The 72,089-nt window shown below is 29.6% G+C and overlaps 6 protein-coding genes across 15 annotated transcripts; 5 read left to right on the top strand and 1 right to left on the bottom strand.

Moving 5' to 3' along the window:
• The first annotated feature begins 10,439 nt into the window (after positions 1-10,439).
• On the top strand, positions 10,440-15,475 carry LOC127259679 (uncharacterized). Of its 4 annotated transcripts, XM_051287196.1 has the most exons (9): positions 10,440-10,635; positions 11,823-12,396; positions 12,638-12,841; positions 12,974-13,468; positions 14,006-14,116; positions 14,246-14,428; positions 14,621-14,845; positions 15,079-15,199; positions 15,305-15,475. In XM_051287196.1, exons 2-9 carry the CDS (start codon positions 11,992-11,994, stop codon positions 15,424-15,426), a joined length of 1,866 nt encoding a protein of 621 aa, XP_051143153.1. In that variant the 5' UTR covers positions 10,440-10,635; positions 11,823-11,991; the 3' UTR covers positions 15,427-15,475. The 4 variants fall into 4 exon arrangements, with proteins under 4 accessions (XP_051143153.1, XP_051143152.1, XP_051143154.1 ...); XM_051287195.1 differs by having other exon boundaries at positions 10,440-12,396; XM_051287197.1 differs by having other exon boundaries at positions 10,442-12,396; positions 12,977-13,468.
• A 1,606-nt stretch (positions 15,476-17,081) lies between these two features.
• On the top strand, positions 17,082-26,470 carry LOC127259788 (cytochrome P450 90A1-like). Of its 5 annotated transcripts, none has more exons than XM_051287377.1 (8): positions 17,082-17,692; positions 19,347-19,496; positions 20,296-20,538; positions 24,078-24,164; positions 24,744-24,822; positions 25,199-25,311; positions 25,446-25,579; positions 26,209-26,468. In XM_051287377.1, exons 1-8 carry the CDS (start codon positions 17,150-17,152, stop codon positions 26,309-26,311), a joined length of 1,452 nt encoding a protein of 483 aa, XP_051143334.1. In that variant the 5' UTR covers positions 17,082-17,149; the 3' UTR covers positions 26,312-26,468. The 5 variants fall into 5 exon arrangements, with proteins under 5 accessions (XP_051143334.1, XP_051143335.1, XP_051143336.1 ...); XM_051287378.1 differs by having other exon boundaries at positions 25,202-25,311; positions 26,209-26,466; XM_051287379.1 differs by lacking the exon at positions 24,078-24,164 and having other exon boundaries at positions 26,209-26,470.
• Positions 26,471-37,389: 10,919 nt separating this feature from the next.
• Positions 37,390-39,850, top strand: LOC127259280 (GDSL esterase/lipase CPRD49). The gene is made up of 6 exons (XM_051286493.1): positions 37,390-37,979; positions 38,354-38,431; positions 38,763-38,903; positions 39,007-39,083; positions 39,169-39,318; positions 39,419-39,850. The coding sequence occupies exons 1-6, from the start codon at positions 37,869-37,871 to the stop codon at positions 39,630-39,632; spliced, it is 771 nt and encodes a 256-aa protein (XP_051142450.1). The 5' UTR covers positions 37,390-37,868; the 3' UTR covers positions 39,633-39,850.
• Positions 39,851-42,851: 3,001 nt separating this feature from the next.
• LOC127260184 (phosphoinositide phospholipase C 6-like) lies at positions 42,852-46,966 on the top strand. 3 transcript variants are annotated; one of them, XM_051287886.1, is made up of 9 exons: positions 42,852-43,489; positions 43,854-44,050; positions 44,232-44,367; positions 44,454-44,663; positions 44,744-44,961; positions 45,207-45,324; positions 45,412-45,564; positions 45,649-45,735; positions 46,590-46,767. In XM_051287886.1, the coding sequence occupies exons 1-9, from the start codon at positions 43,094-43,096 to the stop codon at positions 46,623-46,625; spliced, it is 1,551 nt and encodes a 516-aa protein (XP_051143843.1). In that variant the 5' UTR covers positions 42,852-43,093; the 3' UTR covers positions 46,626-46,767. The 3 variants fall into 3 exon arrangements, with proteins under 3 accessions (XP_051143843.1, XP_051143842.1, XP_051143841.1); XM_051287885.1 differs by having other exon boundaries at positions 42,854-43,489; positions 45,442-45,564; positions 46,597-46,966; XM_051287884.1 differs by having other exon boundaries at positions 42,855-43,489; positions 46,597-46,966.
• Positions 46,967-50,600: 3,634 nt separating this feature from the next.
• LOC127259625 (phosphoinositide phospholipase C 2-like) lies at positions 50,601-57,906 on the top strand. The gene is made up of 9 exons (XM_051287067.1): positions 50,601-51,096; positions 51,595-51,791; positions 52,021-52,156; positions 52,466-52,681; positions 52,774-53,006; positions 55,438-55,555; positions 57,111-57,257; positions 57,341-57,427; positions 57,586-57,906. Exons 1-9 carry the CDS (start codon positions 50,788-50,790, stop codon positions 57,877-57,879), a joined length of 1,737 nt encoding a protein of 578 aa, XP_051143024.1. The 5' UTR covers positions 50,601-50,787; the 3' UTR covers positions 57,880-57,906.
• A 3,669-nt stretch (positions 57,907-61,575) lies between these two features.
• On the bottom strand, positions 61,576-66,335 carry LOC127259626 (uncharacterized). Its single transcript, XM_051287070.1, has 7 exons — positions 65,779-66,335; positions 64,013-64,141; positions 63,793-63,913; positions 63,612-63,693; positions 62,193-62,346; positions 61,958-62,112; positions 61,576-61,821 (listed from the first exon to the last, which is right to left on the bottom strand). Exons 1-6 carry the CDS (start codon positions 66,109-66,111, stop codon positions 61,981-61,983), a joined length of 951 nt encoding a protein of 316 aa, XP_051143027.1. The 5' UTR covers positions 66,112-66,335; the 3' UTR covers positions 61,576-61,821; positions 61,958-61,980.
• Positions 66,336-72,089: the final 5,754 nt, after the last annotated feature.

Below are 72,089 nucleotides of genomic sequence, written 5' to 3' on the forward strand. Positions count from 1 at the left end.
AGAAGAAAAAAAAAAGCTTTTGAAATTGGCGAATGCGAGTCTTTTTCTTATTTTTTGAAATCCTATGTCGAATGCATTGTTGGTTTTTTATTTTTGAAATTGTTTTCTTTCAAACGGAGAAAAATTGAGTAGATTGATTCGGCGGAGAAGTGGTTTAATAAGATCGGATACTTGCAGTAGCTCATTTGAGAAATGGTTAGAAAAAATCTCCAAATACTTATTTTGGTTCACTGTTTCATAAAAAATTACACAAAAATGACGAAGGAAGCTTGTTAATTTGTTCGATTGTGATGCAGATCTTGTTCAAGATGGTGGAAATTTCATTTTCACTAATGATGCTCTTTACCGGTGTTGAACTATTTTAGATTTTCGGTTTTTTCTTTCCGACGGAATCTTTTTTCAGATCAATCGCGCCATCTTTGTCTAGCCTGCTTTGCAATCGCATCTTGAACGGAATACACAATCAATCCCGCCGATAACCTTGATTCATATAATCAACGGTGCAACATGATGTTGAATTAGTTTAAATATTCGGTTTTAAATTTAGTAAATTTATATTTAAATTTGATTTTATCTATAGATTAGATTACTTAGATTGGAGTCTATCGAGTCCATTTTGTATTGTCTATATATAGACCCTTTATTTTGATGATCAATAAAACAATTTCATAATTTCCCCAAAAAATTCTAACTGGGATCACCTCGCTACCTCGAGTTAGAAAAGATTTGTTCTCGGTATTCATTTCGGTATTTATACTAGTTTTCATATTACGAATTTTAGGTCAAGATTTTTATTTTATGTGATTATATGTCCGTTCATATTTGTTCTTATTTGTTTGTTTTGTTTTCCGTCTTGATTTTGATCGATCTAGCAACAAATTTGGTTTAAATTCTTCTATACTATATCATAATGGATTGAAAATTATTGTGAATTGATTTACTATTTATATCTACCATATTAAATCACTTATCTTTTGCAAACTAAGCAGGTTGTATTGTTTAGAAAGTAGTACATTTGTTTGTTTAGTTTTGCTGGTAAGTTATTGACCTGTACTACCCTGCACATGCACCTATATTCATACTCATACCAAATAATATATATATGTATGTATGATTTCCGAATTTAGCTCAGAGCTATAAATGATAGGTCGGATTGGTAGAAAGACAACCAATCATATTGTGCAGAAGTTCAGTTTAAATTTATCAAGTGACAGTGTGTGAGGGAATGTGTGTTGATAAATGTGGATATATTAAACACTGATGTTTGGATTGCTATATAAATTCTTGATAGAAATTAGGGGTGTATTAGTGTAGACCTGGTTAACGGTAAGACTACCAAAGTATGTTTTTTTTCTTATTCTTTTTATTTGATATGTTTTTCTCAAAAAAAATTATATTATTGCAATGTATGCTGCACATAAGCATAATTGGCAATAAACAAATATTATTTCTTTCTCCTATATAAACCAGTAAATTGTCTAAAAGAATCACCTAGGAAGATAAAATTCTAAATGAAAAATAGTGTTTCATATAAAAAGACATTAGAATAATTAAATTAATCTGTGGCCTACTATTACTTTATGAAAGTAAGCTTGTCTCTGTGCTCAGTGAACAAATGCTTTGATATAAATTGGAAAGCATACTATTGTGCAACAAATATGGATGTCAAGTTGCTATTAAAAAGTAACCATAAATTTATATATTTCCTTGTTATATCTTTTTCAAGTAGATCATATTTCTATTTGTATCAATCAACCGATTTGCTTTGTTAGCTAGTTAAGAGATTCAATTCATGTATTATTTATGGATAGTCGGAGGGTGCTCAGCTGGTTTCACAGCATCCCAAAATTCTTCGTTTTGCACTAAACAATTGGAATGGTGTTTCTAGTTCACAATTAAGACAATTATGTCACTCAACTGAGATGAATACTAAATTTATATTGAGAATGTATGAACTTCAAACAAAATGCATCAACGGCAAATTGTTTTGTAGGATTGAATAATAACTTATATATGATTTACAATTTTTTTCTTTCCCCGTGAATTAAGGTTGCAAAGAAATTTCATGTCCTTTTTGCTTGTCTTTGGATTAGCAAAGGCTAGTGCCAATAATGAAATTAACCGAAACTTTGTACGTTCTTTTGATTGTGGTACGACCGAATAAATTTAACATCGTATCTGATTTTTAAAGATGTATCTGCTATTGGAATTGATAAACATATTGATTTTGAAGCTTTACATCAAATTTGAAGAAACTTTGGATTGGAAATCCTCTAATATGGGTTGAGTAGTTTAGAATCATTACGTGCAATTTGTTAAATACATTTCTCATTAGTTACCAGTATGGATATTGTAGTTGTTTGTTCTCTCTATTGCAGCGTATGAAATCATCGACATTGATAACCATAAATAGAGTTGATAGATTTGATATTACGGTCAGCTGATTGTGTGAGCTTATCAAGCAATATATAAATATCAAAATTGCTACAAATACAAATGAGGTTTCTTGTACTATGTCTTTTAAAAAAGTAAGTATATTAGAGAACATGATTGTCAGTAAAGCGTTGTTTCTATAATGATTATCTTTATTATACTTTATTTCTACATGCATGTGTTCTATTCAAGTTTTTTTAATGACCATAAGCCAATTTCAAAACTAATTGTTCTAGTTTGTATATATTTTGGGGGAGAATTTGATTAGCTTGAGAGTGTTGTGTTTATTTGACATATGCATATGTTGTTTTTTTTTTTTTTTTTTTTTTTTTGTGATTTTATTCTTACTTGATGGTTAACTTAAAGTTGAAAAAATTCTTAGGAGCTTACAACATTATTCTTCCTTATTTTCAAGTTAATTCAGTTTCTTCATTCATATTTATATTGTCAATTTACATACAATTCCAATGCATTTACATATGAAATAATTTTTAACTATTTTGTTATTTAATTATTGACATGGATGAATATTTTGTAGATTTAATTATCAATTATATTTATCTTTTGGAAACATCCAGGGATAAGGTTAGACCTATATGTGGATTCATACTAGAAGTCACAATTGCATTGAGTATATTAATTTAAAAGCAACAGAAGTAGATGTGAATTGATTTCTATTAATATATATATTTTTATTTTACTCTAAATAAAATTATTTTATTGTTTAAATTATGTTGGGGGTGGATTTGTTATATTGTTAGACAGCTCATTTTATACTTCTTATTGTCATGCATTTTTTACTATGAAGTTACAGATGGATTTCTGTGAGATTTTTATCATGACAAATTTCTTTAGTGTTATTATTATTATTATTATCATTATTGGAATATGTTTATTACTAACTTGGGTAATGGATTCAGTTGTAAATAATTATTAATTAGATTTTCTCACTAACTTAGGAAAATACGTTGTACAATTCAGATAATGAGTTTCTCACAGTAGTGTCATGCGATAATAAAATGCATTTATAAGTTGGGATCAATACCTAAGCCTATCCCTCCTAGACCATCATCCTTCCGCAATGATGGTCATATTTATTTGATTTGTTAGCTATGAATTTATGTATTTTTGTATGACATTTGGTAATATTTACACTTGTCTAGTATTTGGTAATGACTGTACGTACATTAAAAATATTTTTTTATATTATAATGTATGTGGTTCATCAGACTTGTTTAGATTTTAAACTTAGATTTGGTTTTCATTAAGTTTTTGCATGTTTGATGAGAATTATTAATCGAGTTTTAAAATTAGATTGATTGTGGATAATTTAATTAATATTAACTATATAGATTTTTGGAAAAATAATATTGTGATGCAATTAGCAACAAAACTAATACATTGCAATGTTCTTTAATATTGCGATGGAATTAACAACTTAATTACTCCCTTGCAATGTTCTACTCCCTCTGTCCACAAACTAATGTCCTACTTTCTTATTTGGGACGTCCAACAACTATTGTCCTATCTCTTCATTCATTTATTACTTTTAATCTCTACCATACACTTAAGGACAAATTTGTCCATTTATAACAAAAAGACAATCACCTAAAAAACCGTGCAAATATACTTTAGACAATAGAAATTGGACGGAGGAAGTATAATGTTGCGACGAAATTAACAAGAGATCATTTCCTTATGATACTGTGACTAAATTTTTGTTACTTGGCCCGTTACAATTTTATGTTACGGAATCTTAATATAGTCATTTTGGAGTTACAACCATTTATTTGCAATGATCTTTATTTGGATATATAATCCATCACAACATACAGTTGTAACGGAAAAATTTCAAATTGCGACGGAATAATTCTGTCGCAACGGAATATATATAGGGTGTGTTTTTAAAATTTGATTAAAATTTTTTACTATATAACTATTGATTCACTGTAAATAATAATTTTCTTATAAACTATTATGTCAAAACTATAAACAATTAAAGGGAAAAAAAATGCCCACATATAACTCTATTATACATTTCATAAATTTTTCTATAAATAGTACTCTCTCCGTATGCCAAATTTATGCTCACTTTATTTTTTTGTCCGCCTATTAAATTTACCCAATGACTATATTTAGAAAATTTAAAAGTCAATATTTAATTACTACCCTTAATTCAACACTTATTTACAACAAATACTATTGTATGGTTGTGGAAACTGTCTATCCTAAGCAATTTGAGGATCATAGCATCGTTTTAATGCGATTGGTGAGTTCTTGGTTTTTATAGATGTGTATTTGTTGAGGTTTGATTTTGAACTTTTTTTTATTCCTTTATTTTTCATATTTTCTGCTTGTTGGTTTGTTGTTTATGCTAATTCTGCTAGTATAACTTTCTAAGCTTGTATCCATAATCTTGTAGATTACAAATTATTAGCATTTGTGATGACAGAGTAATTATTAATTTTCATTCTCGCATAGTTTTTACCCATTAGGAAAGTGAAAAAAGAAGGCTATAAAGCTTAAAAAATCACTGAAAAAAAAAGAAGTTTTGAATAAGAGTATGTAAAAAAATATACTTGCAATAACTTTCAATCAAGTCGTTTTGCAACATTTTTGGAGTCTTGACCTGACATATTTTAGCTCTGGAAGTGAAAGAAATATAAGTGATACTGAAAATTCAAGAGAGGTAGAATGACATGTATCAGTACTGTACTCATGTTTTTTGCAAGGTCTATAGGGTTTTTTCGTTGTTGTGATATCAAATTATATATTTTTGATCTGCATATGATGAATTATGTTATTCGATTTCTCATTGACATGTATCAGTACTGTTGAACCTCAACTCATTAGATGAAAGAATCGTTTCTGTAGTGACAGAGGTTGTATGCACTCCTGCTTTTGAAAGCACTAAAAGAAAATTCTTTCTTAAGTCGTCTATGAACATGACAAATAGATTCTTTAGTTTGTCTAAAACACATAAACATATCTTATCCAGAGATTCCTCTGTTGTGTTGTATGATCTTATTGAACATGATATTATTGCTAATGCTAGGACATTTCTAAAAAATTTTCCTTGAAAAGGGAGAAACTTAAACTCAGCGAAAGAAAATTGAAAAATAACTTGAGATTGCAAATAATTGGTGGCCATAAATTTTGTTATTTGATAAGTGAATGGGTACCTTCATAAATGTTAGAAATTAATGCCAATATACTTAGTAAGATGAAGTTTGAAAGGTGGAAGAGAACGAAAGAAAATAGATTGAAGATTGTTCCTACACATTCTCAAATGGTAATTTTACTCTCTTTCTAGATGTGATTGCAATCATATGTGTGAACAATTTATATTTCAGTAAATACATTTTATGGCTGAGCATGAATAACATTATAAAAAGAGGTGTTGTTGATTTTTTGAACTTGTTTTTGCTAACATAAACTATATGTATCAGTTGTTATAACCAATGAGAAGAAACAATTTTTGTAATTTGCTTAAGCAATCAAATTATTTTATTCATGGTCATATAAGCAAATGTGTGAGTGTAATTGTATGTCTGGTATCTATAATAACCTGGTGAATAAAATTTTTCTATAGACTATGGTGTTAGATGATTTAAGACTGAGCTGATAATTGGTATGCTAAAACAAAATCATAGAAAAGTATCCAGAATTCATGTATAGTTTCAGATGCTGTAATTTTTTGCTTTGATTTTTGATAAAAATTACTTGGTTAAGGTTTTAGATTTGTACCAACATTAATACATCACATGTATGCAAATATTTTCCCTACACATTTATTTATATATAATTGAAACATTATGGAAATTTAATAATTCTAGTTTTTGTTTCAGGACATTTCTTTGTTAAAGTTCTTGCCACTATATTGATCGATGTTATTATTTATTTTCTTGTTAAAGTTCTTGCCACTATATTGATGGATGTTATTATTTATTTTCCTTACACATGTATTTCTATATAATTGAAACATTATGGAAATTTAATAATTATAGTTTTTTGTTTCAATACTTCTTTTGTTAAAATTCTTTGCAACTGTCATTGCGAGTGATATTTTCCTAGTGACAATCAGTGTTATGAGTAAACTTTACCCATATTTGCCTTTGAGCTTACCCCTTGGACTATGTGGATCCCTCCGAGGTATACTAAAGATGAGGTTTAGTTAAGTAGTTTGTGAGGTTGAGAGTTCTATTGACATTATTACTATGTAAAATATTTACCTGCTTAAATCATTGAGAATTTGAATCTACCTAGAAAAAGGGGAAGTTCGTAAGCTATAGAGTGTTGATGGTTTGCAATACAGTGGTGTAGCTTAGTTTTAAAATTTTCTGTTTTTCTAATTTATCGGTAGTATTTGATTTACATGTAGCTGAACGCATGCTGTTGCGTAGCAATAATTTGAAAATTGAAGGATTCTTATGGTTGTCATTGAGAAATATTCAAAAAATCAGGTGCATGTGTATGGATTGGTGATACTACAAAAAATTTGAAATTTAGCTACAAAATATTTCGTAACAAAAGGTAATGAATCATAGCAAAAAATTTTTTGCAACGAAATTAATTTCGTCGCCTATACCGCATTAGTAAAGGTTTTTTTACGACAAATATGACTTTCATAACAAAAAATAAGTTTTTTACAATTGAAAGTTAATAAAAGAGATATAACTACAAAAATATGATTTCGTAGCTAAAGATTTTTTGCTTTAAAAATAAAATTCATAACAAAAGAGTTTTAGCAACAAAATATGTATGATATTTTTAGCTAAATGATTTTAACTATGAAAAAAAACTTAACCACGAAAATAGATATTTCTTGCCAAAAAATTTTAAAGATGAAATTAATTTTGTAGTATATAATTTATTTTTAGCAATTAAATTAATTTTTGTTGTTAAATGACACATTTTAACTACAAAAATATTTCGTAGTTAAAAATATTGTAGCTAATTAGATAATTTTTTTGTAGTATGAACTTCCCAAATTCTGAGGAAAGTAGATGATAGTAGCTCCATTAGGAATGACATTTTATCAAATTAACCACTAAGAACAAGTCATTAAGAGATGAAAGCTGGTATTGCAAATTATCAAGTATTTTTAAAAAATTTAAAATTTGTACACTAGTAAAGCAAACATGAAATATGATTTGTTTTGACTTAGTCTCTGTATTGCCATGTTCCAAAAGTTCATTAAGCAAAATAAGTTCCGTAGGAATTAAAATTTTATGGGTAAACTATACAACACTCCTTTTGTTTTAGTAAACATGTACAAAACATCCTGTGTTTTATTTATTGCGCGAAACCTGTTAATGTAAAATTTGCACGAAACACTCTTATTGTCCAAAACTAATATTTAGTTCTAAATAAATACCTAAATTAAACAAGTTTTATACAAATAAAAAGCGCAAAATATCTTAAATAACTTTTTTGCATTAAATAAATAAATAAATAATTTATTAATCCTTCATTTTATAGTTTTTGGAGACAAATTGTTGCCTGATTTTTATAAAAATTATAAAAATAAATGATTGATCAATTATTTATTTATTTATTTTTATTCAAAAAAAATATTTAAGATATTTTACGTTTTTTATTTGTATAAAACTTACGTAATTTAGGTCTTTATTTCGAACCAAACATCAGTTTGGGACAAGAAAGGTATTTCATGCAAGCTTTTCACTAACACAAGGAGGTTTTACGCAATAAATAAAATACAGAGTGTTTTGTACATTTTTATTAATATACAAGGATGTGTTATATAATTTACCCAAACTTCATCATAATACACCTAGAAGTATAACAATCTATAATTGCAATGCACATTGATATTAATATGGTCTTATCATCTTATATATGCTTTCTATACCGTGTTGTGTAGGTGGTGGTGTCGGCTGACAAGAAGGCATCAAATCCATTGGCGAGAGAACTATACGGTGGAAAGGAACTTTCTCATTATATATACATATATATATATGTAATTTGTAGCTGGTAATGGATTCATTGGTGGATGTGTACAGTTCAGATATTTGTAAATATGTAGGTATTTGGTATTTGAACCAAATCGAACAAATAACCGAAATCGTGAATCGTATTCGAACCAAAATTTTCAATTAACCGAATTACTAAAAATATTTGCAGTATTTGCAAATAATTTGAATGGAACCGAATTGAAAAATAAATATATTAAAAAAGTAATAAAAATTTCAATTAATTAAAAATATTTGCAAATGTTTTGAACCGAACTGAACCAAAAATCGAACATAAGTTATTTGCAAATGGTCCATCATTTTCTCTTGAATTAAATCAAGGGGAGCAATCTAATCTACCAGTAGCATCCGATAAGTCTGATGACCCGGTGCTACTATGGTTGAAATTGCTAAAGTTATTTATGTACTATTATTTACATTCAAATTTACATTCAAATCATTCAATAGATCATTGTATTTATATTATTATTATTATTATGTATAGAAAATTTCAATTAGCGTAGCAAAGATCCATAAATAAAAATAAAAAGTTAAAACTTTAATTTGAATTTTTTTTTACATAATATATTAATTAAAATAATATATTTTCTTTTATATACTTAATTTATGTTGAAATACTAAAAATTTAATATTTTTTGTGATTGAAATTCAAGTACAAATATTTAGCTAGGTTCGATTTTTAATCACACACAAATCTAAAATTTTAATAATTGATTGGTTTACTATCTAATTTCCTGTTATTTGTTGTTATTTTATTTATTTATTTATTCGTAATTTGTTAAATTCCACGCCAACGCCGTAGAGTAACAGAGAGAAATTTATTGAACATACTGAAATACTGACTTATCATACCGTATTGTGTCAAAAATATCAAAAAAAATTTTGGTACGATATCAGTATGAATTTTTGAAAAGTTCAATATTTCGATATAATATCATATCAATATTATTTTTATTAAATCATTTAATTATTAATATAAATAATAATTATTATTTTTTTTAAAATTATAACAAAAAGATATATATGTAGACTATTGGAAATTTATTGATTTTTTTTATAATATTTTTACGGTGGAGAACAGTGATATTTATTAATTTTTTTAATTATTTTAAAATTTAAAAAAAAAAATTAATTTTCGGTATAAGCGGTACACACTGCTATCGTACCAAAATTAAAATTTTCGATATAAACGGTATATACATGTACCGTACTGAAAGTTTACGGTACCGATATATATTTTCGCCATACCAAAAAATTAGTTACGATATCGCGGTACTGGTATATATTTTCGCCTTACTAGAAAAAAATTCGGTATAACATCGGTATTTTCTGTAACGTGTCCAATCACCGCTTAGACCATCTCCAACCAAGGAGATTTTCCTCTATTTTTGCACGGTGGGGACTAAAAAACTGCTTCAACTGTAAAAAACTGCTTCAACCCACCCTGCAGTTTTGCAGAACATTTCTTTTTTAATATAATTATCTATTTATTTATGTAGTTATTTATTTATTTATTTTTAATATTATCTATTTATTTATGCAGTTATCTATTTCTTTTTTTATATTTATTTATTTAATTTTTATGTTATGTTGTACTAATTATGTTTAATCTAATAATATTGTTTTTTTTAAATTTATATTTATATTTTTAATAATATTAATATTTTTATGCTTTAATTTAAATATACATTAAAATATTAATAAATATAATTTATTGGTATAATATTTAAAATATTAATTAAAAATATTATTATAATTTAAATGTATAAAAATAATTAAATATTAAATTTTATTTGTAATTTTAAAAATATTTTTTAACTTTGTAAAAATAGAAAGTATGATTAACAAGAGACTCTGCAAATAATAGAAAGTATGGTTCTATATGAATTATTATAGCAGACATGAAGAAATGTACTGTAAACTTAAAATAATAATAATAAAAAATAAATAAAATTATGAATCGGAGATGTTCTTACGTCGATTAGGGTTCAGAAAGAGGGCAAATCTGATTAATTAAAGGAATCCCTCCAAAAGATCAGAGAAATTTTGTCTTTTTTCTTCAATCGCCTATTTCGATCAGACACCTACAACGCAGAAGCACTCCAGGAGGCGAGGAGAGAGTCGACTCGAGTCGGTGAGATGGGAAGGGGAAAATTCAAGGGCAAGCCCACTGGGCGCCGCCACTTCTCAACCCCTGAAGATCTAATGTGTACGTTTTTCAATTACGAGTATTTACGTTTGCTTAGGATCTGGTCTTGACTTAGCTTCGGTGTTTGGTATGGTAGCCGATGTTGTGGATACGAAGAATTGATTGTGAATGTTTGGAGTTTTACTTGTGTCCTTTGTTGGGATATTGTCCTTTATTTTGGGGGAAATTGTTAGGATGGAGTTTATTCTTAATGACGTTCATTAGCGCTGACAGCATTTGAAGCCCTTGATTTGATTTGGTTGTTAGCTGTGGTTAGGGTTGTCTTTTGCCTACACCTCGGTAATATTTCCATTTACGATTTTCCTTTGTACAGTGAATTATGAACAGCTGATGGGCTTAATTATCAATATAGGGAATCTTTTTTTATATATTTTTAGGTTTTCCCTTCCAATCGATTCTGTCCACAATTGCATGTGCTTTATTCAGAAAAGACTTGGTTTGGGAATATATATTTTATTCCCAGAATTCTGTAGAAGTGTATAAAACAAACATATTATTCGGAGTCTTACATTTACTGAACCTGTCCCTTAACCATTCTTAATCTTAAGAGTTTCAATCTTTCGATTTTCAAGAATTCAAACAAACAGATGCAGTAATGAATCTTGTAGTCTGGCCTAATCTAATTAATCCACCATCTCCTTTCTTGTTCTTCCAAACATAACACAATACAGTAGTTGCTGCAATTTTATTAGAACAAAAATAAATAAATAAATAAAATATAATTTAGAAAAAGAAACTTTATTAAAACAAAGAGAGGAGGGAGAGGAGCCAGCCCATACTGTGTGCATATTTTTATCTACTTTCTTGGACAACATGCATCAACAGCCTTATGTAACCGCTAGCTGCAACATTTTAATTTGGTAGACGATGACTGAGATGTCTTTTCATTACATTATTATTATTCATTATATATGATTTATATATACTTTTTCTTTTTCAATCTTCTTGTTTGATTAAACAAAAATTGGATCACACATATACAATTTGCGCTTTTCTGGTAGAGGCTTATGCTTGGTCGATTATTCCTCCCACCATAGAGCCTACGTAGATTTAAAGTCTTCAATTCACAGTCCACTAGTTAGATTTTCTGCTTCTTTTATTACAATTCAAGAATGTGCTTGTCAATGTTGGAATTTGATGCTCAATGGGTTCTTGTTGTCTTCTCTCTGTTTACTCAATCTGGATAGGAATGAGATAACCTTGGAACAAAACGCCCGTGTTGACTTTAGCCACAGGAACAACTTCCTTAGACGCGCCCGTGTTGAATTTGAAATGTTTTTCTTATCGTATATATATATATGTAAATAATACTGCGAAGTGCTGGTAAACCTCACTGTGCCCAAATTCACATTACCCATGGCCATGGCTGCTGCACCTCTCTTCAACTTTCTAACTCGTTCACCTTTCACTGAAAAATCTGCTGTGATATCACTCTCCATGAGTGCACAATGTCGCTCAATGCAGCCCCGCTCCTCTTTATCGTCCAATAATCAACCGCTGTCGTCGGAGCAAGCGGTTCTCGAAGCGGTTGCGAATTTCGATGCTAATGAAAAAACTCTGCCGGCCGTGAGGACGTTTGAGAATGATTTGGCAAGGCTAACCGTAGTTGGTGCTGTCGACTTCCAGCAGGCTCTTACTGCTGCTGCTGCAGATGGCGGAGAAGCCGCCGATGAGCATATATCTTCTGGTCTCACTGCCATGGTTGTGGAAATTGTCTATCCCGGCCAATCTGAGGACCGTAGCACTGTTTCAACACGATTGGTGAGTTCTTGGTTTTAATAGATGTGTACTTGTTGTGGTTTGATTTTTAACTTTTTTTATTCCTTTATTTTTCATGTTTCTGCTTGTTGGTTTGCTGTTTACTGTTTATGCTATTTTAATGATATTCATGTTGCAACCTTTTTCCTAGCCCAAACTCCAAGGACTGTATCTATGATTTTGTAGACTCCAAATTATTAGCATTTGTAATGATTGAGTATCATTAATTGTCATTGTTGCATAGTTTTTACCCGCTAGGAAAGTGAAAGAGAAGGCTATAAAGCTTAAGAAATCACTGGAAAAGGAAGTCCTGGACGGGACTATGTCAAAAAATATACTTGCCATGACTTTCAGACAAGTAGTTTTGCAGCATCTTTGGAGTCTTGACCTGACACTTTTTAGCCCCGGAAGTGAAAGAAATATGAATGATCTTGAAAATCCAAGAGAGGTAAGATAACCTGTATTAGTTCTGCACGCATGCTTTTTGCATGGTGTATAGGGCTTTTTCGTTGCTGTGATATTGAATTGTATGATTCTGATCTGCAGGTGCTGAGTTATCTTATTCGATTTTTTCCATCAGCAGGTACCTGAATTGTTGAACCTCAGTTCATCAGATGAAAGGATCGTTTCTGTCGTGGCAGAGGTTGTATGCACTGCTGCCCTTGAAAGCACCGAAAGAAATTTCTTTCCTGGATCGTCTATGAACATGGCAAATAGGTTCTTTAGTTTGTCTAAAGCGTACAAACGGATCTCATCCAGAGATTCCTCTGTTGTGCTGTATAATCTTCTTGAACATGAGATTATTGCTAATGCCGGGACATTGCTAAAAATGTTTTCCTCGGAAAGGGGGAAAGTTAAACTTATGGAAAGAAAATTAAAGAACAGTTGGTGGACATCATCTGCATTCTTGAGATTGCAAAAAATTGGTGGCCCTGAGTTTTGTTCTTGGATAAGTGAATGTGTACCTTCATACATGTTAGAAATTGATGCCAATAAACTCAGTGGTGTGAAGTTTAAAGGGTGGAAGAGAACGAAAGAAAATAGATGGGGAATTGTTCTTACACATTCCCAAATGGTAAGTTTACTCTCTTTCTAGATTTGATTGCAATCATATATGTGACCAACTTCTATGCGAGGATATACATTTGATGATTGAGCATGGATAACATTATAGAAGGAAGTATTGTTGATTTTCTGAACTTGCTTTTGTCAACACAGAGTATATTTGTCGGTTGTTATAACCACAATGAGAACAAGCAATTCTTGTGATTTGTTTGAGCAATCAAACTATTTTATTCATGGTTATCTGAGCAAATGTGTTAGTGTAATTCTATGTCTGGTATCTGTGATAACCTGATGAATAAAACATTTTTATAGACTATGGTGTTAGATAATTTAAGACTGAGCTTACAATTGGTATGCCTAAAACAAGACCATAGAAGAGTATCAAGAATTAATGTCTTGTTTCAGATGTTGTAGTCGTATGCTGGGATTCTTGATAGAAATTACTTGGTTAAGGTTTTAGCATTGTACCAACATTAATACATCATATTTATGTATATTTTATATATGCAGAGTATGCGTGCCGTCACATAACTTCATTGGTTCACAGGTTGGATTGGCTGACATTTTGGATATGTACTATGAGGATTTGTATACGCTACCTAGTAAGAAACTATCATGTTACGCCATGACAAAACCATCCAACCTGACCACGAATAAGGTGGTGCCTAATTGCGTTACTTAAACCTTCCCACTACATTGATGGATGTTGATATTTGTTTTCCCTACACATGTATTTTTAAATAATTGAAGCAATGTGGAAATTTAATAATTCTGGTTTTTGTTTCAGGGCCCTTCTTTGTTAAAGTTGTTTGCAACTGTCCTTGTGAGTGGTATTTTTCTAATGACAATCAGTGTTCTGAGTAAACTTCATCCACATTTGCCTATTGGAAAGAAACATATTCAAGAGAACTCCAAGCAACTATCATCTGACATGAGCTGTACCCCCATGAACTCTGTGGATCCCTCTGAGGTATGGTAGAGATGAGGTATAGTTAAGTGGTTTGTAAGGTTGAGGGTTGTATTGACATTATTACTAAGTAAAATATTTACCTGCACTAAAGCAGTAAAGTAAAGGAGATGGTTGTTTGCAGTCCAGTGATGTAGCTTAGTTTTAGATTTTTCTGTTTTCCTAATTCGTAAGTAACATTTGATTTACATGTAGCTGGAAGCATGCTGCGTCGCAATAATTCATAAATTGAAGGATTCTTATGGTTGGCCCGGAGAAATATTCAAAGACTCTGGGGCATGTGCATGGATTGGTGAACTTCCCAAATTTCTGAGGAAAGTAGATGATAATAGCTCCATTATGAACGACATTTTATCAAATTTACCACCAGGAACAAGTTCTGAAGAGATGAAAGCCTTGGAAGATATCGCAAGTTATCAGGTATTTCTCAAAATTTTAAAATTTGTACTCTAGTAAAGCAAATCTGAAATAAGATTTGTTCCTTGACTTCTCTCTGTATTGCCTATTCCAAAAACTTCATTAAGCAAAGTAAGTTCTCTCGAAACCAATTCCTTGCCATAATACACTTACTAGAACAACCTATAATTGCAATGCACATTGGTACTGATATGGTTTTATAATCTTATATATGATTTCTATACCCTGTTGTGCAGGTTGTGGTGTCCGCTGACTGGAAAATCATTGGATTTCAACCAACCAATCGTATTTCAGTTAATAATTGGGCATCAAACCCATTGGCAAGAGAACTATACGGCGGAAAGAATCTTTCTCCCGGTATGTGTATATATATATAATTTGTAGCCGGTAATGGATTCTATTGGATTCCCTCGTCCCAGGCATAGGCATTTGGTCAGATTTCTAAATGCGTGTTAATTGCAGGGTTGATAGAACCTCGTCTCAACATCAGACATCCCCATGGAGGAGCAGTTGTAGCTTTGGAGCTGTTGATGTCTTTAAATCCCAATTCTTGTTTTGCTTTGGTTAGGTCTTTGGAGCAGTAACACTGTGGGATATTTATATATTTATTTTTAACAATTTAACTGTTATTTATGTTTGGGCATGTTTATTTAAGTTTTTTCTATTTTTTTTTCTATATACTAAAATTTACCTTCAAATATTTCATGAGACCATTATATATTATTATTATTTAAAGAAAATTTCAATTTACCTTAATAAAGAATCATAAATAAAAATAAAAAGTTAAACCTTTCATGTGAATTTTATTTTAAATAATATGTTAATTAAAATAATATATTTTTATCGAGAAATATATTTAATTTATGCTGGAAATAAAAAGAATTTAATGTTTTTGTGATTGGAATTTAAATACAAATATTTAACTAGATAATCACACATTAATCTAAAACTTTAATAATTGATTCGATTACTATCTAATTGGTACTTCTTGTTATTTATTTATTCCTAAATATACAAAAATAATATGAATAAAATAATTAATAATGATAATATAATATGTGATACATATATTAAATATAAAAATTATAAACTATAGCTGTTTTTTTTTATCGTAAAATTATAGCAAATATTGATTAGGTGATTTTCTGAAAACACCTTCAAACAATAAATTAAAAAATAAGATATATAGACCTATATCTGTCACCATAAATAAATAAATAAATAAATAAATAAATAATAATAATAATAATAATAATAAATTGCTCATAAATCTATTGTGATTTCAAAATTCAGTTTAAATTTCTCATTTGCTTTAAAAATGAATTTTATGCAACAATTTTTTAAACAAAGTATAAAAAAAATTTACGCTCAATGTCGAAACCAGAAGAAAGTTATATAAACAATTTTACCTACTAATAATAATAATAATAATAATAATAATAATAATAATAATAATAACAAATCTACAAAATAAAACAAAAAAAAATCAATATAATAATATTAAAATAGAATAGAATCGATATAGATACCCACAAAAATATTGTTAATTTGATATTTATTATCTTTTTGTATTTTATCATCTTTTTGCATCTTCATTTTCTTTTCTTTAAAAGATACTATAAAACAATTTCTTATAAGAAAAAAATATATTAAAAATAAATAAATAATAAATAGGTATAATTAAAAGAGAAACAATTATATATATCAAAATTTTTTATTACTTCAGTATATTTACTACTACTTATTATACTATTATAATTTATAAAATATAATAAAACTATAGAAATAATTTTTCATAAAAAAATAAAAAATCAAAATATGATCTTTATAAAATATAATAAGAATATAAAATAATTTTAAATAAAAAATAAAAAATCAAAATATAATTCCAATTAAATCGCATATTTTTCTCTTTTTTCAGGAAATAGTAAAAATAAATTTTTTAAATCTAAAAAACAATCACTATTTTTAATATATTTACTATATTTTGAATAAATATATTTATAATTTTAAAAGATTCTAAAATTTAGTAACATAAGTTTGTTTGATGCAATTTTAAAAATATAAAAATTTGACAAAAAAAAAAAATAATAATTATGTTTGTGCAATTTACCCTAAAAAGTAAACAAAATCACGAGTACGCAAACCCCAAACCCGACACTCAATAATTCCCTCTTTTCTTTTCTCACTCATACATTATATATATATATATATTCCCACTCGTGTGCACTGAACCTTTCCTCTCCTTTCCTCCTCCTCCATTCACAGCATAATTCACTTCCATCCGTACAGGTTTCTGCAATAAAAATGGAGTATACAGCGGATTCGATTTTCTCCCAATTTCTATGGCTAATTTTGTTCCTCTCGGCGTCCGCCGCCGTCGTGGTCGCACGCGCCGCCGCGTCCCGGCGTCGGCGCCGCCTTCCGCCGGGGAGCCTGGGGCTGCCATTGATCGGAGAAACGCTGCAGCTGATCTCGGCGTACCGGACGGAGAATCCTGAGCCGTTCATCGACGAGAGGGTTGCCAAATGCGGCGCCGTTTTCACGACGCACGTGTTCGGGGAGGCGACGGTTTTCTCGGCCGACCCGGAGACGAACCGGACGGTCCTGCAGAACGAGGGTCGGCTTTTCGAGTCGAGCTATCCCGGTTCGATATCGAACCTCCTCGGCCGGCACTCGCTGCTGCTGATGCGCGGCGGCCACCACAAGCGGATGCACTCGCTCACCGCCGCCACCTTCGCCAACGCCGCGGTCATCCGAGACCACTTGCTGCTCGACGTCGACCGCCTCGTCCGGCTCAACATGGACGCCTGGACCGGCCGGGTCACCCTCATGGACCAGGCCAAGAAGGTACCTTTTGAATTTTTAACATTATTTATTTACAATAACTATTTTTAATATTATATTAAATATTGAGGTTTGATTTTTTAATATTAGTATTATATTAAAAATACTCCCTTCCGATGACGTTTGATTTTTTAATATTAGTATTATATTGAGTTGTAGTAAAAAATATATAAAAGTATCTCTATTAATACTACTGTGTAATATAAAGGTAATAAAATTTGTGTGATATATTGGAAGTTGGAAAAATATTTATTATGTTAGGAGTACAATTACTAAATTAGAAAATTATAACTTTATTTTTAGAGAAACAAAAATGAAAAATAACAACATTTCAATAAAACAGATAGAATATCAAAATATTATTTATACTAACCTACAAATCAAAACCAAATAAACTCTAACTAATTAAGAAAATTGTAAAATACTGTTTTTTCTGTGTTTTAAACCTATTTTACAATAAGGTAATTTAATTTAATTTAATTAAAAAATTTGCTATTATTGCAGTATCTATTTCTTCTGTCTCATTTATCTTTTGCGTTATTATATTTAATATTAAAAATATTTTTATATTTTGTATAATTTTTTGCACAAATGTTATAATATAGTATTATAAGATACTACTATAAATATTTTTGCTAATTTTCTTTTACTTTGTACTATATTTTTATATAATAATTAATATTTAAAGATCAACATGTAAAAACTAAATACAACCTTTGGAACCTTCGAAGTCGGGCAGAGGTAATACTCCCTCCGTCCCGTAACAAAGTATCTATTTTTTCATTTTAGTCCGTCTCATAACAAAGTATTCATTTTTTTTAGTAACTGTACTATCTACCTAACATTACAAATACCCTTACAATTTACAACATATTACACAACTATCATTATCTTTATCATACGTACTAATAAAGTTATTTTAGTCATTTTTATTTTATTTTTACTATGTTCCAATATAATATTAATATTTTTAAAATTATATAAAAAATTAAATGAATATCTATTAAATTGAGTAGAATAATAGTATAATATTATTCAATACTAGTATACTACAAGTGATGGGAATGATGAGTTCATGTTAAGAAAAAGAAGGAAAGAAAGAGTAAAATAAACAAAAAGGATATAACATGACTCAGATTTCCATAGTACTCTGCTCTGCTCTCTCTGTCCCAAAAATTTTTATTCCTTAAATCACTTCAACTACTTTGGAATGATTAACAATTCCCCCACCCCGCAAACACGGCCGTGTGGGTACCCGTGTTCCTTATTCTTTATCCTATTTAAATAAGCAGACAGCATAATGATAAGGAGGGGTGGGTTCACACATGTGCATGCAGATGCAGAAGCAACATTATCATATCATATCATCAAGGATTAAATTAAATTAAATTAAATTGAATAGAATATATATAAATTTCCTTTTAGCTAAGCTAGGGCATTATGGGTTTGTTGTTTCGTGATTGGATGTGTGTGCTTTAGGAAGGTTCTGTATCCCCACACTAATCATTCCTAAGCCACAATGGCTTGTCTTCTTCTTTAATTTAATTTATATATGCATATGGATAGATAGATGGATATATAGATGATGGGTTTCAGAGCTACTTTTTATTTATTTATTTTGTAGTAATTAAAAAATATATATATTTATTTATTTCAGATAACTTTTGAGCTAACAGTGAAGCAGCTGATGAGCATTGATCCATGTGAATGGAGTGAGGATTTAATGAAAGAGTATATGTTGGTTATTGAAGGCTTTTTCACTGTCCCTTTGCCCTTTCTCTCCATTTCTTATACAAGGGCTATCCAAGTAACTCACTCTCTCTCTTATTTATTACTCCTTCCGTTCAGATCCTTCCGTTCAGATACCATGTCCATATTGCCGTTTCTGTCCGTCCCACATACTATGTTATTTTTTTTTTTTAAAAATTATTACACACTTTAATCTCATTTTAAATTTTTTAATTTTATTTTTTTAATTTTAATTAAACTAATTAGTTATTTTAATCTTAATTTATAATTATTTATATTATAGGATAATTATTTTCACTAATACATTCTTAATTATTTAATAATTACATCCTTCCTAAAATACACGATATCCGGGGACGGAGGGAGTATTATTATTATTATTTTTTATTTATTTATTTTTTTTTTTCAAAACAGTATAAAATTCATCCATGATTATGAAAATAGTACGAAATTCCATTTAGGTCAGGATTTCTAATAGTTAAAAAGAATTTTATATTTAATTTATTTTGTCATTAGATAACGGTATTTATTTTAGACGTATTTTAACAGAAAATATTGTAGAATGTTTTGGAATGGGAAAAGTATTTTGAAAATGAATATATTCCTCCATAATAAATATATTTTTCCATTAAAAAAAAAGTAAAATTATTTTTACTTTTTAGAGTTATGTGACAAATTTGAAAATAGATTATGAACACTGTATTTTGCCACACAAAAAAGTATTTCACTACAAATTCTATAATGAAAAATAAAAACAAATGTCCCTCACTGATTATGTATCATTATAGATCAAATTTTTGCAATTTTTTCTAAATATATACCGTTTTTAATTCAATATATATATTAAATAATATTAGGCTCGAAGAAAAGTAGCGGAGGCGTTAGCTACGGTGGTGAGGGAAAGGAGGAAAGGACCGCGGAAGTATGACATGTTGGGGGCGTTATTGGACGAGGAGAACAGCGGCAGAGTGCTAACCGATGAGGAGATTGTGGACTTTATGGTGGCGTTGTTGGTGGCGGGGTATGAGACAACCTCGACCATTATGACACTTGCCGTAAAATACCTCACCGAGACACCTCTTGCCTTGGCTCAACTCAAGGTTAGTTCGATTTTTATTTTTTTTAAAAGTATATCGAGCAATTTCGTATAAATTAGTATTTGGAGCATATTTAGAGTGTGTTTATTTGATAATTTTTGTTTTTTTGTCTTATTAAAGAAAATAATATATTTTTATAGGATTTGAAAAGGATTTTAAAAAGAAAATCCTAAAAATAAAAATTGTCATATTTTGGGAAGAAGTTGCCACTAATCTTTATGTGAGTTTGATTTTGATTTTAAATTAAAGTATATACTATATAATTCCTACAGCTATCAATTAAAATATGATTATTTTTTTATAAAATATCATACTAAAAATATTTAAACAATAAATTCAATCACAAACCAAACAAATCCTACACGTGTTATGTTATACTTTGAATGGAAAAAAAAAGGAAAAAAAAAAAAACACTTTGAAAATTGATTTTGTTTGTTTAATATTTTGATTTGATTTTTTATTTTTATTTTTATTTTTTATTGTGAAGTATAGAAAATTATGTTTATACTATAAAAAAATAATATTTTATATTAAATATTAATTTTTGTAAGATGATAAAATATACATTAGGAATCTTGTAGGGAAAAAATGGTAATTGAACAAAAGTTCCGAGTATTTGTTTTGTGTATGTAAATAATATTTTTCATACGATATCTTATAAAAAAATATATATAAAACTCTATTAATAATAGTATAAAATGAATAATAATAGTTTTTTTTTTTTTATATTTTAAATATATATATATATATATATATATAAAAGAAGACATATCTAGACTTTTTAAAGAATTTTTAGTACTTATGTTGGACAATGTGTCGTGTGACTTTAAAGGTGTCAATTGTGACACGTGGTCCGGCTAAGTTCACCGTACATATTAATTAATACTCCCTCCGTCCCACGTACGATATTCATGTTGTCGTTTTTATCCGTCTCATATACCATATCACTTTCATTTTTTAGAAAATAATTACACACTTTAATCTCATTTTAAATTTTTAAATTTTATTTTTTTAAATTTTAGTTAAACTAATTAGTTATTTTAATCTTAATTTATAATTATTTATATTATAGGATAATTATTTTCACTAATATATTCTTAATTATCTACTAATTACACCACTCTTAAAATATCGTGTCTACAATATAACAGACACGATATCTGAGACGGAGGGAGTATATCGTAATGATATTAGACAGACGTATAGTATGTGAATTGTTATTTACACAAAGTAGGAGGAGTAAAAATGTCAAAAGTTGTGGAAGCCAAGTGTAAAGGCAACTTACTGTAGGCAAGTTGTTTTGAGCGTGCGCGTGCGTACTTTTTGAATCTAATCCTCTTTCTATCGTTCACTTCGTTTGATTGAATACGAATTTTAAAAAAATTAAATAAAATAAAAACTATTATTTTTTTTTTAGTAATGAAAAAACATAGTAAAATAATACTATCTTTGTTCATTTACAATGTTTAGATATTTCTATTTTGGAACGTCCAATTATAAATTAACATTTTATTAAATATCCTACTTTTTCCACAAATATCTTTAATTTACATCACATCGTTACTTTTACAAAAAAGTAATGGCAAAAATATCATTACACTACTTTTAACTACTCATTATAATTAAAATACTATTATTTTTTAACACCGTGCTAAAAGTAAATGTAAACTTTGTAAATGAACGGAAGGAGTATTTTTTTTACTAAAAAAAAAAACGTAAACAAATTTATATGACAATAAAAAAAAAGTGAAAATAAATTTAATGACAGGGAAATTTTTTTATATATATATATATAAAAAATATATTTATATCATATCAAATATCTATATTTGATCTCATTTGTTTATTTATTATTATTAAACCCACAATATTGTAAAACTGGTGTGTTATTTTAGTAAAAAAATTTAATATATATTTTTAAAAATTAAAATATTATACACATTCATTCTTATTAATTACTATTTACCCAATTCTTTATACCGTATCTCCAAAAAATATTTTTTTCAAATTATTTATTAAACAAACATAACACTTTCAAACATCATTCAAATTTCTTCAAATTTCATCTTTATTACGACCTATTTTTTGGAGATTGATTTCAGCTTTTTTTTTTTTTTCCACCATATACCAATTAAAATATTGTTATTTTTTATTTTTATCCGTTCTAAAATAAATTTACAATTTTTTAATTTAGTAATTGTATTACTTACCTAACATAATAAATACTCTTTTAACTTATAATATATTACATAAAATCATTACTTTTATATTACACAACAATAAAAATATAATTTTTTTTTTTTTCACTACCATCTAATATAATACTAATATTAAAAAATTTACGTATAAAAAGTAAATGTCACCTGAGAATATATATTTTTATTTAATTTAAAAAAGAAAAACACCCCTTCGCGCGTATACTAATTTTGTATTTAATTAATTGTTGTCGGACGGACAACACTCGTTCACTTTGTTCCCGGCACGACACAAAGTGGATAGCGACGTGATGCATGCACGCCCTTGTCTCATCTCATAGGGGTAGTTCTGTCATTACACACCACACACCGAGGTTATTTATATTTTAAAAATATTTTAGCTGTTTTTTTTTTACTCAAAATTAATGTAATTTTACTATTTGAATGTTGTACATATATATATATATATTTATAAAATATGTAATTAAATATTAAATTATAACAAAATTTTTAAATAAATTTATCAAAGATATGTGAGTTTAGATTGTGTGTTCTAGTTTTTTTTTTTGGCTTATAATTTTTACTATTTATACTATATCGTATATGCATATGTATATATATTTATATATATATATATATATTTTCTGAAAATATGATATAGAAACTTATTTGAGCATAAAACTCAAATAAAATATACTTCATTCGTCCCGCAAGAATGTTACTACTTGGTTTTTGCGTTATTATACTTAACATTAAAAATATTCTTATGGTTGAATAATTTACTCGAAAAATATCATTGTATTTGTATTGTAAAAAACTAATAAATATATTTTTATCTTTTTCTCTTACTGCGTGTTGATATAAGAATTAGGGCATGGTAACCTTCTTGGGATGGAGAGGGAGTATTTTAAATCAAATTAAAAAAAAATATATATGAAAGCATACATTTTCAAATTTTGATATATAATAGTAAAATTGAATATTTATTATATATGATGTTTGTGAAAAAAATAAATATTTGATATAATAATTTTTTTTAAAAAAAATTAATATTAATGAATAATATTATAATCTTCAAAAGTGCTTATGTAAAGCTTTTGATATTTTATATTATTTTGAAAAATATAAAATTTGGTCAGAAGATGAGTACGTAGATGTTAAGTAAAAGTAAATAAATGTTAAATATGAATTTATAATACTATAAAAATTTTTTAATATAATATATAAAATAAAAATGGTACCGAATATAATACATTGATGAGATTTTTTTTATATATATAAATAATAAAATATTAAAATTAAAAATATAAGTAATATAAAGTTTTAACATTGACTGAAATTGTGCAGAATGAGCAAGATGAAATTATGGCTCGAAAGAGAGAGGACTATTCTCTTCAATGGGAGGATTATAAATCCATGTCTTTTACACAATGTGTAAGTCTAAATGGCACTTTTCATAAATATATTTTTGAAAATTTTAATACTACCTCTGTCCGGCTCTAAGAATTTCATTTACTTTTTGCATATTGATCTTTGAATATTAATTATTATATGTACATATTAAGAAAAAATTACAAAAATATTTCAATTATTGTTTTATAATATTAATAGAAGGACATTTCTACGAAAATTTATACAAATATAAAAATATTTTTAATGTTAAGTATAATGACCCAAAAAGTAAATACGACCTTAGAGCGGAAAAAGTATTATTCATCAATAATAACTATTTTAAAAATATATAATATCAAATATATTTGTTCTTTCACAAATAAAAAACCTAATTTTTTAACACTCATCAATAATAATAATTTTTTTTTTAAAAAAAATATCATATCGAAATATTTATTTCCCTTCATCAAACATCATATCAAATACTCAATTTTTTTTACTATTTTAAACTCTAAAGCTTTCAAAAAATTTCATTCGTGCATATTATACATACATATATAGGTATGTATGTATTTGATTTTTCAACTTGTCTTCTCTTAATTGTTGATTATGTTTTTACAGGTGATAAATGAAACCCTTCGTATGGCAAATATAATTAGCGGTGTATTTAGACGAACAACCACAGATGTTGCTGTCAATGGTGAGTTCTATCTGTGAAATGAATAACATATTAATTTATGTATATATATATATATATATCTTTACAGATCCTATGTTGATCCAACCAAGTTACTATGATGCTGATTTGATCGTGTTAGCATATGTTATATGGGTGATCAACATATGTCTATATATATTTCAGTATATGTTATGTTATAAGATAGTTAATGTTGAGTTATAATATAATATATGCTATATTATAAATATGCTGAAATATGTATAAATATATGATGGTCATCTCTATATCATATGCTGATTCGGTCAAATCAATATTATACTGATTCATACATATATATATATATCTTGATCAATTTAAAATTTTATTAATAACTATAAAAAATTTAATGTTGCGAAAGAAGGCTATACAATTCCTAAAGGAATGAGGGTCTTCGCTTCCTTTCGAGCCGTACACATGAACTATCGTCATTTTAAGGATGCTCGGACTTTTAATCCTTGGAGATGGCCATCGGTGCGCATCTTTGTCTTGACTTATCCAATTGTTCATGTTTTCATATTTTAAGAAATACACATTTCTATATATATGTTTGCCTATAGATTTTCTCACTAATAATAGCTACAATTGTAATATTCTTTGGCTGATAGAATGGTTCGGAAATAACTAATTGCGCGACAAATGTGTTTACGCCGTTTGGTGGTGGACCTCGGCGTTGTCCTGGAGCTGAGCTTGCTAGAGTTGAGCTCTCGGTTTTTCTTCACCGGTTAGTTACCCAATTCAGGTATGTATTAACTACGTATGTATTTTTATTCCGAATCTTTATAAATATAATTTTTCTATATAATAAAGAGTCAAATACATATATATATATTTCTTGTGTGTGTATGAGTTTTTTCATAAATGTGTGAAATAGTTTATAGAAATTTTAGTGCATACTTCACTGATTTATATTAACAAAAAAAAAAAAAAAGACACATTCAAATTCTGTTTGTTTAGATATTTTTTTTAGCTTTGGATACTATTTACTAATAGTATTTTATTAAAAAAATATTATATCAAATAATAATTTTATCTCACAAAATATATATCAAATACTTAATTTTTATTATTTTCAAATTTTCAAAAATCTCACTGTGCGCATCAGTATTGTAATTTATTCATAAATAAATAAATAAATATGTATCATTAGGACTATTATAATTAACATTATCCTGTACTAAATATTATAGCGATTTTTTTGTACCATTTTCACTAATGTAATGACCAATTATGTAGCACAAAATATTTTATGTTAGAATACAAATGTTGTGTATAATTTACTATTAATTCTAACAAATTCTTCATAGGCATTCTAGCTTGTTCACATTTCATTTACATAAATTAAACTCAATGTCTTGAATTCTATTACAGTTGGATTCCCGCGGAACAAGATAAGGTTGTCTTCTTCCCGACAACACGGACTCAAAAACGCTACCCGATTATTGTCCAAAGAAGGTCAAATCATGAATTATAAAGTAGAACTCGCTTAATCTCAACGAAAAATATCTACGCTATAATTCTAGCCGATCAATTTCACTTGCATTCACATAAAATACATGATACAATTGTAAATTGGTTCTTATTTATAATAGTTTTATAGTTAAGTTTTAAAATTTTGTTTAATCAATGTTAATTTTGGGGGAGAATTCATTACTTTTCATTCTAAATAACACATATATGAATACAAGTATGGGCAATATAGTCAATATCTACGTATACACAAATATACAATGGGTGTGTTTGTTTGGAGGATTTTGGAATTTGGATTGAGATTTGAATAGTAAAATTTTTTTAAGTAAAACAGCGGTATAATGTGATATAAATAAATATTAATGTAATGTTTTGAATGTAAAATTAATTTTATTTTGTTTTAAACTCAAACGCAAAACACAAACTCCAAACAAGCACAATCGTTGATCATTGAAAATAATTTAATTTTTTAAACAATATAATAAATCATTATATATAAAAATAATAAGTTAATTAAACTATAAGAGATAAATAGATAAATACAAATTTATTTAATAAAACAATTATGAACAGTAAATATAATTGAAACATAAATTTATATATGAATTATAATTTTTTTACATAAATAATTCTTGTCGTATTAAAAAATAATATTTCCTCTGTCCGCCTCTAAAGGTCACATTTACCTTTTGTATCATTGTATTTAACATTAAAAGTATCTCTATATTTGTATAATTTTTTTATACAAATTTCATTATATTAGTATTATAAGATATTAATAAAACTATTTTTGCAATTTTTTTTTAATTTAAACTATATTTTGATATAATAATTAATATTCATAAAAAGTAAACGAGACTGTTAAAGTCAAACCAAGTATATTGTATATAAACTATACACATAATAATGAAGTGTATAGTATATAGATGCCTTGTTGGCTATTTTCCAAATTTCACATTCATTTCTCATGTTGCCTATATATGTGTATGATTTATATGAATAAACATTCATTTATCTTATTCTCCCAAAACCCTCTTCCCTCTCTTTACTATCTACACTTATATATGTACATACATATATTAATTGCATACACATATACCTATATATATTTATATACTTATCAATATTATATTATATTATTTGTTATATAACACGTTATCAGTACGAGGACTCTTGCCTGTTTTATTTTTGGTTAAATAAATGTCAATCAAAATAATGCAAATATTTTTTCATTGACAGTGTCACGACACATACTATATTGAAATACGAAAAATATTTCTCTCATTTGAAAAGAAAAAAGATGAATGTCAATACTATAAGTGGCAATGCAAAATTAATTGAAGGCTCTGAAGAAGCCAATATATTTCTCTCCACATGGACGAAAATTGTGATACATATGCACCGTTGCCCACTAAAGTTCAAAGAAATTTATTGAGTTTTCATGACACTCAAAAAAATGGTTATCACATTAAAACAATGAGTGATACCGATGATGAATTTTATTGATCACCAATATCATTGATAAAAAAAAATGTATCATTGAGAGATTACCCTCACTCTCTACTGGTTTATATTATGCTATATTAGGTGTTGTTGAAACACAACTCACAGTAGATCAAAAAACTACCGATTTTCAAATATGACATGATCGTCTTGAGCATTCTGGTAGTATAATGATGAGACGAATAATTGAGAATTCACATCGTCATTCATTAAAAGGTCAAAAAATGCTAACTCAAATTAGTCAACTTGTGTTACCTGCACTCAAATAAAATTGATAACCAGGTCATCGCCAGCTAAAGTAGGTATTGAATCACCTACATTTTTTACAAGAATACACGGGGATATATGTAAACTGACAAACCCACCATGTGGGCCATTTAAATATTTTATGGTGCTTATTGATGCATCTACCAGATGTCCCCATGTATGTTTATTATCTACTTACAATATGACATTTGCGAGATTGCTTGCCAAAACTATTAACTTACCGACACAATTATCTGATAATCCAATTAAGACTATACGTCAGGATAATACTAGTGAATATTCATCGAATTCATTTGATGAGTATTGCATGTTGATTGAAATTAATGTAGAGCATCTAGCTGCTCATGTTCATATACAAAATGTTGTGGAAAAATAACTTATTAAAAGATTGCGATTGATTTCTAGACCATTACTAGTAAGGTCTATGTTGTCATTTTCAGCTTGGAGCCATGCAAATTTACATGCAGGAACACTCATAAGAATGAGGTCGACAAACTATCATAGTTATTCCTCAATGCAACTAGTATTTGGTTATGAACCAAATATATGTCATCTACATATTTTTTGGTGTGTTGTTTATGTTCCTATTCCACCCCCAAAAGTACAAAAATGGATCTTTAACGTGGATTGGACATTTATGTCGGATATGAATCATCGTCAATTATAAAATATCTTGAACATATGACGAGTGATTTATTCACTGCAAGATTTGTAAAATGTCATTTTGACAAATCATATTTTTTGACATTAGGAGGAGACAAAAATAAACCGAAAAAGGGATATTAATTGGAAAATACCATTGAATTTTTTTTATCCTCGAACAAAGTAGTGTGAACTAGAAGTTCAATGTATTATACATTTGCAAAATATTGCAAATCAATTACCGGATACTTTCAATGACTCGAGTAAAGTCACTCGATCATATATCCAAGCTGCTAAAGCTCCAGCTAAAATAATTGTCCCTGATGAAAAAATTGCAAGTGCTAATGAATCAGCGACATGCTTAAAGTGTGGTAGACCACTCGTTTCCAAAGACAAACATCTTCGAAAGAAAAGAGAAATGAATGATGATAATCATGAAAATATTATGATTGACATTGATAAACTTTAATCTAATAAAGAAGTCAACCATGATATACTTGCTCTAGAAGAGCACGATTTTGAAGAACATGATGAGAATATTGAATACTCAATTAACTATGTTACTTCAAGGAAATGTTGGAACTGTAAAGAAACAATTATTGATAATTTCTTCTCATATAATTTAACACTTGATATAATGAAAGAAAATGAGGATTCAGAGCCAAAATCTGTTCATGAATGTCGGCAAAGAAATGACTGACCAAAATGGAAAAATGCAATTCAATCAGAATTTGACTCATTAAACAAAAGAGCGGTTTTCGGGCTGATTGTTCAAACATTATATGGTATAAAACCAGTTAGATACAAATGGGTGTTTGTACGAAAAAAGAAATGAACATTATGAAATTGTGAGATATAAAGCTCGTATTGTAGCTCAGGGATTCTCATAAAGACCTGTAATAGAATTTGATGAAATATACTTTTCAATTGTTAATGTAATAACATTTAGATACCTTATGCGCCCAACAGTGTGAGAAAAGCTCGACATGCATCTTTTAGACGTAGTTACTTCATATTTTTATAGTTCCTTGGATACTGATATTAATATGAAAGTTTCTAAGGGAGTCAATATGCCTAAAGCATACAAGTTAAACCCGGGAATCATATTCCATCAAATTAAAAAAGTCATTGTATTGACTTAAGCAATCAGGACGAATATAGTATAATCGTCTCAGTGAATATTTAATAAAAGAATGTTATACTAATGATCTAATATGTTCATGTGTCTTTATCAAGAAAATTAGATCAAATTTTGTCATTGTTGCAATATATGTGGATAATCTCAATTTAATTGGAACTCCCAATATAATTGGAACAAGAGTTATATTTACTTTTTGTGGGTTGATATTCCAATATTAATTATTATATAAAAATATAATACAAACTAAGACAAAAAAATATATATATTTCTATTAGTTTCTTATAATACAAATACAATTTGTATTATTAAATTACTTAAATATAAAAATATTATTAATGTTAAGTACAATGACACAAAAAGTAAATGTAACTCTTGTTACCGATCAGAAAGAATATTATATACATCTTCCGTCTACTAATAATCTTTTCATTTATTTTTGACATGCAAATTTAGGTATATTAATATTTTATTGAAGTGCGGAACAAATTATATATGCAAAAGTAATTTTGTCTTTATTTTTTTTATTTTTTTTTTGTGTGCTTTTTGTTTATGTAAAATATAATTTTACTAAAAAAAAAAAGAAAAAGAGAAGATTTAAGTGTACAACTTAAAAAAAAAAAAAAGAAAAAAAAAAAAAGAGTATATACTGATAAATCGAAAAAAAAAAAAAGTTGGATGACATAAACACCTTAAATTTATCCATTGACTTGACAATTGAGAATATTCGGATAAATTTAAAAAAAAAAAATTCCAAATACATGTGGTGAGTTTTAATAGGAAGATAACAATATATACTATAGGAATAGGATATTTCTATTATCTTATTAAATCTTTTCACATAAATAAGGAAACATATATGTATGCATATGTAGTCCAACGTTAATCTCTCTTCCTCCATCATCAAAACCTCTCTGTAATATCATGGCGCATTCCTCCTCTCAAAGAGACTTCCTCCGCCAATATTACCGGAGTCACGTGCATCATCCACGTGCCGATATCAACTTCCCTCCCCTCACCAACCACTCAGTATTCGCCGCGGGCCGCCACTACATTTTCAACGGCGCCGCCACCGCCGCCGCCTTACATAATTGGATTCAAGAAGACGAAGCTGCAATCCTGGAGGCGCCGCCATTTTCTGACCGGCGGCAAATTCACGCAGACTTGACAAAACTGCAGTTCATAATACGCAGACGACAGGTTAGGTTTCTAGAACACGAAACCACCCGCCGTGCTGACGTGGCAGTCGCCGGCAACGGCGCGCACCGGCGGCCGGGATTTTCGGGAGTGCCACGTGTTAGGGTTAGAGAACTCGAGGACACTACCGTCGTTGACGAGGCTGCGGATAATAATACTAACAGAGATTTGAGTTTGAGAAAAGAGGTGATTCTGAAACACTTGAAAACGAGAAAGTGTGTCGCCGGCGCCGGCGCCGGAGACGATGATGGTTTCTGTGCTGTGTGTAAGGATGAGTTGTACTGTCTAGAAGATTCTATGGTGGGAGTGCTTCGTTGCAGGCACGTGTGTCACGTGCGGTGTATTGTAGAATGGCTTCAACGGGAGAACACTTGTCCGCTGTCCTGTGTAACGCCGTCGCTATCGCCGTCGCTTGATTAGAATGCCACACCAGTCTTTGTTAGTTATGATTTTTCCTGTTTTTTTTTTGCAAACTTGCAGACCGTATTTTACTCCGTATAATTTTATTTATTTATTTATTATTTTTACTTTAACAAATAGTAATAATTTGGAGTGTGTTCCTTTAAGTTCAATTTGGGCAAAATTACTCTATAGAGACAGTGGGTCTGTTTACTTGTAAGATTTTAGGTTTGATTTTATTATTTTAATTTTTTTTTTCAAAAATATCAAATCAAATACTTAGTTTTTATTTATTTTATTATATTAAAATTTAATTTTACATTCAAAACATCACACATAATTATATCACATCAAACAACTATTTTAATTCAAAATTTTACTATTCAAAATTCAAAACCAAAACTTCACAAATAAACACACCCTGTCTTTTGCCGGCTCCCCAAAACCCTAGCATATTTTGCATCTTGCAGCAAAAGCTGGAGTCTTGTTTTCACTTTTTTATAAATATAATTTTTTTTTTTCAAATATTCTCTTCTAATATTTTAATTACAGTGGATAGTTAAAAGTAGTATAATGATATTTTTGTTTTTATTTTTTTTTTATATAAAAGTAATGATGTAATGCAAAGTAAGAGTTATTTGTGAAAAAAATGACGTATTTAATGAAATATTTATTTTGTAATTGGACATTCAAAAATAGAAATATGTATATTTTCTAGCTCAATGAAGGGAGTATTATATTTATTTAATATTTATAATAGTTATAGTTTAATAAAAAAAATATATATATATAATATATGTAATTTTGTAGAAAATAAACTTTTTATAATACAAATAAATTAATATTTAAAATATATATATTAGATATAATATAAATTTATAATCAAATCATACAATTATTAATTTTATCAATTAAATTTAATACATATTTATATTATTATATTCATTACTCATCAAATCAATACTGTTAAAACTCTTCAAACCCAAATCAAACTTAAACACAAAAGAAACACATAAATTTGAACCTATCTTCAAATTCAAATAAAAACCAAATTCAAATCCAATTTTTTCCAAACCACCCTAAAAAAACACACCCTTGGTTTTTTATTTTTTATTACTTTTTTTTATCAATTATTTAATAAATTTTATCTAATACTTTATTTTACTTATTTATTGTTAATATTAAAATATTGTTATTTTAATTCTTAAGTTTTGTTTACACAACATATTCTACTCGTTTGATACTACTCATTTTTCAAAAAAATATCACATCAAATCTACTTTTTTCTCTCACAAAACATCAAATCAAATACTAACTTTTACTCTTTCTTTTTTTCAAACTTTCAACATTCCAAAAACCTCTATCTAAATAAACCTTTAATATTTGATTGGTTTTGATGAATGTTAATCCTAGGACCTATTTTAAAAATAATAATTAATAAAATATTATTAATAAAAGATTTTATACTCTTTAGTTAAAATATTTTATTTATATTATCATGATTGGATAATCATTATATATTTTATCTGATGATTAATTATAAAAATAAGATATAATTATTAATACGAAGTATATTAATTTTATAGTTTATTAATAAGTATTTTTACCGCCCCATATAATTTTTTTTTTTTACTTTGATTTGGTTCACATAATTTGTTATTTTTTAAAATATAATTATACATTTTAATTAAATTTTAAATTTTATAATTTATAATTTTTTATTTTAATTAAACTATTTAATCATCAGTTACTAACTACTTAAAGTGGAAAAATTAATGGAGGGGAGGGACTATATATTGCATACATATGCATAGATTAGTTTATTAGTATATATATCTTTATTGTTTAATATTGTCTTTGCTAGATTTTTTATTTTTTTTTTGTTATGATAAATTTAATTTTGTAATTTTTATAATTTTTTTTTAAAAAAATTTCTTAACTTTCTTATCTTAACATAAAATAAATAATGATGATTATATTACTATTTATTCAAAGATAAAACCATAAAATAAAAATGAAATGAATATAAACTAGAGAGTGATCCTTTTTTAATAAACATTTTCACAAATTAAATTTAAAATAAATTTTTACTTAGATTTTTCAAAGGTATAAGTGAAAAACATTATTTTATTTTGGAAAGATAAATTGTTATATGATTTTTACAAAAATTATGAAATTACATGATCAATTATTTATTTATTTATTTATTGAAAATATTATATATATTTTTTTTAAAAAAAAATTTGTGTAATTTAAGTCTTTGTTTAGAACCAAATAAAGGGATTTTACGCAATAAATAAAATATAAAATATTTTGTATATTTTTAATAAAATACAAAGCATTGTTATATAATTTATCCATTTAATTTTTCTTTTACATCTCAATTCAAAGCAAAACTTGTGTTTAACTATTTTTTGAGAAAATTTATATGATGGGTTTTTTCATTTTTATTTTTTTATGTTTTTATTCATTTTAATTTAATATTTATATATGTATTTTTTCTTGTTTTTTTCAACATCATTTTTTAGACATCTCTAAATTTATTCATATTTCCTTTTCTTTTATACCGTATTTTCACCAACAACCCTCCAAAAAAATCCTAACTATCTTTCTTTCCTAATATCTAATAATATAAATATTAGTAACATTAAATAATTAATTTTCATTTTCATCTAAAAAAAACAATCTTTTTATTTTTAATTAATAATATATTGTCAGATAATATAAATTCATTAGATAATATATAAACAACTATAATATAAACAATAAATTCAAAATAAACACATAAAAATCTGCAGAAAATTACAAAAATTTACAGCAAGAAAAATAAAATAAGAAGAAAACTGTGTATGTGAGAAAAAATATTCAAAAAAATCTTTTATCTTGAGAATTAAAAAAAAAAAAAATCAATAAATTTATTAACTAACTCAACATCAATTTGTATTTTAGATCAACAAGAGTTTGCGCTTGAATACCATTCATTTACGATGTCATCCACTTGGGAATTTCCATACTAATAATTTTTTTTTTTTCTAATCATTACCAAATAAATTGTATATAACATTTGCTATATTGATATACATATTGATATGTTCAAATTGAAGAAGAAAGTGTTAGTCTAAATAGAAGAAATAAAACTACAAAATAATTGTTATTTGCTACTCAAAAAAATAAAATACATTATTAAACAAAGAAATATATAAATACTATTTTTAATGAGAAAATAATGTATATATTTAAAAGACTTTATTTGTATAAAAATAAATAAATAATAAATCGTTACATTTAATATACAGAGAGATATAAATTAATAGAGATTAAATAATCTTTTACTATATTAATATATAATTAATAAATATTATGTCATGTGTCCATTTAGCAGCTCCCTTCAAAATAATAATAATAATAGAACTGAACGTCCATCCATATTTACCAAGAAAGTAAGATTATATATATATTGAAATCATTTTCTTTTTTTTATTTTTTTTTATTTTTTTGTTATACACAGAGAAATACAAATAATTGAAATTTGAAATTTTATTCATTTTAATTTTAATTTTTTTATATTTTACTATTTTCTTATAAAATCTAACTATTTTTTTATAGTACATTTCATTTAAATAATAAAATCAAAACCAAAATTAAATAAAATAAATAAAAAATCATTAATTAAATATATAAATATTTATTTTGTTGAAACATCTTTTATTCAATTGATCATCTCATTTTGGGAAAAAATTAATTTTGGTCTCAATATAATCAAAATTAATCAATTTTGGTCCAAATATAAAAAATTCATCAATTTTGGTCATAATATAAAAAAAAACTCATCAATTTTGGTCCCAATATAAACAATTTCAATCAATTTTGGTCTCATTATAAACAATTTTTTTCAATTTTGGTACCACCGTTAAAAAACTAACGGAAATTGCTGACGTGGACATGACGGATGTGACGTGGCAGTTGACCTGGAAAGTACACGGCCATGTACAATTATACACGGCCATGTTGTTACATGACCATGTATATTTCAGTGTATAAATTATACATGGCCATGTTGTTACACGGCCATGTTGTTACATGGTCATGTATATTTCAGTGTATAATTATACATGCACACGGCCATGTTGTTACATGATCATATATATTTCAGTGTATAATTGTACATGACCATGTTGTTACACGGCCATGTATAATTCTACACGGCTGTGTATCTTTCTGTTTCGGTCCAAAATTGATAAATTTTGGTTACATTGGGACCAAAATTGATGAATTTTTTATATTGTGACCAAAATTGACTAATTTTGATTATATTGTGACCAAAATTGATTTTTTCCATCTCATTTTTATCAATCATTTATTTTTTTCAAATAGTTTAACCTAATATTCTTCTGTATGAAATTTTCTGTTGCTAAATTGTAATTTTATTTTCTATGGCAAAGCATCCAAAATTTTAAACTTCTTATCTAATTTTACAGCCAACAATATACACTTAATAATAGAGTATGTTCATTATTCTTTTAATAGGTTTCACAATTATATTATTAAAACAATGTACTCTCTCATTCCGCAAAAATTAAGGATGTGTTTCTTTAGGCCGATTTATTTTTTTATGTGTTACTTTTTAAATATTAATTATTATATCAAAACATAGTACAAATTAAGAAATAATTATAAAAAATACTTTAATTATTATCTTATAATACTAATAGAAAAATATTTGTAAAAAAAATATACAAATATAAAGATAATTTTAATGTCAAGGACAATGACACACAATGTAAATGTAACCTTAGAGGGGACGGAGGGAGTATAATATATAAATAAAATTTATTATTAATATTTTATACTATAATTCTAAGATATCAATATAAATTGTGATAATATTATATAGTACTCCCTCCGCCCCACTTATCATCTCCACATTTTCATTTTCGTATGTTCATTTATTTTGTCACTTTATTTTTTTTTAAAAAAAGAATTATACATTTTAAACTTATTAGACTAATCAATTATTTAATTTTAATTTATGATTATTTTTATTATACGATAAATTTTTTTTGCTAATATATTATCAATTATTTACTAATTATATCACTCTTAAATTTTCGTATCTACAATAAACGGATATAATAGCCAGGAGAGAGAGAGTAATTTTATAATAATTTTAAATTATTTAATTATTCGAATTTGCGATATTAGTGTCATTTGAAAATTAAATTATTAAAAGAAACTTGAATTGATGCATCACCTTTTTTTTCCTTTTTTTTTTTTTCCCGACAATTTTGGTTCAAAAACAAGTTGAAAAGTTTTATGTATTCATTGGTCATCTCATCAAAATTGTATATAAATTTCTTTTAAAAGAAAATCTAAAATTTGAAATTTGATATATAAAATTAGATAAAACTAAATTATTGAAAAATATGTAGATAAATATAATATTTTAAAATAAATTTAAATTATATTATATAGATTAATTATTGATTAATTTTAAAATTTTAAAATTTTGAGTAACAATTAATTAATTAAGTTTTAATTATTTTTTTTAAAGTAACGAATTCTTATAAAAGAGTAATAAGTATATAATAACTGTATTTTTTATTAAAAATAACGAGTATTATTATAATAAAAATTAAAAAAATAATGATATAAATATAGTATGGAAGATGAATATAAGATGCGCTAATATAACATGTGATATAAATCACGTTGTTGTTACTATTATTATTATTATTATTATTATTGTTAATGTTGTTGATGTTATTTTAAGATATAAATTTTATTGAAGTAGATTATCACGTTTTTTTTTTTTTTTTTTTTTTTGCGGGGTAGAGGTTGGGGGGGATGGGGTGGGTGGTTAAATTCAGAGAGTTAGTTGGGAATAGCATTATTACAATTACTCCAACTGTCCCCATTAATGGCGTCCGGGACGAAACCAACATTACAAACCCCCGGGACTCCAAAACCAAGTCAATCTCCACCGTTCAATTTATGCACTCCATGTCATATACGGCTCAGATCTTTCTAATGATGTGATCCCTGAGGACTCCCAAAAATCACCACCAATGTACGGCGCTCCTCGCCTGCAGCAACGCCAGCGCCGAGAAGATGAAACAAAGCACAAAATCCATTCCATGGCTGGCTCAGTGCATTAACATTATACACATGTGACCCCAAAATTCGGACCAACGGTTCCATCTCTCACTCCTTTTCAATCGCCGGCAGATCGAAACGCATTTAAGATTCTTCACCCTAATTTGTGGCGTTTAATTGAAAGCGAAATCAATACAGCGGGAACGCGCGCATTATTCGTTCGTATCGCCCAACGAGCTACGCAGAGGCAATCGTCGTCGGAGTTAGGGATTTTCGGAGACGCTTAATTTGGGGAAAACAGAAAAAATTCCGAGAGGCGACAATGGTAGGTCCGCAGAGGCCATTGTTCGTGTTGTTCGGATCGTCGATAGTTCAGCTGAGCTTCAGCAATGGCGGATGGGGCGCAATCCTCGCCGATATCTTCGCTCGCAAGGTATGGTTTGAACTTCGAATCGTCCCCATTGCTCTTTCCGTACAATCATTTTCGTTCCTAACCTCGAAATTAGGGTTCCATTCCATCACTGTTATTGCTCGGTTGACTGCTGATTTCTAGCAAAAATTATGTTGATAGTCCTATAAAATTCATCCGAATGCTCGATTTCGATTCGAAATTCCATGGATTGTTAGTTACAGAAATTTGTTGGCTGTGCATTGTTGGTGCCTGAGATTGGTAATGGCTTGGTATATCTGTATGTGCATCTTGATTATTATGATTGCCATGGAATGTTAACAATGTTTGTCCTCCATTGTTGTGGTTTCTGTCCTTAACTTGTCTCTCTGTTTGGTTCTTCGCCATTTTTGGCATAGGCTGACATAGTTACACGAGGTTACTACGGTTGGAACTCGAGAAGAGCTATCGAAATCCTCGACAAAGTTTTTCCGAAGGTAACAAACACGACAGCTAGTAGATTCGATCATTACATTACTATGGATTCCTTAACATAGTCTTGTGGTTTGGATAGCAATTTATCTCATATATGCATTTGTTTGTTCGTTCGCCATGGGGATGTTCGATTACAAAGATTTTCGCAAGCTGAATCGTTGTTTTTGAATCATTTACAAAATGAATGAACTGATTCAATGGTAGATGTTGGCGATAGCTAGTAGAATCAACTATCGCGATATGTTCGATCAAGTTCGCAAGTTGCATCGTCGTTTTTGAATCATTTGTTTACGAATGATTATGGTTGTGGTGCTGAATGATTTGTTGTTGCAGGATGCTGCAATTCAGCCTTCTCTCGTAATCGTGTATTTCGGTGGCAATGATTCCATGGGAGCCCACTCGTCGGGACTTGGCCCTCACGTTCCTCTCCCCGAGTTCGTCGAGAACATGAGAAAAATCGCGACACATCTCAAGGTACGCACAAAAAGATAGAATCTATACATCAATACAGAGGTTTTCGATTAGTCTTTCGCAATGGCAAAGTGTTTCTTCATCGCTTAACTCGATTTAATTCCAGAACCTCTCAGATCAAACCCGGATAATATTTCTCAGCTGCCCTCCTGTCAACGAGGCTAAAGTTCAGGCAAACACGAGGTACGCCCGGACAAAATGACGTAACCAACAACTACAAAAATCCGTATTCATATAAATGCTTTAACTCTGTTATTTCCCTATCCAGCGCGTATTTCAGCGAACTGGTTCGTACAAACGAGCTGTGTCGCATATACTCGGAAGCTTGCATTAACCTCTGCCATGAGATGGACATCAAAGTGATCGATCTATACAGCGCAATCCAGAAACGCGACGATTGGGCTAACACATGTTTCACGTGAGTACCTCAAAAAAAACTTTTAGATGATCGATGATCATCAAGAACAGGAAATTCACGCGACATATTTCATGAACTTTATATATTATTGGTGTTTCAGCGACGGCGTTCACTTGGCCGCGGAGGGGAGTAAAGTGGTGGTGGAGGAAATACTGAAGGTGCTGAAGGAAGCGGATTGGGAGCCAAAACTGCACTGGAAATCGATGGCGACGGAGTTCTCAGAGGACTCGCCGTACGATCTGGTGGCGGCGGACCGGAAAACAACCATTAATCCATCGGAATGGACCTTCCATAGAGAAATTCAATGGGACTGAACTTATGAGGTGAGGTTTCTGCTTCCTCAACAACTGCTCAATGGTTTCCAGATTGATTCTCTATTATAATGATTGCCATGTAAATTCAATTGCGTTTTCCTTAATTTCGTAAAAATTCATCGGTGTGTTTTTTTTTTTTTTTGGTTTGGATTGGGAAGATCTAGTTTGAATTTTGAGTTCAAATATGTTCGATGTACTGGGTTAATTAATATTTTATTGATTTAGTTGAATCATTGCATAATACTACTTACCTAACGTAATAAATACCCTTATAATTTACACTATATTACGGCCGAACCCGATTTAATGTGGCGCAAGTGGAAACTTGATGTTTTTAAGATCGGGTAGGAAAAAAGACCAATTGGACCTATTTCGGTTCAAATTAAGCAGACGGTTTCAGAAGCAATTTGTTAATCGATTGCAAACCAATTCTATCCATTCAAATGAACGCCTATAAGTATCCTATTCAATGACAAATTGAGAGTTTTCAATTGTATATAATTTTCTTTTTTTTAAAAAAAAAAAAAAAATTGTTTGGAGATCACTATTTTACATTTCTTTTTGTATTTTAAATTTTCTTGTATTTACTTTCGTAACTAGAAGATAATCAAATATTCAAATTATAAAAATAAAGTTCGAGCCTTCCTTCGAATTTTACTATTTGATTGTTAATTTTTTTAAAGTTACCAATTACAAGAAGTTATATCAAATAAATAAAACTAAATCTATTTCCTCAGAATTCTTTCTTTATTCAGGATATATATTTTTTTTAAATAAAAAATGATGAATTTGATTTTGATCATCGATAAATATATAATTTTATTGATTTCTAAATAAATTAGTTATAGTTACCGACACTCGCCTAATAACCAACTTTTTCTTAATTTTACGGCAGTCTAGGTACGTTCTGTCAACTGGTTCCCTAGTTACACTAAAACCTTAATGACGCCACAAATAATTTACTAGGCTAACCGTCTTGCGAACTAGAATAGCTTAATTTAATTAACAATTACCTATGCAAAATTATTTACAATTGATTCCATGATATTCCAATGATGTATGCCGCTAGTTGCTACTTGAACCAAATTAAACTCAATTACTGACGCCTAATTTAGTTTAACAATTAATCATTAATTCAATTGAAACACCTGGCCACGATACCCAATCAAATAAAATATTATAAATAAATAAAAATCAGAAACTTCAGAAAATACTTAGGAACCAAATAAATATTATAAATCAAAAGAAGTCTAATCTTCCAAATTCATACCAAGTTGTTTTTCACTTCTAAACTAGAAAAAGTAAACTACTAGTTAATTATAGGAGCAAGAACAAAGAATAAATATAAACATCGCTTGAGAATGATATTGGTAGAGTTAGAGCTCGAAATCTTCTTGGAGTAATCTTTCTCCTTATTGCCTTTGCACGGTTTTTCCCTGGGATTGTTCTGTGTTCTCCTCCTTTGTATTTGTCCTAATTTTGTAACAATTAGGGCTTTGAGTTTTTTTTTTTTCTTTTTTTCCTCTAATTCTATCAATTTTATTATTTTTTTTTTTGCAAATCATAAATAAATAATATACACCCAAATCAGGTAAAATCTAATCAAAATAAATCAAATATCGCAAATAATATGAATATTAAATGCATGCGATTTATGGCTATCACAAACAAAAAAATCGATCGCTTTTGACTTCTATTTATTTTTTAAGTCAATTCAAACAGTCCTAATATATTTTAACTTTTTACATAAATTATATATACTATTATATATATACACATAAAGGACAAATGACAAAAACGCCAAAATTATTTTATATATTTTCATTTACTAATAAAATATTACTCCCTCTATCCTTTTTGAAAGAGACTCTTTGAGGTTTTGTAGTAGATTAGAAAATAATAGTATTTTATTGGTTAGTGAAAGTTTGTAAGAGATTTTGATATTTTTGTCATTTGACTTTTGTATAAAGTAATTGTATGTGTCAATATTTCTATATAAGTAAAAATTAAAGGTATTTTGGTATTAATGTATAATTATATTTTTTTTAAAGTTGAAAATATGTAATTTGAAATGAGACAAACAAAAATGATAAAAAAGTATTTTGAATTAAAACGAAAAAAATATTATTTTTAAATTTATTACAAAATATCAATATATACTTTGGTGCGGGACGGAGAAATATATTTTATAGATGGTAGATAGAGTGCTTATTGGGTCAAATCTAATTTGACTTAGTCGTATAGAATAGAGATTGAAAGTGATGTTGTAATATATAGAAGTATATATTGTATGAAATTAATCATATATTGTGATATGTGAAATTATACTTCATTCTTTTTAATTTAAAGTATCATTTTTATTATTTTTTTTGTCATACTCAAAAGTATTTAATTTTTAATATAGAAAAAATAATTTATATATAAATACCAAAGTACTCGTACTTTACAAAATTATCATTACTTTATTTATATTTTGTAAGAACAAAAATGTCAAATCATATTAGACACTCTATTAATCAATATAATATTATTATTTTTTAATCTAGAAAAAAAAAAAAAAAATGGTCGAATAAAGTATTATTACATACTATTGAATATGCGTTGCTGCTTTGTTATAAAAAAATATTAATTAAGAATGATGTTTAAAAATATATTAGATGACCACACCCCATCTGTTTGACTTATATAGGATTTCAATAAAAATAATTTAGTTAAAATATTAAATTGATTTAATATAAAATATTGATTTAGAATTTTGTTTAAACAATATTTTAATATAATATTTTTTAAAAAAAAATAGCATATGTTTGTTTAAAACGATACAAAATAAATAATATTAATTTTAATTTCAAATCACAAAATAAACCAAAACGTTTAAAAAGTAATTAGAAAACTAAATAAAAATAATTGAAAATGCAGTAAGTTTGTTTGATTACGATTTTAAATTATAATTATCACTGTTTAATCATCAAACAAACTAAATATATTTTTAAAAGACAATTGAAATATTGAAAGTTTATTTGTTTAGTGTTTTGATTTAATTTAATTTTTTTTTTTTTTTTAAAAAAAAACACGAATTATACAAACAGGCAAACAAATAAACGAAATTAAAAAGGATATTATTATAATGATAATAATCAATTGCGACACCGTTCGCACGTGTCGATTGATGATTTGATGAGAAGAGCTTCCAAAACCATCGTTGAAATCATGAAAAGCAGGACGTTAATGGGAATGCAATGTTTCTTTCCTTCGCATGGCGGATTAACTAACGAAACCGTCCCACGCCTTTAATTTACCTCAATCTTTGATTCCACCGGCTAATCCATCTGCATTCTTCTTCCGCCAGCGATCGATTCCCAATTTCTGTTTTTTCTTCGTTTTCCTGTTGTTTTCTCCGTTTTCTGTGTTGTGATGATGCGAATGAAGTTAATTCCCGATACGGGATCAACGTCGGGGTTATGATCGAGAATCGGAGCGGCGAAAAGATCGGAAATCGGCTCAATTCAACCGGAGGATCTCGCGGCGTGATAATGGGTACCAGTTACAATTATTACAAAATGTTCGGGTGCTTCAATCGGAAGTTCAAGGTCAGCGAGCCGGAGCCGCCGCCGGACGTGAAGGAGGCATTCTCACGGTACGCGGAGGGGGGGATCCACATGACGGTGGATCAGTTGCTGAAGTTTCTGGTGGAGTACCAGCAGGAGAAGTGGCGCACCGTCGACGACGCGGAGGCGATAATGCACCAGGTGTTCAAGCAGCGCCACCACTCCCCTGACCGCCAGTTAGGGTTCAACCTCGACGACTTCTTCCATTTCCTGTTTCAGGATGATCTCAATGGACCGATTAATTCTCAGGTCTCGCTCTTTCCTTTTCCCCTTTTCCCTAATCTCTGAACTGAAGAACAATTTCATATTATTTGTGCTTGCTTTCTCTGTTTCATTGATTCCTATTCTGTGCCCTAATTGAACCATATGATCGATTGCAACCACTTGTCAATTGTAATTGATGTATAATAAGATCATCATACAGCTACAAAGGCTTCAAACAATGTTGATTTTGTTCAATTCTGTTTATGAATTACAGTAAGTCAAATTTGTTCTTGCTTGATGATGATACATTACAAAAGGAAAAGAGTTTGTAGGTTGTTGTTCTTGACAAATGAATGTTTTAAGTGGAAACATTTTCATCATTTACATTGAAGATTTGCATAATTTCCAGGTACACCATGATATGACTGCTCCGTTGCAACATTATTACATATATACAGGTCACAATTCCTACTTGACGGGGAATCAAATAAGCAGTGACTGTAGTGAAATCCCGATAATCCGAGCTCTGGAGAATGGCGTTCGAGGAATAGAACTCGATTTGTGGCCAAATTCTTCGAAAGATAACATACATGTTCTTCATGGAAGGTATGACAAAACCTTCTATGAGTGTTCTTCCATATACATTCCAAACAATTTCAATCATTCAAGAGGATAGACATGCTTTTGCAGCTCCACAAATTGTCGAAGGCTAAATAAGAATGAATTTATGCTTAGCAATTTCAACTTTTGTTTCTTATCAAAGCTAAACATTTTAAGCACCTTGCAGGACTCTAACAACGCCAGTTTCGCTCATCAAATGCTTCAAATCTATCAAAGAGCACGCTTTCGTTAAGTCTCCCTATCCAGTGATAATAACATTAGAGGATCACCTGACGGCCGATCTTCAGGCTAAAGTAGCAGAGGTAGGCCTCCATAACCTTCACCAACTATGTTCTTAATTGATACTTATCCATTATTTAATGTAGTCACAAACTCAATCTGTTTCTAGATGGCTATACAAGTCTTCGGAGATACGCTGTTTTTCCCAGAGTCGGGAGACTTGCAGGAATTCCCATCACCCGAAGCATTACAGCACAAAATTATATTCTCAACGAAACCACCCAAGGAGTACCTTGGAGGCAGCAGTGGGAAGGATTTAGACATATCTTTACCAATACTAAAAGAGGACTCTGGCGACGAGACTGAAGCTGATGACAAGGTAGTCATAAATCAGCAATATGGATTTTTTGTTTGCATCTCTGTTTAATTGTATGTTCACTGACAAACATCGTAAATCAGAGTGACAGCGATGAGGAATCATCGTCTAGCGATGGTGTGCAGCTGAAGTCTGGCTCTGCACCAGAATATAAACGCCTGATAGCGATTCATGCCGGAAATGCCAAAAAAAAGCGATTGAGGCACGTCCTGAAAATTGAACATAAAAAAGCTAGTCGACTTAGCTTATCCGAAGATGAGCTTGTAAAAGCCGCGGCATTACATCCTGTGCAATTAGTGAGGTAATCCTCGCACTTAAATTCTTGGAGAGTTTTTACTTTAGATGAACTCGATTATGTGTATGTCGTAAATCACCTGAAAAAACATCCCCTTAGGGCCGTGTGTAGTGCAATCAATGGAAGTAGAAGTACTAGGAAATACTTTGATGGATCACTTTATCCTATTCAATAGGATATGACTAATAATCCCATAATTTAGTTCATGAATATCAAACAAATAGTTAATTCGGCTTTTTGCTACTTTGTAGGTTCACTCAAAAGAACATATTGCGGATATTTCCCAAGGGAACTCGTGTAACATCATCGAATTTTAGGCCTACTACTGGTTGGATACATGGAGCTCAAATGGTTGCCTTTAATATGCAGGTTTCTTGGCTATGTTCATGTTCAATACATTGTTTCGTATTTAGTATGTGTGAAGGGATGTGGTTATTGCTGTCGTTTCTCCAACAGGGATACGGAAAATCTCTCTGGATGATGCAGGGCCTGTTTAGGTCGAATGGAGGCTGTGGTTATGCAAAAAAACCAGCTGTGCTCATGGAAAAAGATGCTAGTGGCGATGTCTTCGATCCCAAATTGCCATGGCCAGTGAGGACGACGTTAAAGGTGACTAAATATAAAATAAGCCGGGAAGCGAAACCTCTCCTTTATCTTATGATCAAAGTTACAAATGAGTCCTAATTTCGACAGGTAACTGTGTACATGGGCAACGGTTGGCGTTTGGATTTCAGCCATACTCACTTTGATAAACATTCGCCACCCGATTTCTACACAAAGGTTAGTGAGAACTTAGATTGAATCCTGCTCCTTCTATATATCTATTCATAGGGATTGGTTATGCAACGATATACTCTTTCCGTTCTAATTCAAAGTACTCTTTTTATCATTTTAAAAAAAATAATTATACACTAATAAGAAAATACCTTAACTTTTATTTAAATCTCAAACATACCATTACACATACAATTACCTTATACATAAAGTCAAGGGACAAAAAGTAATCATACACTAATACCAAAATATTTTTTTTCCAAAATACTTTTTATATCAATTCAAAGTACTTTTTTTATTATTTTCGTCTGTCTCACTTCAAAGTATTCCTTTCATATTTTAGAAAAAGTAATCATACACTAATACTGAAATACTCTTTAACTTTTACTTAAATTATAAACATATTATTACACACACAATTACTTTATATATAAAGTTAAAAAGCAAAAATGTCAATTCTTACCCATTCTGCTAACTAATAAAATATTATTATTTCTTAATTTACTAAAAAATTCCAAATGATACATTTGATTTGGGACAGAGGGAGTATATACATATAACACATAGTTGTTTGTGTTGTGTTGAGATATAATCTACGTTGAGATCAATGGTGATATGTGTTGTGTGGTGCATCCTGTTTCTTTTGTTATATGCTGATCGGCTATGTTGTCAGCACTATACTTAATATACATGTTAGTAGCATTTTTGATCGTTGTAATTTTTTACATTTTTCAACTGAATTGAATTCTTTGTTTTACCGAACAGTAAATTCCATTTCTCTGTATATATTGTTGTATTGTGGATTTCATTCTCGATGCAAAACTTAACCTAACAACTATCTATGATGGATAAATTTTGAGGTTGTAGCTATACATATTCGGATTGCCACTCGATGAAGGGAAGGGGAAGACGCGAGTAATAGAAGACGAGTGGATACCTCATTGGGACCACGAGTTTTCATTCCCGTTAAGAGTTCCTCAGCTAGCTCTGCTACGAATAGAGGTTCGGGAGTATGACCTGTCGGAGAAGGATGATTTCGGAGGGCAGACATGCCTTCTGGTGTCGGAGTTGAGACCGGGGATTCGATCGGTGCCGCTGTACGACAAGAAGGGCAGGAAGTTCAAGTCTGTGAGGCTTCTTATGAGGTTTCAGTTTGTATGAAATATGGTTTCTTCACACACACACACCCGCATGTATATGTATGTGTAAATATATGTGTTATGGTTGTTGCTTCTTTAACTTTAAGGTAAGGGCAGGGGGAGGCCATTGATCCATGCACAGTTCAAGGTACGTGTGTTTTTGGTTTGTACATTTGGTGAAATTAATCAATTAATTAATTAATTGATTTAAAACTAGATGGATTTTGGCATATGTTGTTTGAGAATACATTTTATTACTTCCTCCCTCCCTTCGTATACCAAATTTATTTTTATCCGCTAAATTTATATATAATTTATTTATAATAAATAATATTATTACTTATTTTAACAAATAATAATAATTAATTTGTTATTATTTTTTGTATTTATTATTATTTTTTAATTTTTTAATAAATTTTCTATAATATTCTTGTGTTATTTTTTATTTATTCCAATTCAATATTAAAATATTACTATCTCCGGAACATATGTTGTGTGGTTCTATATTATGCTGAAATCAACATATATTGTGTTATATAAAATTAAATAATGAATTATGTTATTGTATTAATATTTGTTGTGAGTTATATTGTGTTGTCCTGGTAATATACTTATAGTAATAATATTGTACTGAAATCAGAATATATTGTATTACGTACAATTATATAATGTAATATCAAAATATCTATTATATATTATCTCAATAATGTGCAATTTTTCTATAAGCACGGTAACCAAACCGATTTTACTAGACAAAAACATCAAATCAAACACCTATTTAAGTTATTTATCCAATTTTTTCCTCCCAAAAACATCAAATCAAACACCTATTTTTCAATTTTTTTATATTATACTAAAAATCAATTTTACATTTAAAACATCACATCAGTATCTATTTATATCACATCATACAACTATTCAAATTCAAAATTTTTATTATTCAAATCCCAACTCAAAATCCAAATCCCCAAACATACACACATTCTTTTCTGTTTTACATAGTATTATATATTGATAAATATATATTTAAAAAAAATTAAAATAGTTATTAAACAATTTAAATTTGTTATTGTTATTAAAAATAATGTATTATTATGGCAGATTTTATAATTAATTTTTTAAATTAGATAAAATAATATTATACAACATAATTCATACACATCTATGTATACTTCTCCGGTCCAGTAAAATTAGAACATTTGGATTCGACACAAAAATTAAAAAAGAATTAATATTTTATTAAAAAATTAATAAAAGTAAAAAGTAGATGAGGTAATTAATTTAATCGTTGAATTAAATAATTCAATCAACTAATTGATAAATTAGTTATGGACATTCCATATGATCAAACCCCATTTTTTTTCTAATCTTGTTGTGAGAAGACCAATTGATCATACCTTAATCGAAAGAATTAAACACGACCGTACTAAAAGTTTTCCAATTGAAAATAGCATGAGAAAAACTAAATTAGAATATTTAATCAATTACAAAAAATTTCACATTCGATCATGCAATTCTAGACTAAGCTCGCTAATCTATTTACTACTATACTATTTTATCGAATAAATACACAATTACGAATGTATTTATTAAATTAGCATACAATCAATTGATAGACTTAAAATTTAGCTACATTAATAAATTATATCTAAACAAGATAAATAGAAATTACACAAACACCAATTAATTAAAAGATTCAATTAAATTTCAAAATTATCTCACAAATTCATCATCCGAAAATTCAATCCAACCTTATACTAAGAAAAAAATTTAGCCGTTCTCGATTGTTTTTCTGCCATCTGCGCATTTTTTTTTTTTCTCAAAGATCATTTTTTTTTTTAAAAAAAAATAAAATTTATTGCGCCCTTTTTTATGTACCAGCGGTGCAGCCCTAAGAGGATCCAATAATTTTTTTATTTTTATTTTTTTCATTTTTTTTTTTTTTAAAAATTTTTTTTTTTGTGCAAAATTATAATTGTATCCCTGAAGTCTTGACTTATTCAAATCAATTTTTTCTAGACATGACTATACTTAAATGCAAGCAATATAATAATATTCAATATCTGTCCTTCCTAGTATAAATAAATCGAATTTAACAAAAAATTGGTAGGAATAATGAAAAACTATAGTCAAGAAGCGCAATCACGTGCAAAAACTCCGATGAACAATAAGTTTATCATTGTATTGAGTTTTTCACTTTTTTTTTCTCCCAAATTTTTTGCACTCGAAATAACTTAATATGGTTAGATTGTGAATTATGGAAAAAAAAATAATAATAAATCATCCATATTTTATCTTATCTCTTAGTTGATGTCTTTTGATATATCGCGAATCTCTCAAGCTTAAGCTTTAAGTCATCCTTTGATCATAGTGGATTCTCCGGCTCATTTAAGAAAATATCCAGATCGAAACTTGTATTTTAAAAATAAAATGTGTGAAAATGAAGAAAATAAATAAATAAATTGGAAGACAAAAAAAAAAAAAAAACAGAATGCTAGACATAAAAAAATGAATACAATAATTGAAGAAAAACAAAGCAAAATATAGAAATTTAGTGCAAAATAAATTTAAGAAAGTGAAATATGAAATTACATAGCATGGAATTGAAAGAAATTTATTTTCAATTTATATCCATCTATTCATAACAAATTAGATTGATTTCCTTCTAAATTTGTGGTAATATCTCAAACTCTGGGGTTTTTAAGTGAACCATATGTAACATACAAGACTAAAAAACGTTGAAGTTTGAATCCATGACTTTACGGTCACGAATTCATCTCCACACCATCATACAGAGATGACAATGGGTAGGGATAGACCCGAGACCCGGACCCGAACCCTACCCATTTATTTGGAGTCGGTCCAATTATTTGAGTATTGAATCGGATATGAATCGGGTCTTTAATAATTTTTTGAGGGTCGGGTAGGGTTTATGGTTTACTTGTAGACCCAACCCTACCCGACCCAGACCCGAACCCGATAAATTAAATAATAAATTTTATTATTATTACTGTTTGTGGTGGCATCAAGACAGTATGAGTGAAGATTTATATTTGTCCTATATATATTTTTAATTTATTTTTTTGAAATAAATAAATATTTTTTTAGATAAATCAAATGGAGTCAAACTTGTGTTGAAATTTTTTGAATTTGACGGGTACATCACGGATAGGGTTCGGGTAATTAGAGGGTCTTGGGTCCAAAATATACATATGTGTTGGATCTTGGGACCATCTATACCCGACCCATCATACCCTATCTATTGCCATTCCACGGGCAAACTATCCTTTATGGGACTCGATCCTTACTCAAATTCACGTTAAATCTCTATAATTTTTACCCAATTTTGAATGGATCAAACATATTTGATTTTTCATAATCGCACAATTTTTATACAAGTATAATATATATATATTTTTATACAAATATCATGTTTAGTAAAATTTTTTATTAAATATAAAAAACTAAAAATTAATAATAATAATAATAATAATAATAATAATAAAGTGAAAAAACCGTTTTAGTATATATATTTTTGAAATGAATGCTACAATTAGAATAAATTATTTGTAAATAAAAGGGGCAAGATGCTGTTTGAAGTTACTTTTGGGGGGCTTTATGATAAAAATAATATATACGGGGAGTGATACGGCAATAAAGAAAAGTTTACGGAATATTGTTATGAATTATTATTATTATTGAGTGATTAATTATGCGTTTTTCATTGCCTTTGCACGCTAAGTATCGCTAATGGCTTCGATTCCTTCAGCTTTACAGCTTCGATTGTGCGATGATTCTTCCTTGGAGAGAGAATGGGATTCCGATCGCATCTGCTGTCGATTCCTTCGGGGAATATTGTTGTTTTTGATTTGTCGATCGAAGTGATGATGGTGGCATTGGCTGTCGTCGATTCCGTTACATGTCCAGGCAGACGTACAGAGTTTGTTTCTGTTTCCGGCGGCGGTTCCGCCTCGCCGCGGCGGACGCACCCGCTGACATTAAGAATATATTCAAGGAGTACTCGGAGGGCGGGATGATGAGTGTCGATCAGCTGCGGCGGTTTATGGTGGAGGTGCAGGGGGAGAGGAATGCTACGGTGGAGAGTGCGCAGGGTATTGTGGATGGGTTGAAGCATCTGCATATATTCCATCGCAGAGGACTCAGTCTCGAGGCTTTCTTTAGGTACTTGATTGGAGATGGTAATCCGCCTCTTGATCCAAAACCTGAGGTAAAGTTTCTAACTATGCTGGTTGGATATTTTGTTGTTCACAAGTCATGCTTTATTAGTTTTAACTGGTAATTCGTCCGCAGTTTATTTGCTTAACTTTCATGTGTAAGTTTTCTTTCCTATACACTATGGTGATTGGCATCTAAAGATTAATTCGGGATAAGGAACACCTGTTTGCCATTTGATGGAGTTTGTGTTGGTTTTCACTTCAGAAATATCAATTACAAGTCAACTATTTGGAATTATAGCAACATTTTTGTGGTGGAAAGAAGAATTGGCAAGAGAATGGAAGAAATTTAGTTCTGCTTAATTTTTATTTTATATATGTGAAAGAAAAGAGTTTGAATCTTCACATCATGCTTTTCTTGAATGTACTTGAGGGAAACAGTATAAATTAAAATTGTCACTTTTCTAGAGTGTTTAACTAGATGAAACTCAATTGAGGAGAGCTTAAGCACATCATTCTTTTCTGATATAGAATTTTCATTTTAATTTCAGATTCATCATGATATGACAGCACCACTTTCCAATTACTTCATATTTACAAGCCACAACACTTATTTAACTGGGAATCAAATCAGTAGCGACAGCAGTGATATCCCTATCGTCCGTGCTCTCCGGGGAGGTGTGAGGGTAATTGAGTTGGATTTGTGGCCAAATTCTGCAAAAGATGATGTGGATGTTCTACATGGAAGGTATGAATTTAGTATGTAGTAATCTTGAGCAGCAAGGCTTCTATTTATTTGAATAAAAAGTTTGCACAAAAATGCAACTTAGAATGGTACTTGAGCTTTGCCAGCACATTGATGTTGGGTCCTAAATGAGTACCCGAATGATCATCAATGTCCTATTTGACATTTTGTATCTTGAACCCTCAATTTTAGGTGCTAGGTTTTTCTTCATAGTTAAATATCTTTTATGCAGGACGCTAACCACTCCAGTGGAACTTATCAAATGTTTGAAGTCAATCAAGGAACATGCCTTTATTGCATCAGAATACCCTGTTGTGCTAACATTTGAAGACCATCTTACTGCTGACCTTCGAGCTCTAGTGGCTCAGGTATGTAGAAAGTACATGAGCTAAACATTACTTGACCTGACTTTACATTTGGAGAAATGCTGTTTAGGTTTGATACTGAACTTCAGTTAGGGTGTTTGTTTGGGGGATTGGATTTTAAATACACTATTCATCCTATTTTTTTCCCCCAAAAAATCAAATCAAACACCTATTTTTTATTTTCTTATATTATACAACTATTCAAATTCAAAATTTTTACTATTCAAATCTCAATTCAAAATCCAAACCCACAAACAAACACACCATATAAGCACCCTAAAAACCTCATGAAAATCATATATGTCCTTGTAGATGATCACTCAAACATTTGGAGAAATGCTGTATACCACTGATTTGGATCTCCAGCGACAATTTCCATGCCCAGAATCACTGAAGAGACGAATCTTAGTATCAACCAAGCTGCCCAAAAGGTCAGGGTCCCAAATAGTTAAAGAAATGGAAAGCAGAAAGGGAAGGGTCTCAAACAAAGACAAAGCTCAGAGGACAGAAGAAACTAGCTATAATAAGGTGCATATTTATCAAGCACTCAACATTCTGAAAGTACCAATTAAATTTTTGTTTAAGGTTTAAGCGCCCACAGTGTTGTGGTTTCTTAATAGGATGATAGCACAGATGGAATGGACATAGAAATTGATGAAGACATTGAAAAGGATCCAAAGTTACAGCAGCACATAATACCTGAGTACATGAATTTGATTTCAATACCTGCTGGAAAGGTGAAAGGAGGAATTAGAGATTGGCTGAGGGTTGATCCTTCGAAGGTGAGACGACTAAGCTTAAGTGAGCAAGAATTTGAAAGGGCCACCAATGACTATGGAGAAGATATCATTAGGTATGGTTTTGCAATATATCTTTTGTATTCTTGCTGACTAATCTTCTTGGAGAAACATATCATAATCCTGACACAAGCCCGCTAACTATAAATAATAATCGGAAACTTCTTCATAAAAAAGATGTGAGGGAAAGTTATCATTGAGAGAGTACTGATAGCAACAGACTAATAACAAAAGGAATGGAGTGGTGAACTACAACTTCCCTATCCCAAGTCGTAGCATCTTACATATTCCTAAATGACCAATAGTGACACTCTAGAAACTTTAATTATATCTGACCTGTCCAGTCCTAGATCAAATGCTAACTAAGATTAAGCTAGTAAGACTGCATGGGCTCATCATCCCCTACAAAGTGTAAGTCTGTGAAGTACCTAATCCCCTGAATGGTTGGCTAAGGTCGCTTCACAAGGTATATCATCTATCTATTTTTTTTTATTGAGTTTGTTAGATTAGGAAGGTTATTTATGATTAGTTTAGGCATGTTTTGACGATGTATATTTATTTGTGGTAATAAAATTACATAATATCTCAAATAAATATTTATAATCAAAACAGGCCTAAACTAATCATGAACACCGGGTCTAATTTAACTTTCCCTAAGTTAGAGTGTACTAGTCATACGATTCAAGCTTGTTACATATGAAATCAGATATATAACCTAGGTTTTTGTTAATAAGTCTGCAAGTTGATCATTTGAAGACACATATTCAATGTCTATACATTTATATGACACTTTCGTCTTGATATAGTGACAATCTACTTCAATATCCTTTGTTTGTTCATGAGATACCGGGTTTAAGGTAATGTGCAGTACTGTCTGATCATCACATCACAATCATAGAACTTGAGTTCTCAAAGTAATTATTCAACACAGATAAGCTGACCACTAGTTAGTGCAACCACATATTGTTTCTTCCTCTTCCAATAAAACAAATTACCTCAAGCAAAAACATAATAACTCGAGTAAAACACACATCGATTAAATTTATTGCCCAATCAAGTCATCAACATCTTAATATCCAACAATTTTAGAGTGACAATGAGTTGTATATAGTAAATCTTTTCCTGTAAACCTTTTAATGTACCGCAATGGGGATAAGTGATTTCCAATAGGAGTCATACGGAAATTGAAGGAACTAACTCACCACACTAACGATATATTTGGTCAGATGATAGTTAAATAAGTAAGCTTCTCAATAAGCCTTTTATATCATCTAGGCTCAGTTAAGGGCTCGCTATGTCCAAGAAGTAACTTTGTATTTGGATCTATAGAAGAATCCACAGCTTTACACTAAGTCGTGCATGTTTCTTCCTACAGATCAATTGTGTGCTTTCTCTCTGATAGAATAGAACCATTCTTTGACTAGGCAATCCCAATCCCTAAGAAATACCATAGTGGTTTCAAATTCTTAGTCTAAAAGTACTTGTGCAGGTCTTCAATCGTATGATGTCATCTATATTATTTCCATAAATGATAATATCGTCAACATACACTACCAAGTATACACAAAGTCCCTCTAGTACATGTTTATAGAATCCCGTGTGATCAGAAAAATATTGTATTATCCCAAATTTTTGAATAATAAGATATAATTGTCCAACCAAGTCCGACAATATCGTTTCAAAATGATTACAGTTTTGCGGGACGTTCATTTTGGCCTTGACCCTTGAACTAGAGTTAAACAGATATTGGTTTTGCCCATGATTTATGCCTGAATGGACCTCATAACTTTTCGCTACTAATTGGTTGAAAAGTGAGTGGATTAAAAGAGTCAGACATTGTGACAACTGAGAAGGTTCGTGGAGGCAGCAGCAGCAGATGGCAGTGTTGACAGACGCAATGTGTCGCAAGTACGCGCCAGTGTTTTATGTGATAGAAGACAACACCGGAATCAGCCAGAACAAAGAAATTAGCAGATTTTTGTGGTGGGACATGCAGCTATGGACTGTGGATCTACGATTGTGGATGGCTGCACCTGTAGATGGGGACTATGATTCTGATATTGGTTGGATGGAAAAGCAGCTTCAATTAGTTTTGGGTGGCAGTGATCATCCGTGACAGGGGCAACAGCGATAAAGACAACTTAAACCCTACTAAGCTCTGATATCATGTCAAAATTTATTTTATACTTAATAATGACGAAATTACATAATATAACAAATAAACATGCATGGTCAAAACAAGCCTAAACTAGTCATTAATAACAGGCTTAGTCTAACAAAGGCGCACTTAGATAAAGCAAAACTGTGCTTACTTCAGTTTGATTCATTGTTTGATCGAATGTTGCTTGCAAATTAGAAAAACCTTGGGAGACTGGCTAAGTAAAATGTTAAACAACTGCCTACTAGCTGTACAATTGTCACATAAACCCTTCTTTGCACCTTTTTTATTTTTTATTTTATAAAAAATCCCACATGATTCTTTTCTAGGTTCACTCAGAGAAACCTATTGAGGGTATATCCTAAAGCTGCACGGTTGGACTCCTCGAATTATAATCCAATGATTGCATGGATGCATGGAGCTCAGATGGTTGCTTTAAATCTGCAGGTTAGCTTGGATCATATTATGATGTTTACCAATAATGTGTGCATGCATTTGTTTCTTAATTGGCATATCCTTAATCTACTCTAGTTCCAATTGTGCTTTCATTCAATCACTTAACGGGTTTAAAATTCTGCAATCAATGCTTTCTTGGAAAGTAGTGGAGGAAAATTAAAATGTCCATGGAGACAAGCTCTACCGTATCCACCTGTCCATTTGTATGCATGATATATTTCAAAGTGAATCTATACATGGACATAATGTCTACAGTTTTTATTGTTTTTGGTCGAGCATTCCTATACTCGATGAAATATAAATGTTTTTCATTATTGTTGCTTCTGCATCATCTAAGTTATCAATTTGCTAATAGTAGAAGGCGGGATTTTGGGCACTGTCATTGTCATATACCCTGTTTGAGGATAACCTTAAATATTTTTGCCTAACTGTTTTGTTATTCACATCCAGCTTCATTCTGTTAAATAATTTCCAAAGTGCGTGTAGAGATAATTGGTATTGACTTGATTCCTAGTGCCGGCATATGCCACGATCTCAGCTTTACATAATTAATTGAAACAAACACATGCTGCTGACTCTAGACAGCGTCTTTATTTGTTGTGCATATGAGCATGTGACAATGTCTTCTTGTCATTTGGTCCACCTGACAGAGTTCTTACTTCTTAAGCTTCTCAATATAAATGTGCTCATGGCTTATTTTGAAGGCAAAATTGCTTATAACCTACCCGTGAATTGAAAAGTCTTTAAAGTATGATTTAAAAACCGCATGAAGCTACCTTATGCTTTAAAAAGTATTACACAAAATATCCTAGAAATTGCATGCTCCCTTATGTTTTTGAAAACATAGCACAAAATCTTTCGTGTTTGGAAACTCTGCCTCATTCTATCTCGTGATTTAGAAACTATTTGAAACTCCTTTGGGTGTGTTTACTTGCAAATTTTGGTTTTGGTTCTACTATTCCAAAATTTTATCAACCCCAAAATGTCAAATCAAACACCTAAGTTTCTTTCATTATATTATACTAAAATTTAATTTTATATTCAAAACATCACATCATATATATTTATTTCACATCAAACAAATTCAATTTAAAATTTTACTATTTAAAACCAAAATCTAAAACCAAAACCCCATATTTATATCACATCAAACAATTTCAATTCAAAATTTTATTATTCAAAACCAAAAACCCCCTGTATTTTTTAAAACATTGCACAAATTATGAGGTAGAATGGTGCGGATTTTTCAAACCACGTGTGGGTTATAAATAATTTTACTTATTTTGAATTATCATATAAGTTGTATCATTACCTAACTGATGCTAAATGATGGTGCAATCTTGTTTTATCTTATTATTTTACACATGTACATGTTTCATTGATCATATTTGCAAAGATAATCAAGTTTTTAAAGCTTCTTAAATACTATGAAACCTCATGAACTCTTGCAACCGAGTCTTGGTTAGCTTTTATACCTTACCCGTACAAGAATGATAGCAAAAAGAATTTTTATCACTAATATATTGAACGAGCAATACTGCAACAGGGTTATGGGAAATCACTTCGACTGATGCATGGCATGTTCACGGCCAATGGTGGTTGCGGATATGTTAAAAAGCCAGATTTTTTATTAAACACCGGCCCCAATATCTTCAATCCAAGAGCTCATTTACCTGTCAAAACTACTTTGAGGGTGAGTTAGCAATTCTCGAGGCTTCTATTCATACTTGTTTTGTCCACTGTCTCCAATCTTTAGCAGTATATGCTTTCCAACAGGTCAATGTATATATGGGAGAAGGATGGTACTACGAATTCCCTCACACACACTTCGACTCCTATTCTCCTCCAGATTTTTATGCAAAGGTAAAATTTCTTCGTCATTCAGCTTTGTCTATCTCCCCAATGATTTGACATGCATTTCATTATTTGAGCTTGCCAATTATTAACCACATGCTATTATGTCGAAATCATTTTGCAATTCTTTTTCAATATGTAATGCATATAGACGGGCATGTGCACAGATAGCTATTGTGGGAGTTCCTGCAGATACCATGAAGAGGAAAACTAAGATAATAGACGACACTTTCATCCCGACATGGGATGATCTGTTTGTATTCCCGCTGACAGTTCCTGAACTGGCTCTGCTTCGGATTGAAGTCCGGGAATCGGATGCATCAGGGCAAACCAACTTTGCTGGCCAAACATGTCTCCCGGTATCGGAGCTCAGGCAAGGAATTCGAGCCGTTCCACTGTATGGCCGGAAAGGTGAGAGGTACAGGTATGTAAGGCTTCTTATGAGATTTGAATTTGTTTGATAAATGGCTTTTGGTCCATAGCTTTAATTCTTTGTATCACATCTTTTTTTTCTTTTTTTAAAATGATGTGGAAACCCGTAGTTGTGACTCTTCGAGTGCGATTTGGGTAAATTTCCGGTCGAACCTTAGTATCAGATCTCAATTGGTTTTGGATTGGATTGCTTTAGCTACATTTATGGCTTTAGGGTATTTGCCATTTGTAGTTTTTGGTCTGTTATCTTGAATGAATCAATAATTCATTGTGTGAGATGTGTTAATAGTTTGTGAAAATGAATTCTCAACTTTTATTCTTGAGGACAGTATCTATTTACAGCAAAATACATTATTTTAAATGAGTTTAAGATAGTATGATTGTACAATAAGATTGTTGGGGTAATTATAAGATATACAAATATACTACCTTCGGCTATTATCAATGTATTTTTTTTATTTTTTTTTATCTCTATGTAAATTAAGAAATGTTAAGGGTGTTTGGAGCATGAATGGGAAAGTTCATGTTTGAGTGATGGAAGGTAATATTATAATAGACTAAAATGTCATTAAATTGTCCAGTTTAGGTGTTGATTGGTAAGTCAAATATTGTACTAATTTGACTTAATTAGCACAAATATACAAAGTAGATAGCACATAATAACACAACACACAATATAATACTCCCTCCGTCCCTTAACAATTTATCCTTTTTTTTCATTTTCGTTTGTCCCATAACAAAGTATCCATTACTTTTATATCATACAATACTAATGAGAACAATTTAGTCCTTTTATCTTTATTTCTACTACATTTCAATATAATACTAATATTTCTAAAATTCCGTGCAAAAAGTAAATGAATATATAAATACAGGACGGAGGGAGTATATTACGAATTTCTAAAATACTTCAAAGTGGACATTGAGTAAAGACGTGTGTGACATACTTGACTGAGGTGTTAAGGGAGGTTTTGAATCATAACCATGACTTTGTGTTTATAAATTCAAGTACCATACCAACTCGACCATAGCAAGGATTGTCTATAAAAACAATTGAATTGTAATAATTAGATTATGATTAAATGTCAAACATCTTATTACCATTAGAATATGAATATAAGAATTAGGAGTAAGCAGTAGAATATTCGGTTTGTATTTTTTAACAGTAAAAAAGTGAATTTGAATAATTGTTTGATGTGATATAAATAGACGTTGATGTGATATTTTGAATGTAAAATAATTTTGTAGTATAATATTGAAAAAGAAAAGTAATTGTTTAACGTGATGTTTTTGGGAAAAAGAAAAATCTGAATGGTAAAAATTTGCTGTAAAACCCACACACCTTAAATTATTATTATTATTATTATTATTTATTTTTTTTTTTAAAAAAAAAGCAATCTAAAAAAAATCAAAATATTCCAAATCTAACATTTGAATTATCAAATTTGAACAAAATTGAAAATTTTAAAATTGTATAAGATATTTAAAAATTCAAAATAGTATTATTTTACTCCATTTGTCCCAAAACTAAAAATCTATTTGCTTTTTACTTATAGTTTTTTTTAATATTAGCATTATATTTGTACATAATATAAATTAAAAGAAAAGTATAAAAATATTGCAATATAAAAATAATGATATTTGTATAATATATTGGTCTCAACCTGTTTATATTCACGAACACAAAAACAACATCAAATTGTTTCCACAAAAACTCGATACATACAGATAATTCGTAGATAGATCAAACAGTGTGTATACTCTAATAGTAGTAAAATCAAAACACAAAACAATTGTTAATCAATCAAGTTCGGGGATCGAAGACCTATGTGATGGATATCAACCCAGAAAGATTAATACTCAAAGAATAACTAATCAAGCTTACAAAAGTTATTTTATGAATCATTGTACTCGGAAATTCCACCCTCTCGCTCACATAAAATTTTCTCCCATAAAAATTCATCATACAACCTCTGCAAACATAATTCTCATGTTCCCCCTCTCAATTCTCTCTTTCCTTTCTTGCACCTCATTTTTTTTTTCTATACACTATATTTATTTCTCTACCCAACATTCTCAAGGTAAGATCACTCTAAATGAGAAAAGAAATTATTTTCAATAATTTCATAATTTGATTTTTTTATTTTTTTCTTAATCAAACCTCCTATAATCTTATCTCAAGCAAGAAGAGTGAGTTATGAGGGAGAAGAATTATCTCACACTTATTTAATTAAAGGGTATAATAGTCCATAAGATGAAAAATATAACACCATGAAACTGAAATAATAAAATGAAAGAGTGTGCAAAATTTTTGTAAATACAGAGGAACACTATGGGAGGAAAAAGTGCCGAGTTTCTAAAATATAGATAGTTTTGCCTTTTTAAAATATATATGTAGTTGCGTGTACATTGGTACACATTTTATTATTTACTAGCAAGTACAAATAACAAAACACGAAAATTTATGAAGTGTTTTGTCATAAATAGGCATGGACTTGGGTTTGCGTTCTCGTTGGAGATTGGAGTCAACTCAAGTCAATTTCCGATTTTATTTATTTATTAAATTATTATTTATGAAAATGACCGCCAAAAATTGAGTCAACGCTTATATACAAAGACTATTGGCAGTTTTCTTGAAAATGAAATTAATTAATTCTAATATTTTTAACTACAATAATAAATTTTAAAAATTGTAACAACAATACATTAATAAAAAAAAAAAAAAAGAGAATTTCGTAAGATTCAAAAAATATATTATTTAATCTTACAACATTTTACAAAACAACAAAAATAAATATTTGTAGTAACACTTCCATTCTCCATACTAAAAGAGCACAAACCTTTATATTTTCAATGTTCTAACTTCTATTGGTCCTTTTTTTTAAAAAAAATAATAATAATAAAATAATTGTTAAATATAATACTATAATTCTCTCTGTCCATTAAAAATAATTAAAATAAATAAATGTTTTATAAAAAAATTGATAGGTAGTTAAAGACATTTTTAAAAATTTAGTTAAAATATAATAAAATTGGTAATATTTATTGTAAATAAGTGTTAAATGAAATGTAATAATTAAATGTTGATTTATTGACGTTGCCAAAAATGAATAATCAGATAAATTTAGTGGACAAAATTAAAAATAAATAAATAAACAAATAAATTTGACAAACGGAGTTAGTATCTTGTAAAAAAAAAGAAAATAGAAAAATAGAACTTCCCCATATGAAAAAATAAATATTTAATTAGGAAAGAGAAGTAAAAGGGTAATTGATAGTAACTTTGAAATTTTAATTAATAATTAAAATTAATGAGAAAAAAAATGTAATAAAAATAATAACAATAGTAACAAATAAGTATTGAGAGAATAAATGTCAAATGTTAAATTTTAACTTTGTCAAGAACTAAAATTATCATACAGACCAAAAAATGAATAAATTTGATGAACTAATAATAAGTAAATAGTTAGTATAAAAAAAAATAGATAAATTTTTATTAAAAACAATAATATTGATTTTTTTAAAAAATTAAATCAAAACCAAAGAAAAGAATAATAATGACCATGAAGAATAAGAAATTTGCAATAACCATAGTAGTAATATAATTTAGCACATCACAATATATAATTTACACATCAAAATATAGTATAGCACATATTTTGACATTATATTATATAATTCCATATAAAACAATAAACGGATTATAAATATAGCACAATATATAATTCATACCGCACATACTTTTATATAACACACAACATGTACTATCTATTTCGATCATGTACAAAAAAATGGGGGCAAATAACTGAACTGAATTGCATCTATCAACTTAAGTAGAGTAGCAACCAACACAGCATTTTCCATGGAAAAAGAACATAGAAAAACCACATTTCCCCAATTATATATCTCTACCAACACCCCTTTGCACAACAAACAATCTGAACTTAAACTTGATCACATTTGTCGGGATTCTTCCCGACAATACGAGAGAGAGAGAGAGAGAGAGAGAGAGATAATTAGAATTTCACGACGAATGAATGCTCCTTGAGAGCATCGATATGCTATACAAAAAAATTCAGGCAAAGAGATAGAGAAAGAGGTACTGACCTCGCATGAAGAACAGCTCCGTGCTATGTCAATCCCGATGAAGGAATTCCGTGTTTTTGAAACCATTCGGGCATGCGGAACCTTTCGTAGAGGACAGGGCGCACGTCCTTTTGCACCGAGAGCTGCTTCAGCAACGGGAGGATTACTTCCAAGAGCTGATATTAGGAAATTAGTTTGTGAAAAGAGGTAATAATAACCAGAGGATTTCCTGAGGAATGTATGAAATTTTTGTTACCTGATCATCGTGAGGTTGTCCGGGCGAAAATGGAATGCACGGGATTCCATTCAACGGTTGCAGCAAGAAACTGAACGGGTTGTTGTCTACAATGACTATTCGGCACAAGTCCTTCGACACGCAAGACAAGTCCTTCACATGTTCGCGGTATTCCCTGCAATTGAACAGGAATTTCAATAGCAATTTCTACCCGATGTACACGAAACCGACTATAACGGAATTAGATGGTGCAGGCAATAAAACTGGGAATCCACCAAATATTATTTTCATATTGTTTTCAATGTTTGTTTGATAATAATAATCAGACGAGATTAGAAGTCTCAGTGGAGTTGTATCGGATTTGAACCCCAAAATGCTACGTCAAATAAAGATGTCGAAACTGTAGATAAAAACAGTAACAGAACGAGACATGATGACTGACATGCTGCTAGTAACTAGAGATTACTGCACTACCAATTTCTACCTTAGTCATCAGCATGAAACTTCTGAACCCCTATTTTGCATCTATCGTGGCCGGTTTTAATTTGGAATATCTCAAAACCGACACCCAATAGTCTAATAGTATGTTTAACTACCAAATGTGACTGTGCCATCCTCCGGAAAAGCATTAGCATGGCCATCTAAGGTCTAAACATACATTCAATGATGTGAACAACCCATGTAGACATTTTTGCATATTCAGGGCAATATCTCCAGCTGAAGTCAATTGCTTGTCTGACTGTAATATGAAACACAGTGAAAATATTTTGGACGGACATGAGATTTACTGTACTGTAGATATGAATTGAGTTTCAATTGAAATAGATACTGTTGGCACATGAAACCATCGCTATAAATCCAATGCACATATGGGAGCCACAACATTTTGCAGCTATAAAGAAGCGAAAAAACGCTATTTTGTCACGAAGTTTGCATCTAAAAATCCAAAATTGCAACCAGTAAACGACGCACAATTTTAGAATCCATATATACAATATAACCGAATTGGGGAGTTTATACAAGGATAGTGCCCATTTATCCAAAAAGAAATGGACAATGTCTTGAAACAAGCAATCTTCCAAAGTCAAAAGTTCAGGCAACCATATGTTTCTTTAGCAATATCAAGCATTCAGTGTAAGCAACAAACAGGGAGACTTGTTATTTCGGTCTTATTGATATCTTTCCGTAAAAAACACACTAACATATGCATATTGGCCAGATGTCACACTTAATATGGCTTTTAGTAGTGCTTTGATCACATGAAAATGCAACAGCATATACAGAAAAAACGATACATGTGTTGAAGCAAGAAAGTGAAGCTTGAAGATATCTTCCAGATATTAAAAATTCAAAAGAAACGCAATGAGTGATGTGGTGCAAGGAACACACTGTTGTTCGTGTTCTATTCCTAACAGCACACAACAAAAAGAGAAAACTTACGTGCTAATTGTAGAAGGCCGATAGAGTCTGCTACTGAATTGCTTTTCAACATCTATTCTATCCACAAGTGGTCTGGCGTAGCCTGTGAGAACATATGTATGGCAATCCAACAAGTTACTATAGTCCTTATAACGTATAGGTAGGATAAAAGAAGAATAATGCATTGTCAAGCAATGGGAACCTTCAAGTCCAGCCGTAAATAACACAAGATCAGCAAATTCCCCGAGTTGCTTTAAAAATTCTTTCAGGCCAGGACGTTCAAACACTGTCACATAATTGACTCTTGGCTTGCCTTCAAATTCCTAGAAGCCACCCTCAAAAATTAATATTTAGAAAGCAATATTAAGCATCAGATCTACTTTAAAATTTTCTACAAAAATTGATGTCTTCTGGAACTTTACCTTGTCAGATGAGACACATTCCAGTTCAAACCATTTTATCCCAGCTTCAGTGGCTTGAGTTCGTAGAAGAGCTGGCATACTCGACGTCTCATATGCACATACCAGGGTTTCATCCAAATCAAGAACCACCTACATCCAGCAGAAAATTACAAATATCACAGCTATTAGATTAAAAATAAATACTTGAATAGCAACATAATATGAATGTAACATCTGCTTCCACAATAACACAAACTTTCAAAAGCAAAAGAAAATTGCTTTGCCTTGTATTGTAAATGAGATCAAGCGGTGATATTAGTAGCATAAGTAGCAAAACATTAGGTCAAGAGTTGGTTAATTCATTTATAAAGGTTAACAACTTATGCACATCACATCTGCTAAATTAGGTTTGTAAATAAATTGCAAATACAACCAACATTTTCAAGGAATACAAATTTAAAGCTATTTTTTTACTCCATAGTTATCATGATTCACTAATCATTCACTTGCTCAACGCCGTGTGATGCATGTGGCATATTTGATATTCCAATTTATGCATTAGAAAATCCTAAACATGACCTTGAGAAGACATATTGGGAGTAGCAGTTCACCGGCTTGTTGTGAGAGTTTTCGATCTTAAATTCATCCACTTACAGTGTTTTATTAGCTCATAGAATACTCCACCTTGAGAAGACATATTGGGAGTAGCAGTTCACCGGCTTGTTGTGAGAGTTTTCGATCTTAAATTCATCCACTTACAGTGTTTTATTAGCTCATAGAATACTCCAAATACAAATACCATTAACTGGTGGCATCATTACTTTAGACTTATATTACTTGGATATATTGAAGAGATGTGACTTACCTGTAAATGCCAAATTGGGCACGACACAACAATGCTAACAAGGAAAGGTATATAAGACAAATGAGATTACAACACAGCAATGCAATGCCATGCTTCATGATTATCCAATGATCAATGAATAGAATCCAATCAAGAGCAGTCATTTCTGTAGTTAACTCACTTTTAAGATGCCACTAGATTCCACAAACAAGAATATTTCTATATTCCATTCAACTGACAACGATCATAGTTGTAGCTAGCAACTAACTTAAAAACTCAGAAATCTTCAGCCCATTTGTCAAGCACATAGAGATTAGAGAACTCATTTAGCAAAGATTACCCTTCCTCAAAGGACGTGCTGATGAAAGACAGCTTCATAAGTGAAATTCAAGTAAACACTCTGACAGCATCACACAAGACTAATCATCTGATACTTGATTCTTGATCATTCTAACCTAAATATACGTATTTTTAATTCCAAAAATCACAATTTTTAGGTAGACAGTGATTTAATGCAATGTTTAAAGTCATTCTTAGGTATCAAGATTATGACAATCCAGTTCAGTTGTGCCTACCTGTCTATTGAAATCTAGACCAAAATCTTCATTATCATTATCATTATCTCAGCCGAAAAAAAACGTGATTCTGGCGTTGGTAACAAATTTATCATTGTCTCTAGCATCTAACAAACCTATCTATACTTAACAAAAAGTAGAATCTCAGTAACTCATGCTACACGAAAACACAATCCCTAGGTTCCTTTCGCGCATATGATAAATACTAAAAATTAAATGAACAAATTATCAACAGATACGATTGATTCAAACGCTTTGAAAAGTCAACAAGAGCAATTACCGCAGATGCATTCGTTCATTTATCATCCATTAACCAATCAAATTCAAGTTTCCCCAAATTCATACTCAAAACACTGAGAAGGAGTTACCGTTAGCTTCTCCAAAGGCGGAGAATCGTCCGTCTTCCGGTCGCCACCGGCGACTGAAACCGCAGGACAAGGCGGCGCCTCTTCCAGTTGTTCCTCGAACTCCGTCAGCTCCACCACCGGAATAGGCTTGAACTCCGACGGCGCGTGAGGCGCGGAGGAGAGCGAGTAGCCATGACGGAAGCCAACGTAGGAGAGAACCTGAGTAAACGACGGCGTACCGCGCAGGATCTGAGCGAAGATCTGGAAGAAGAACGTAATCCAGTTAAGGAGCGTTCTCCACGCCTGTATCGTCCTCGGCGTGTACACTCCGGCCGCCGTCGCCAGCTCCTCCATCCGTCAATCCGCAAAACAATTTTCGAAAATCGATAGTCTCTCAATCTAAACTACTAGCCTCCTCCAGGCGATTATTCCCCGGCGATCTCCGGACGTCTCGTCGGCTTCCGGCGGCGAATGGGCAGAGTGGAAGTGTGTTGGTGCGTTCTCGAGGAGTGTTCGTCACGGCGAGGAAGCAATAGTTGTTCCTTCCCCCCTCCAATGAAGTCCAGATTTAATTAATCGTCTCTTGAAGGGGCGGGCGTGTGACCACGCGCCTTGTCGAGAGTGGGTAGATGCAGCAGCAGCAGCAGCAGCAGCGTGATTAGCATTTACTTAGACAGATCGAATTTAGCTTGTTTTTGTCTTTTTAACTTATTATTTTATCTTATTTTTATATCCTTTGTTATTCGGATTGTGGTTTTTTTTTTTTTTTTTTTTTTTTTTTTGGAAAAAATGAAGTATTGTTTAGTTAACAGTGTAATATATATCTTCCAATATCAATATATATATCTTCCAATCTCAATATATATCTTTTTGGCAAAATAGTAAAAAAAAAGATTTGTGGTTTTTCGATTTTGCTGAAAATCTTCGTGTTCTAAAACTTTAAAAAACTTTCTTGTGATTTTCAAAATGTTGCAAAAAAATTCCCCGTTAGGATTTAACGGTGGTTGTATGTCACGCCCCCTGCTATGCGATTTTTTGTCCATAAAATGATATATTTTTGTATAAAATTACTAAAATACCCTAATGATTATTTTTACAGCTTCTTCCTTTGTTGTTCTTCTTCCTTGTTCTTCTCCGTACTTATAAAATTTAACTCAATTCTTTTTTTTTTTTATTTTAAATCCACTAAACATAACCAAATTTGAAATTGATCCCAAATTTATTGTTTACTATCGATTTCTTCCTTGTTTTACCAAACCCGAAATCTAAAAAATCAATTTGACATCCAGATTTGAAATCAATCTAAGAAGAACCGAAAGAATTTGATGTTGTTGGTTGCAGTAGAAGAATTGAGGAAGAAAAAAGAATTGGAGAAAAAAAAATAAAGAAGAAAGAAGGAAGAAAATAGAGGAAAAAAAAAAGGAAAAATCTTGGTCCTGCCTGTTTTTTTCTTCTCTTTCTCTCCAACGGCTTCTGCCTGTCATCATCTTTCTCTTCTTATTATTTTTCAATTATTCATTTTTTAAAGAAAAATTTGTCGGGTGTATTTGTTTGGGGAATTGGATTTTCAATCCACTGTTCATCCATTTTTTTCTCCCAAAAAAATCAACACACACTTATTTTTCATTTTTAATATTATATTAAAAATTAATTTTACATTCAAAACATCACATCAACACCTATTTATATCACATCATACAACTATTCAAATTCAAAATTTTTACTATTCAAATCACAATTTAAAATCCAAAACCCCAAACAAACACACCCGAAGAAGAATGAAAAAAAAATGGAGAAAGAAGAAGAAAAGCAAGAACAGGGTGAGGCTGCAGGGCATGGAAAAAAAATTGGAGAAAAAAAAAAGAATTGGAAAAAACTTGGCTTGTGAAGAAGAATTTAGGGAATAAGAATCTGTTGAGGGAAAAGAGAAGAAGAAAAAAAGAGAAGAGAGGGAAATAAATTAAAATATATATAAATATAGGTATAACGGTCAAATATGATAAAATGTATAACATTTTGAAAATCACAAGTACATTTTTTGGAATTTTAAAACTACGGGGAATTTTCAACTAATTCGGAAAACCACAAAAGAATTTTTTGCTATTTTGCACATATTTTTTTGTTTTTATTTTTTTAACTCAAAAGTAAAGCACCTATCTTGATCCTTATAGTTAAATAATTAATTATGTTATTTAATTGTATAAATCAGCGGCGGCTACAGTGTTAAATGTAAATTTAAGCATTGTATTAAATAGCACACCGTGTGCTACCGGACAACATAATATTATTATGGACAACACACAATATACATTATTATAATATAAATACAACACATGACTTAAACCCACATGATATAGTTTCACACAGCATACACAATACAAAACATGATATACTCTCATACAGTACACGTTATAATTATGAACAAATAACATATGCCTTTATTACCTACTATATGTATTTGTAATAAAAGACATGTGCTATTTATGTATTTTATGTGTGCTGAATTAGAAAATTGGTGCTGAACTTTCAGCACCGTATCCTTCCCATATAAATCAGGATATTAAGTTTTAATCCTCCTCAATTTTGTATGAGTGAGTGAATTGGTGTGATCGGTGGAATTTTGTAGTTATGGTTTAAAACCATATTAACACAAGAGAGTTTCACACAATAAATAAAATACCTAGTGTTTTGTACATTTTTACTAATACACAATGGTAGGTATGAATCTTTCGTTATGACATACTGAAATTTATACCACATATTGTATATTGTATCAATTTTTATTTTTATTTTTTTTGATATTTTACCATTCTGATACCATATCAATAATTTGGTATATCGAACATACGAATGCAAAGATATTGAATTACCGAAATAGCATGCATACCGTATAAAAAGATACCAAAAAAATTTATATTTTCAGTCTGATATGATACCATATCGATTTTTTTTGGTATTGTAACAACATACAATTTGATATTTTTAGTATATACAGTAAATAAAAACATTGATATTTTTGTGTTTACCGAATTTTTGGTACGGTATTGATAAAAATCTAAAAAAATCGGTACGGTATAATCCGATATTTTTGGTATATCGTACTGAACCAACTCTAACCGAATTGTATATACGATATCAAAATATAATATTTTATGCCGAAATACTAAATGAAAAGTAATTTTATAATTTTGGGCGGCAAAAAAAACTTTTTTTAAAAAAAAAAATTCAAAATCAAAATTCACTGAAATTTTCTAATCATAAAATACCAAATCAAATATTATATTTTTTATATTATATTAAAAACTAAATTAAAATTTTAAAAATTACATAAATATCTATTTATTATATTAAATAAATATTTTAATTTTTATTATTCAAAATTCTAGCTCAACTTTCAAATTTATAATCAAACAAATAATAAAGTTAAAAATATTAGTAATTTAATAGTACTTCATCCGTCTCACATACCTTAAAACATTTTCAAAGTAAGAAATAATTAATACATTTTATCTTATCACGCTACTTAAATAAAAATAAATAAATATGTATTTTCTCTCTCATCACATCATTTAATTTTTATTTTATTCTACTTATCTAAATTTTTATGCCGGAATTCAAATATTATTTCTTATGTGGGACGGAGATGGTATAATATAGTTAAATTTGTGATTTAAATTAGCATTTGTTAATTATTGTTTTTTTAGGAAATATGACCAATTTGGTGAGACGGCTTAAAAAAATTTAACTAATATCGTTGGACGGAGGAATTATTAAATATGTGGGATTCACACTTTTGTCACCGATGTTTCTTTTGATAAGTTTGGTAAAATTTTGATTTGAGTTTGGTATTAAAATAATGTTTGATGGGATGTTTTGTGAAAGAAAAAATTATATTTTTTTTTTCAAAGAATTGCAGAATATAAATAGTAAAATTTGAAAAATTTTGGGTAAAAAAAACGTACATATGTGGACCTACACTTTTGCTACCGCCTTGAATACGATGATCTCATTTCAAATATTATCATTACGAAGTATCAAATATGCAGACAGAGTCTTATTAATATATTGTATTATAATAACATATAAAATATAATCTAATGTTAATTACACTTAAATTTATATTATTAATAAATTAATATTTTATTTTTAATTTTTTATATCATACTAAATTTTATTCTTTGTCAAATAATATATATTCATTATATTTTTATTAATATTTTTTTTAAAAAAAAATATTATCATAACTTTTTATTTAATCTATTATAAAAATTTAATTTTACATAATCAATTGACATCAATTATTAAATAATTATTTTTTTAAAAACTATTCCTCTCCATCCCATCCCTGCCTTGACGATCTTAAGGCCGATAATGTATGCTATGTTCAGTCCGAGCTTTGCAAGGAAAAACACACCACCAATACTTGAAGAAGTCTCAAAAGTGCATGAAGAAGTAGATGACCGGGCGAACTTTTTAGGAGTTCAAAGAGAGGGACTTAGTAATTTTATTTTTTTTTATTATTTTAATGACATAAGAACTCGCAACCACTATCCGAAAGTGCGCAATGAGTAAACCCCCGAGTGAAACTAATACCCTACAAACTTAGTATTGGTAGCATGCACAAGGGGTTAATGAGGTGATACGAAGGCCTGTTTTCGATCCTAAAGAAACTGGGTAAGGTGGCATACAAAATGAAACTATCTGAGGCATTGTCCCAACTTCACTCAGTGTTCCACATAAATTTGTTTAAGTCTTACCACATGGATGCCCGAAATCCGAGTCAGAATGTGTCGACAAGAGCACCATCCTGGATGTGGACAACATACAACAAGGTTGCAAAAAGAAGATCTTGGCCGGTCGAGTGGCGTGCACCATAAGAATCGATCACCGTCGACTGAGTACTTAGTAAGGTGGCGTGGACTACCTAAGTCCGAGGGGAATTTGGAGCTAGTGGAAAGACTTTACCAATTCGAGGACTTGGTGCGCAATTTAAAACATTGAGAGCAATACCCACATCAAGTGAGGAAGAATGTCTCGGACCGAATTTGTAACCTATAAAATAAGTCAAAACCTGAAGACTAATCTGAAGTCTTATGGATACTTGTAGATAATATTAAAAATATGCTTAGATTCACGTAGAAGATTGTAAATAGCCTAGAACATTCCAAAGGCAATCGTAGCCGTTAAATCAATTCGATCTCAATTGTCCATTGTGGGGGTGAAGTTGTATATAAATTGGTGAGCTATTTGTAAATCATCTAAATTCAAAACCCTTTAGGTTGTGTTCTTTTGTGGATTTTAGCATAGGTTTTATTATACTAATTCTTTTTTTCTTTAAAAATACCACATCAAATAATTATTATTTTTTTTTATATTATGCTACCAATTTATTTTACATTCAAAATATCACATCAAATAAACAAACACACTACAAGTTTTTTCCCTAACTATTTTCTCTCTACGGAAAAATCATTTAAAATATTCTTTTAATATTTATTTGATTTATATTTTATTATATTAAAATCATCGGACACATGAATTTGTTTACTTTATATTTTCTTTTCAATTTTTAATATACAATTTTCATTACTATTTTATAAAATATCATTTTAATTAATGTTTAAACAAAAATATTAAAATTAAAATGCAAAAAGAAAGCACCCCAATTTTTGTTTGATTTCTTAAATATATATTAAAAAATAATAGTTGGTATATTTGTTTTGTGTACTGAGTTTGAAGTATTTTTTATATTAAATAGGAAACATAATTTAATAATATAATATTTTTTTAATAAAAATAAAACATTTTATATAAATATATATTTTTTGATTATATAAATAAATACGAATAGAAGCACACCTAAAAGTTATGAAAGCCTCCAAAATGGAAAGAAAGCGGAGTGGAAGTTGCCAGACCAGAATCCCTTCTCCCTTTTATTTATTTATTTATTTTAAAATTTCTATTTTGTCGTTTTCTGGTCGATTCTATTATGTTCTTTCTTACCAATTCCATCCCAAGTAACCCAAGTTACACTCTGGCTGGCGCGTGGGTAAACTGCGGGGTATTATGGTAAATTCACTCTTCTGTGGATTTTCTATAAACATCCCTTAATTTAGTCCAGCTTTGAACCACTTCACTATTTTGTGTAGTTAGTTGCTAAATTATTTTGAGACCTAATAAAAATATTAATATAAAATAAATGTTAAAATTAATCTAAATTTATATAAATATTTTTTTTAACTGTTCATTAAATTTATATATTTTTTGTTTCTTGTAAAAAAAATTATTTATTCAAAATATTAGTATTATCATTCTTTTTATTAATATATATT

Source organism: Andrographis paniculata, unplaced genomic scaffold, assembly GCF_009805555.1.
Source record: "Andrographis paniculata isolate CXL003 unplaced genomic scaffold, ASM980555v1 Contig60END, whole genome shotgun sequence".
Classification (NCBI taxonomy): Eukaryota; Viridiplantae; Streptophyta; class Magnoliopsida; order Lamiales; family Acanthaceae; genus Andrographis; species Andrographis paniculata.

Coding starts and splice junctions, on each gene's coding strand:
- LOC127259679 (XM_051287195.1), top strand. CDS start 11,992: ATGGCCATGGCTGCTGCACCTCTCTTCAACTTTCTAACTCGTTCACCT. Junction 12,842..12,973: donor ATCTTGAAAATCCAAGAGAG/GTAAGATAACCT, acceptor TTTTTCCATCAG/CAGGTACCTGAATTGTTGAA. Junction 13,469..14,005: donor TTCTTACACATTCCCAAATG/GTAAGTTTACTC, acceptor ATTGGTTCACAG/GTTGGATTGGCTGACATTTT.
- LOC127259788 (XM_051287377.1), top strand. CDS start 17,150: ATGGAGTATACAGCGGATTCGATTTTCTCCCAATTTCTATGGCTAATT. Junction 24,823..25,198: donor CACAGATGTTGCTGTCAATG/GTGAGTTCTATC, acceptor ATGTTGCGAAAG/AAGGCTATACAATTCCTAAA. Junction 25,312..25,445: donor ATCCTTGGAGATGGCCATCG/GTGCGCATCTTT, acceptor TTTGGCTGATAG/AATGGTTCGGAAATAACTAA.
- LOC127259280 (XM_051286493.1), top strand. CDS start 37,869: ATGGTAGGTCCGCAGAGGCCATTGTTCGTGTTGTTCGGATCGTCGATA. Junction 37,980..38,353: donor CCGATATCTTCGCTCGCAAG/GTATGGTTTGAA, acceptor TTTTTGGCATAG/GCTGACATAGTTACACGAGG. Junction 39,319..39,418: donor TGGGCTAACACATGTTTCAC/GTGAGTACCTCA, acceptor TTGGTGTTTCAG/CGACGGCGTTCACTTGGCCG.
- LOC127260184 (XM_051287884.1), top strand. CDS start 43,094: ATGATCGAGAATCGGAGCGGCGAAAAGATCGGAAATCGGCTCAATTCA. Junction 45,325..45,411: donor TGGTTGCCTTTAATATGCAG/GTTTCTTGGCTA, acceptor TTTCTCCAACAG/GGATACGGAAAATCTCTCTG. Junction 45,565..45,648: donor CAGTGAGGACGACGTTAAAG/GTGACTAAATAT, acceptor TAATTTCGACAG/GTAACTGTGTACATGGGCAA.
- LOC127259625 (XM_051287067.1), top strand. CDS start 50,788: ATGTCCAGGCAGACGTACAGAGTTTGTTTCTGTTTCCGGCGGCGGTTC. Junction 51,792..52,020: donor GTGGATGTTCTACATGGAAG/GTATGAATTTAG, acceptor TCTTTTATGCAG/GACGCTAACCACTCCAGTGG. Junction 52,682..52,773: donor AAGAAACTAGCTATAATAAG/GTGCATATTTAT, acceptor GTTTCTTAATAG/GATGATAGCACAGATGGAAT.
- LOC127259626 (XM_051287070.1), bottom strand. CDS start 66,111: ATGGAGGAGCTGGCGACGGCGGCCGGAGTGTACACGCCGAGGACGATA. Junction 63,694..63,792: donor ATTTACGGCTGGACTTGAAG/GTTCCCATTGCT, acceptor ATGTTCTCACAG/GCTACGCCAGACCACTTGTG. Junction 62,347..63,611: donor CGGCCTTCTACAATTAGCAC/GTAAGTTTTCTC, acceptor GTTCAATTGCAG/GGAATACCGCGAACATGTGA.